At 36.2% G+C, this 72,089-nt stretch overlaps 4 protein-coding genes across 4 annotated transcripts; 1 reads left to right on the plus strand and 3 right to left on the minus strand.

The window, feature by feature from the left end:
• Window positions 1-3,348: 3,348 nt before the first annotated feature.
• On the plus strand, window positions 3,349-26,831 carry LOC108682851. The gene is made up of 7 exons (XM_047879530.1): window positions 3,349-3,443; window positions 17,623-18,380; window positions 21,100-21,117; window positions 22,445-22,447; window positions 24,802-24,810; window positions 26,075-26,086; window positions 26,486-26,831. The coding sequence occupies exons 2-7, from the start codon at window positions 17,658-17,660 to the stop codon at window positions 26,492-26,494; spliced, it is 774 nt and encodes a 257-aa protein (XP_047735486.1). The 5' UTR covers window positions 3,349-3,443; window positions 17,623-17,657; the 3' UTR covers window positions 26,495-26,831.
• LOC108682869 (rhodanese domain-containing protein CG4456) lies at window positions 12,631-15,015 on the minus strand. Its single transcript, XM_018172119.2, has 5 exons — window positions 14,873-15,015; window positions 14,193-14,237; window positions 13,554-13,673; window positions 13,255-13,417; window positions 12,631-12,875 (listed from the first exon to the last, which is right to left on the minus strand). Exons 1-5 carry the CDS (start codon window positions 14,937-14,939, stop codon window positions 12,782-12,784), a joined length of 489 nt encoding a protein of 162 aa, XP_018027608.1. The 5' UTR covers window positions 14,940-15,015; the 3' UTR covers window positions 12,631-12,781.
• A 318-nt stretch (window positions 26,832-27,149) lies between the features above and the next one.
• Window positions 27,150-36,060, minus strand: LOC108682860 (probable DNA replication complex GINS protein PSF2). The gene is made up of 5 exons (XM_018172109.2): window positions 33,009-36,060; window positions 32,149-32,279; window positions 30,859-30,966; window positions 30,220-30,335; window positions 27,150-28,507 (listed from the first exon to the last, which is right to left on the minus strand). The coding sequence occupies exons 1-5, from the start codon at window positions 33,121-33,123 to the stop codon at window positions 28,411-28,413; spliced, it is 567 nt and encodes a 188-aa protein (XP_018027598.1). The 5' UTR covers window positions 33,124-36,060; the 3' UTR covers window positions 27,150-28,410.
• Window positions 36,061-36,229: 169 nt separating this feature from the next.
• LOC108682879 (lysosomal protective protein) lies at window positions 36,230-44,212 on the minus strand. The gene is made up of 9 exons (XM_018172132.2): window positions 43,985-44,212; window positions 42,985-43,147; window positions 42,337-42,468; window positions 41,407-41,618; window positions 40,748-40,847; window positions 40,009-40,169; window positions 38,670-38,805; window positions 37,426-37,581; window positions 36,230-36,939 (listed from the first exon to the last, which is right to left on the minus strand). The coding sequence occupies exons 1-9, from the start codon at window positions 44,203-44,205 to the stop codon at window positions 36,766-36,768; spliced, it is 1,455 nt and encodes a 484-aa protein (XP_018027621.1). The 5' UTR covers window positions 44,206-44,212; the 3' UTR covers window positions 36,230-36,765.
• Window positions 44,213-72,089: the final 27,877 nt, after the last annotated feature.

Here is a 72,089-nt window from a genome sequence, read left to right on the forward strand (position 1 = left end):
ATTCAAAAAATATTTGAAAAAATAAGATTAGACCTTATTTCTTAAAATTCTTTATACCTCATTTAAATGCCCTCCTTAATTTATTGGTTGCTTACAATTGTTCCCAGTCATCAATCTTACTTCTTCCATCCAATCAACGTAAACAGGATCCATATTGTTCACAAATGTTACATTATTTTTCTCAGATGTACCACTGTACTGTCTTTTCCTCACTTGGAACCACCAGAATGTTGCGAAAGCATTCATGTCTCATTGTTAGTAGACATAAAATACTGTCCACAAAACTATGCAGTTAAATAAGAGAAACTCTCCAACTCTTGCATTATAGGAAAATTAGAAAATTAAACATGTCCTAGTGCGCATTTGCTGTGCCTGGAAGAGCGGTCTAGTAGAACAGGTTTGGTCGAGGTTAGCCCAAAGTCAGCACAGTCGCCGTACTGGGACGAGGTTAATAAACTGTTAGCGCCGTTTTTGCCATAATAAATGTGGAGATAATATAATATACCGCAGTACCAATAAAATACGTCATGCCAGATTAAACCTAGCACCGTTTTCATAGAAAATCGATGTATCCGATAGTATGCACTATCAATTTATGTGTCACTTGTTAAATCACGAATAAAACCAGAGAGCCATTAATTGCTGATCATGATGAATTGGATGTGATAAGGTAGAAATCAAACAATGGAACTAAAAAATTGTACGGTAGATTTTACGACGTGTCAAATATCGCTACGTAACAACCCAAAGGCACAATTGAATGACGTAGAATAATATCATATATTATCAGCTTTGCCCGAGGGCAGGGTACCCATGGGGCCGATCAAAGCGAGAGCGAAAAGGTGTTGACAAACAATGATGGTCGTAGGTGGTGATAAATACGTCAGACAACAAAAAAGTTTCTGTATGGCGCCAGACAACGAGAGAACAGATAGGTGGTGCCAGCCAACGAGAGAAGAGATAGGTGGTGTCAGACAACGAGAGAAGAGATAGGTGGTGTCAGACAACGAGAGAACAGATAGGTGGTGTCAGACAACGAGAGAAGAGATAGGTGGTGTCAGACAACGAGAGAACAGATAGGTGGCGAAAATTATCGCTTAAATATCTTGACAAAAGACAAGCTCTCGTGACAAAGACGGTGATGGCTGCAATGATGGCCTAGCGCCTCAGAAGACGCTTGTCAAGCTTGCTTTTAATTGTGGCAAAAAATAACCGTCTGTCATTTACGCGGGGCTCTTCACTGCAAACGCGACAATAGCCGCAAAATCCTGGGTCCCTAATTCGTCCCACGCATTCATAGAAATTTTTTCTTAATCATTCCGACTTTCAAGCGTTCGAAGAAAGTTTCAGACTTTCACACTTTAAGGATTGTCCAATTAGCTGTTGTGAAAACATAAGCTATTTGACGCACAAATTTTTGTGTTGCGATTCAAATTCTTGGCGTATTGTATTTGTACGTAGAATTACTTAAAACAATGTTCGTTGAAAATGCAAATATACAAAAAAATGTATAAAACTTTTGCAGACCACCGAACAATCCTAAAATCATCAAACAAGGATCTAAATATTATACTAAAGCCTATAGAAATGCAAAGTTAATAGTTAGTTAGATTTGCACGTGTCTGAGACGATCTCTTATTCACCAGCGCCTACTACAGCATATATCGCTTTATATTATTAATACAGTGGGTGACTCTTGGCAATGCAAAACTTCCACTAATTACCTCATTATAAGCCCAAGAATATGAATACGTTTTATCTGTCCTCGTATGACCTCTACGGTCATAGTAGATGCTAGAAAGGATAAAGATAATAGGATGCGAACAACCAACCTGCTTTTAGAGAACGTGAAATTTTTTTAAACTCTACGGATTCAAATACCAGGATTTCTGTATCTTCATACGACATCGGTCGTTACCAAGCATTGCCTGACATTAATTTAAATTTTACACATATCTACGGCCCAAAACAGAGATACATTGGACTTTCAATTTAATCGTGTTTATTTTATTTTCTAGTGCACTTCATGAACAGTACGTGTGTTAACTATTAATAATCGATTTAGTTATGGGAGCGACACTAATCGAGCGTTACGTATTTTGCCAGAATTATCCGACTTTTCCCAACTTAGCTAAGAACGGAACAGAAATAATTAGGTTGTTAGCAAGTTGCACTGATTCGTTGTAATGCTTCGCCTTCTAGCAATAAAATAACACAGCAATTCAAATAAATTTTCCCATTTTAATCATTCACCAGTCCTATAAAAGATCATTAACGATCGATCTGTATTTCAAAAAGGCGCCAAATGGATACAAAAACGGATTTTATAAAATAGAAATTAGAAGAAATGGGTAGTACACAACTGAAAAAAATCGAATTGGAAGAAAAATATATCAAGCGAATGTGTGAAAATAGTCCAGCTCCAAAAATGCACTGAAAATTTCAAAAGATTTGTCTCTATAATTGTTCTTTAATTAAGCGGAAACTTGTGACAAAAAGTAAATTACCTGTAATTTAATTCTAGGCAAATCGAACTACTTGCATATCGCAGAAAAATAATTATAAATTCAAAAATCAAAGGCGGACAATTCTTGTTTCAAACTTCAAAGTGTAAACGTCCCAATTTCCTGTATTAAAACAATTAAAACCTGCACCTTAATGCTGGAAAAAATTCAATAACCAGTAAAATCTGCACCTCATGCTGTATTGAGAAATAAATAATCTTGGACGGCAAGAAGCTGACGCCAGCGACCATAAGGACGGGACGTTTGCGATTTAAAATCATCGACATAAACGGTAACAGAGAGAAGACGTTTGCATTTTTGAGAAGCTGAGGTAGACGTTCATGGAGAGCTGAATGAAGCGTTTATAATTAACTGACGTTGACGTCGATAAAAGCTGACGTGAGCGTTCATAAGGAGCTGACGACGTGTTTACCAAGAGCTCACGACGTGTTTATCAGGAGCTGACGACGTGTTTATCAGGAGCTGACGATGTGTTTATCAGGAGCTGACGACGTCTTTATCAGGAGATGACAAGAAAAATTTTACTATAAGTAGGTGACGCTGCTGTTTACGAGGAGCTGACGTAGGTGTTCATTTAGTGCTGACTTGAGGCGTATATAAGGAGCTGACGCAGGTGTTTATCAGATGCTGACGTAGGCATTTACGTGTGCTGACCTGAAGCCTTTATCAAGAGCTTTCGTAGGTGTTCATTAGGCACTGACCTGAGACGTGTATAAGGCGCTGACCTGAGGCGTATATAAGGCACTGACCTGAGGCGTATATAAGGAGCTGCCACGAAGAGCATGCCACAGTAGCACACGAGCTGCCGCGGACCAAGCATGACCTCACGCCGCCTCGCGTCCTGTGGTCTGCTGCCGCTGCTCATTGTCGCTACCGCGGCCCTGTATGACAGCCCTTATCGCGTGCCGTACGACGATGGTGAGTAAAACACATTCATCTTATGCTTTAATGCATAGAGTACTTATATAGTGTATAAACTTAAATAGTGATTTAAATTATATAATGCTTTGACGTATCTAATACTTATCTGATGTTTTAATTTTCCTAATTTTCGTCCAATAGATTATCTTACATAGTAGGGCAACATGGGGCAGCGCGCCCCCCCCCCTTTTTTTTTAAACCAAATTTTTGATGAAGTTTTAATTGATACGAGGTGGTTCTTTGTTTTATTTAAAAGTACAACTAATGAGGAATGTATGATGTGAATTAGACGCCTATAGGTTTATTCAATTTTTAATGAAACACTATTTTGTAAAAAGTGTCAAAATGGTCCCATTGCCCCACCCCTGGGGCAATGGGCCCATTGGCTTGAAGCAAGGCACCCACCCTTGGTCCCTTTACAGTAAATGCATATTTTTCGTTTAAAAATGAAAAAAAAAACACTTTACCGTTAAAAATAAGAAAATGTAATAAAAAATATGACATTCACTCATTTAGTAACAACTGAAAAAATCATATACTTAACTTGAAAAAATATACTCTTGGCTTAAAAAATCTATCACTGACGTGAAGAAAAATATTTCATTGACATAAAAATATATATCCTTGACTTGGAAAATATATCCTTGCGATAAAAAATTCGTCCTTGACATGAAAAAATGTATCCTTGAATAGAAAAAATATATTTAGTTGATCAGAAAAAAACTTCGTTCCAGTTTCGTCCATAATCCAGATATTATGTGCAGAGAATTCTTACCTAATCGTGATTTCAGCCAACACCATAAAATCTCAGCAACTTTTGGCTCATTGGTGTTGACTGAAATAAACTTTTGGCAAGGCAAGAGTCAATAACTCGATAAGGGGTCATAAATACGCATAACTAGAAACTAAACCTGCTGCATTGAGGCGGCAAATCAAAAAATCATGCAATATGAAGTGTAATTTGTAATTCAAAAAGCTAGTCATAGTTTGAAAAGGTCATTGAGACAAATCTAATGATGTATAACACAAGACTTCACCATGGGCGCTTTGCCCCGTGACACGCATGGGCCCGTTGCCTCACTAGGTATCATTTCAATTTATATCGTGTCAACATTTTAATTTAAAAGCTAGTAGTCTAAACTTGATCTCAAAATTATCCCTATAATTATTACTTTGAAAATATAAATCACAGTAATTTCAAAAGCTTCATCTACAGTAATCGAAAAAACTTTATTTAGAAACAAAAAATTTTTTATCTGGACTAAAACAGTTATTCACAAATAACTTAATAACGCAAAAACTTAGCAAAACGTAAATCCGCACACTTCATCCCAGTGAAACTGTCGACCGGCGGTAGAGAACACGGACCAATACAAAATACACGGCGGTAGAGAACACGGACGCTGCCCCATGTTACCCTACTTGTCTAATATTTAGACTTACCTAACAATCACGCTTTAACGTATCAAATGCTCTAACACGCTGTGGACTTCGGTAAGGATCTGAACATTTCTCAAAATATAAAGCATCGAAATATTTTCCTGATTCGACTGCAACAAATATTATTACATTATAATTATTACATTATTACAAATATTATTACATTATTGCATACTACACTGACTATGCGAGAAAACCATTTGTGTCATAAATGAACAAAATAGCTTACTGATATAATTCCTACATATTCGTTGTTTCAATAGACTTTTTTGACCCTCGAGTGGCTTAATATTGACTTCAGAAAGTTACATCGATCCCTTCTCAATCCCCTGATTTAATATACATTATGACTCCTATATAGCGTTTTTGACTAAAATTTGTCGTTTTCGTTTGTTCGTTCGTTTGATTGTCCGTCCATACAGGTCTCGGAGGGATATTTGAAGTTCAAACTATGTTGATCAAAAAATTTTTGATAATATTGTCTAATGAAATTTAGCGACGATTATGGGACGATATTTATTACAAAAATATTATAATAGAACTTCGGAAACTACCATGTATAATAAGTTTAAGACCGAAGTGTTTTTTTTATTTTGACACTATTTATTGAGTTGATGAATATATGTCTTCAATTCAGAGCAGCTCAATCAAAAATCTTGTCAGTAAATTTTATTAAAAATTTCGCTTGCTTCTTTTGTTTGTGTTAGACTAGAAACCTGTTAATAGCGTGAGCCACACGACACTGGAAAAACTATAATTATTCCTTGAAAATATAAAAATGTCATGATTTTAGTATCAATTATTGCAGGAATTTTTCTTCGAATATAATTTGTCATCGATACTACGACGCTAGAATCGCTGGAAACCAAATTGCTCCTGTATGATTTCTAGCGCCTTGGAATAATAAAATATTGAAAAACATTACAAATATTGTTTAATTTTAAGTAATGGATTGTTTTTACTTTTGCATTTTTAATCAGAGTAAGAAAGTAATAATAATATAATAATAATAGCGGTTTCAGCGTTTAGTAGGCCGTAGGCCTGTCGCCGATTCTTAACATCGCAGAACATTCACAGCATTTTGCGAGTCTCGAACTCGCAACTCACTGCTACAATTCTGCTGTGCTTAACCGCCCGGCCTCCCTGCCGATTCTGACCAGAAACTGGCGCACAGAGCTGGGATCGAACCCGCGCCTAGTCAAATGACGTTAAACTTCTTTGAAAATACGTTAGACTTCTCATCCACGTGGGGTGAAAAATAGTATAGACTTCATGGTAAAATATGTGACCTGGAACATAGGCCATAGCCCTTTCACCGGGCATGACCTTGCACTCGCCGGCCGCCGAGAAGCGAACACAACATTAACTTATAACTAATAAGGACCTAGTTTAACCTTGCATGCACTATCTAAATACTATTTGTATATATTTCAGTTTAATTTTTTCCTTATCATCATACACGAATGTTATTAGATATAAAACACATCCGCCATTTGCACTTTAATAACAAAGACATAATTTAAATAAAATACTTAAAAAAACTTTTTAAAAAAACCACGTTTTTCTTGTGGACTAAAAAGTAAAAAATAAATTATGGTTCGCCCCAAAAAACGTGTGTCGGACAGATTTATGATTAAAGCGAAAAGCACACAACACTTAAATTTTGGAAATTTTATGGTGAACGTACAGCCCGACCCACGTTTTTTTTGGGGCGAACCATAATTTATTTTCTACTTTTTAGTCCACAAGAAAAACGTGGTTTTTTTAAAAAGTTTTTTTAAGTATTTTATTTTCTAATACAATTCTGCTGTGCTTAACCGCCCGGCCTCCTTGCCGATTCTGACCAGAAACTGGCGCACAGAGCTGGGATCGAACCCGCGCCTCTCTGCTCCAGTCCTGGTACTCTGAACTTTAACCACTGGGCCACCCTGCCCTATTATTATATTAACCTGTCGTCGACTAATACAGTATCTTAGGGCATAGTAACTAAAGACAGTATAGGTATTGCGTCTGTTTTAGCTCCTAGTTTCTAGAATTTTTCTAAAAGTTTTACCTTCTCCAAAATTGAAGTAAAATTGAGAAAATTCACATCGTGCTACATACAAACCGTTTGTTTTCTTATAGGCTTAACCTTTGAAATCAACTGAGTAAAAAATATACGTATAAATCAGCAAGAAATGACAACGTATGTATATAAAATATTGAAAACTATATATATATATATTTTTTTCACGTTGAATCTTTGTAGCTTGACAGGTTATGCGAGAGAATCAACAATTTTTTAACCTGGCGTGGCATGCCAATCCGACGAAGAAGGTTGACCAGATTTATTTTTTGCTAAGAGACGCCGCCAAGTCTGAACTATCAATCGAGGTCGAAGCAGCTTCGCAGTTATTCTCTAGTAATCGAAACATAAATCCCAGTTCTGATCAAAATAATTTTTCTGACGAGCGGACGAGTAAGTGCAGTACCTGCCATGTGGCGACTAACGTGTCATTGGCAGTTGTGATTTCAGTGATGTCAGTCATCAACTAAGCAAAAAAGGCGGTGTTTTGGGGATGCTGTACGGAATTATTAATGCGCTGCGACTCCTTCTTGAAGCTCATCGAGTAGCTGGCATAGTATGCGAGCACTGAATAAATAATGGTATCGCACTAACAAGACTTCGATAATTACCTACACGAAATCGCATTCAAGCCGGTTTTTTCGAAGATTTTTCAACAATGAACCATTTATATGAAAAAAACGTGTTCAGCCACAGCATTGAGCCTAAAGGAGCAAAAAACATAACTCAGTACTCACTGCAGTGAGTGACAGAGAGCGCATTTTCTCGTCGACGAAAACTTGAGGTCACGGACGGACGGACAGACGGACGGACAGTCAGACAGACAGACAGACAGACAGACGGACATGGCGAGCACAATAGTGCATTTTTTTCATAAATGAGAAAATGCGCTAAAAATCAGTTCAAATACTTTTTCATGAAACAAATTTTGTGTATTGGTCCTAGTTTTCCCTGCAGCGACCACAAGTATGCAAATATAAATAAAGGGAAAGATCAATTGATCAAATAAGCTATGTTATAACGCAGTAATATGGCAGAAATTTGCAACTCTTCTTTCCTATTGAAATTCCAGGGTCGTCATTTGAAGCCACGAATTTCTTTACTGATGATTATATGCTCAACTATAGTTATTCAATTGTACTGGTATCTATGGCATGTTGACATTAAACTTTTCAACTCTCAAGGTTGAATGTTCTAAAGTTCACAGCTAAGTATGCACAAAGCGTTAGAACAAAACGCGAACTGAATGTGTTTCCTGTGCGACCTTCATCACGAATTTATAGAAATTGTAATAAGCTTTATAAGCCATCTTAAAACTGTTTCAAAATTTTTAGATCTGATAAAAATGATTTCTGAATAATAAATCAATCAATGCTCAAACACTCGGTAATATTATTTGAAATTTGTGTCAGACATATTTCTTATTCAACCATAGTGAGTCTTATACCTACTAAGTCATCACATGCCATGGACACAACAATGTAGATACCCGCAAGCGCTGAATCGCAGTTCTCAGGACCGTCAAGCAACAGCCCCACACAATGACTTATGTTACAATGCAGCACCGGCCGCCCGCATCTTATTTATATACCCTTCGAGGATACTCCCCCTCCCCTCTCTGAATTAACCCTATACATGGGTCCGGTCTGAGCCAGATTTTCTCCAAGGTCATGTTCGAGATGCAGCCTCGGCTTTTATTATTTTTCAGGTATTGTGTTACCTGTTCAGCATTTTAATTCGTTTCTAGTTTAAAAATATATTGATTATTTCATTGTTATATTTTTCTTGTCGATGATCTTTTTCGATGACACAATTTTTTTAAACAATATTTCAACAGGTTCAAAATATATATTCAAAAATATATTCGAAAAAAATTATGAATAAACCTAATTCTCAAAATTCTGTATGCTTTATTTAAATGCCCTCCCTGATATATAGGTTGCTTACAATTGTTCCCAGTCATTAATCTGTAGTGATTCAAGAGTATTATTGGAAGGATACAGTATTTCCATATATTTTAAAGCTCTAATTATGTACGTCACTTGTTAACCCTGGCTGATGGCCTACGCCAATTGGACTATAATAAAAGTAAATGCAATCAGCTTTGTAAGCCAGTTAATCATGGCCAGTCTTAACATCTATAATGTCTGATAATTTTGAAATAGTTTTAAGCTTTAGTAATAACAATATATTATTATTTTGTAATTCACATAATTCGTAATTCAAATTTTCACTCGTAACTGTCTGGCAACATCGCCAGAGCCTGGAAGCGAGAAGTAGAAGTTATTTATTCTATTTGAATGTAGACGTGTTTCTAAACGGTTGTCGGGTGCTTCTTTCGTGTTTTGGTGAACTAACATAACCACTGGGTGAGTGTTAATTTACTAAATTTGTATGCATGTATTTCAGTAGTATATTCATTTTTTGTACTTAAAAAGCAAGCGATGGTTTGTCCATAATAATTATTAGATCCTGATTAGAAAATGTTTGCCGACCAACCTTAGCCTTATGGGCTAGTTATGTACCGAGATCTTCGTTATGCTGACCCAGTTTAGTGATACCATGCAAATGAAGTTGAAGAGTAATCGAAGTGTCTCGAAATTATATGTTGCACTTTATTTACATGTGACTGTCGTAATTAATTTCATTAAACCATCAAACTCGTTTATCATAAATCTCTGTAACTTTATGTAACTTAATTAGCTTGAATTCGCCCACTTATTTCGGATTTCATCAGCTTCACTATTAAATAATCATAAAATATTCAGTCAGTAAATCATATGATATTTTCTGGCTAGAGCGAAGTTATCAGTGAAACAATTGTATGGTTTTAGAAGAGAAATTGTCGGTAGCTTAAATGTTAATGGTTTAAATCTCAAATCCTTCAGAATGAGCTTTGTTGCTTCATGAATCTATTAGAATCTAAATAGTAAATTTCCAAATGGTAAATTGCCGGATAATAATAATTTTATTAGCGTAACTAATGGAAATCAAATTAAGAGAGCGATTCTTGTATGGTATGCAATCCATGTGCTAAATTCCGCTTAGGATTTTCTTAGTCATATTGTACCATAGATTTTATTGAATATGTTTCCTGATTCTTCGGACCATTTGAACAATTTATTCAGTTACCAGCAATTACCAATATAGGTATATCCTACGAGTAAATAAGCATTGCATTCAACTAATGTAGAATGTTTTACAGGTCTCGTCCATACATGAAAAACATCTAACATATTACCTTCCTGCATTTTACTCGTGTCGCGCTTGTCTTGACTCGACGTCATATTCAGGCCGGCCAGTCTGTATTTCTGGGCACTCTTATTCTATAACTACTGGAATAAAATTTGTAATCTATCCTGCGTCGACCTCCTGATTACCCTATTTCTCTGAGCCTCGTCATGCAATCTCCAAATTTGTATCCCAAAACTTCCTTAAAGTTGGTTACCAAAACGTCCTAAAAGTTTTACTTTTTCCATCCAATCAACGTAAACAGGATCCATATTGTTCACAAATGTTACATTATTTTTCTCACTGTAATTTTTTCTATTTTCCCCGCTTGGAAGCACAAGAATATTGCGAAAGCAGACATGTCCTATTGTTAAAAATATTGTGCGCAATACTATGCAGTTAAATAATGGGATACTACCCTACCCTTGCCATCTGGGAGAAGTAGAAAATTAAACATGTCCTATACATATATGTGCGTATTTGCTGTGACTGGAAGTGCGGCATGAGTGTGTGCTTGTGGCCGTGAAACAATATGGACATGCGGTGTCGTGTGCTGTCCTGTCTTGATATTACATTTGCCGGTTTAACCCTGTTAACACACCCTTTCCTGAAGTTTTCCAGTGAAAAATAAAATATTTTTTAAGTCTGGAATTAAGCAGTGTCAGTAAAAAATGAGTGCGACTAGAGAGTGCAACCAGATAGCAAAAGTGTTTCCCTGTTATGAGTTTCAAGTGTTTAAATTTCACCTAATCTATTGAATTTGCAGTAAATTGCCATGAAGTTCGGCCAGAAAAAAATTGTTCAGTGAAATCAGTAAGTTAGAGAGAATAAAAAGATACCGAAGAAAAGTACATTGATTCAGTAAACATGGCGGCCAAAGTTTGTTGTTAGTAAACCTACCGGGGAATGTATTGAATGCAACGAACCATATTTTGGACAATTGGCACTAAGATGTAACGCATGCACCCATTTTTGTCACTTCGAATGTTCACTACTTAAAGAATACCAACGTGTAAGATATTTAAAGACTAGAGAATCCATTCATAATGCAGAAAATTCGTGATGAACAAGTGGTGGTTCAAAGAAAGCACGGAGAAGGTGCACGTTGTTCTTGCGTGGGAAAATAAAATTCGGCCTTACATGAGTGCGTCCCTCAGCTCTACTCACGCTTTGTTACCCTCTACTATGTACCTATACTCCCTCTACCCTTGCCTCCCTCACTTCTGCCCGACATAGTACCCCGCCCACCCAAACCCTTGACCACAACTTTGCTCTTCCCCTCTCCCATTTAAATGCCTCGAGCAACAGGCATTTGACGGGTAAGAAACGTGTTTGCTGGAAACCTTCACGGCAAGTGCGGTTGGGAGAAGAATGGAATGAATTGTAATTATTCTCGCCCTAAGATCCGTCACAAATTTTCCACATTTGGAAGCAAAAACCAACGCGGATGCAAAATTGGGAGAGACTGTCAATACTATCATCCGTTCCTAAGCTGGAATACCATTAAAAAATGTAGCTTGCTAACGAGATAGCTATCGGTTTCATCACCTTAGACTCAGCCTGCAGGCGAGAGGAGCCGAAGGGAAACGGGACTCTGATACTTCCTTCCCGGAACACTGGATAGATTCTACTCCCAAACTCAAAACTTTAGAAAAAAAAACATGGTTAAAAAATCAGCTCTATGAAGGACGAATCTATCGTGATCAGAGAAACAACAGGGCGGCTCTAATAGTTACTGTACCGGTCACCGCAAGCTACAGGAGTGAGGAACACTAAATAGGACTCGGTATCAGTCGCAGGAATTTTTTAGGCCTGCAGAGGCAAGTAGATCAGATTCATCAACAAATGCAGCAGCTATTGACATTGCACAATCAACAGCAGAAATCTCTGCAACAGCTGCTGAGCCAGATTAGAGGATAAATTAACTGAAAATTTGCGAGGTGCACAAAAACGAAAGCACACAAACGCTCATCAACTGCGGCTTACTGTTGAATAAAATTTAGAAATTAGATTCTCCGTAATTAGATTTAAAATTACTAACCACATTACGATAGTAGGGAATCAATCTACTATCATTAGTCTCAGACTGACACTAGTTTATTAGTTTTAAACTCTGATGTAGTTGCACTGATAGATTTACAATTAATATTGTTCATAAATGGGATGAAATATTCATTGCTGCCAGCTTATTTGAATGAAATGATGAATTGCGAAGAACCTTCACTTCAGCGCCATCTATCTAAAATGTGGCCTTTTCTCCAAACACTAAAAAAAATTCTATCGAAGTCTTTAGTGCCTGGGTAACCATACGTGGATATAAGTCGTAATGGAAGTTTTTGCCTCTTCACTGAACTCTAGATGTTGGTGTTGTCTTTGACGTTCAGATGGCGACTCAAGTAAGCGTTGTATAGTACAAAACGTGAACACCATATAAAATAAAGACATCAATTACTTGCGTCTTTTTTACTATCAAAAGTTGCAATACAAACATAAGAGAGCTTAGGGTCGCTTTTTATTATAAACGACGAATTTTCCTTAAGGGAATCTTGCGGTTACTGTTTGTCTAGAATTAAATGGTTTGTTGGTCGCACGGTCACGATCAGCCAGACGAATTATTTCGGGTGGTGCCTTCAAGCCCGCGTTCGATGGGCAGTCCCTTGGCTTGCCAGTCTAAGAACGAACCAAAGTAAACCCTGCGCAAAGATGATAAGTGGGCACTGTAATAAATACACACTCAAGAAAGAAAATTGTAATGAAGCACAGGCAATAGAATTAGTCTGATTTTCATTTTTGGAATTTTCGATCAAAAGTTTTTTTCTTGTTATGTGAACTAACAACTGAATAATTTGAAGTTGTTCAACAAATGCTGCACCAATTTCTACTCAAGACTTCATTACTTCTGCCACTTTTGCGATCAATAACAACTCCATGAAGCGATAGGTTCCATTACTACCACCACCATGAACCACCATAACCACAATACTATCAAGCGATAGCTTACAATTACCACCACTACCATGACCACCATAACCACAAAACCATAAAGCGATAGGTACCACCATAACCACCCACCTGGCATGACAGTAGCCCAGTGGGGACAGACTCCGCCAAGCTTCCAGCGCCGGTCCGCCAGATCGACAGGAAAGAACCAGCTTATCAGCTGCTGGCTTCTCGAAGCCGTACTGGGCATTGAAGGCTGCGGACTCCAGCTTAAACGCAGCGACCAATTCCGGCACTGATGTGGGTTCAAGTCTAATTAAAAACTTGAGATTTTAATATTAAAATACTTTGAATAAATATAAAAATTAACTGCCCCCAAATCGGTCCAAGACGGATTCAAGTTATAGACCACAACCCCGAGCGCCACTCACGCGGCACGTTGAAAGACCCAGGGATGCGGCCGTCGTTCGCGAGGTCCTCGGCAGGCCGCACGTCCACCACCACCAGACTCTTGTTGTCAATGCCGGGCAGCAGCGCCTCTGCTTCTATGCCTGTGTTTGACCAATACATCCATTTTTAGTTAATCATACACGATTATTGTATGTGCAATGCGCCAGGTCATTTAGGAAGAGGAAGCAGGCAACCGAAACCCTACTGCTGGCATTATCCATTTTTCGACTACGCATTATCCAATTTTCGACTAAAAGTACAAAGCATTCTCGCTTCAAATATTTTATGGAATTTTTTATGATGTTAATGCATGTAACATTCAGGTCCACATCCGTAATTTCTTCCATAAAGTAGGCTGTAAAAACTATAGAAACTATATAAGGTTGTACCATTGAATGGTGGTATCATTCAATTATGAAAATAATATTTTACCATTAGCCACGTTGAAAAATTTGCAGGTCTAGGCATTCATATGTTCAAGCTGTGTGCGTTGAATTGGATGCAAATCGAAATAGAATAAACCAAAAATAAAACATATCATAAAATGTATAATTATAATTTTAAGTACGGGCTGAACAGATCGCAAAAAAAAATATATTTTCATGTAACTTAATTCCAACCTTTTGGCTCTTCCGGGCAAGTTGGCGTTGCTTCCGTGACATTTACTGAAAAAGACAAAGTAGTAAAAGTTGAGTTAATGACTTGGTAAAAGTTATTAAATTCTCGATAACTTGCACTACCAGCGCGGATTGTGCGTGCTTAATTGTTGTTTTATTTTTTCAACACAATTCACGGCTGCACAGATTTTTTTCTAGGACTTTAACACCTAAAAAAAAACACAGGGAGATTTTAAGTACCTTGAAGTTCTCATGCTTTTAAGCAGATTTATCCCTTATGTTTAATAATTCAATTGGCTAACTAATTTAACTTTGATACTCAATCTTCAAAATATATATAATATTTAGAGCCTATCAAAGCAAAGCAAACAAGAGCGAAGTTAAACAATCTAATTTTAAATAGGTTTACGTATATGCATGAAACTATTTTGTTGATTTTAAAATGCGTAGTTTGGCTCAATGGTACAAAAACACTGCTACGAAAAAGTGTCCCTACTTCATTATCAAATTTTATACGTACCAACTAGCTTATTTATATTTTAAGATGAGGGATTCATTTGAAATTTCATAAAACACTTAATACCGTCATACTGAGAGTATGCATGCACATTACGTGAGTGACAATTAAATTCGACATTGACATACTTAATAAATAATCTTATTACAATTTTGTGATCCCAGACCTGCGAGCACGTCTTGCCAAGGCGAGCAGACGACCAGGAGCAGCAACAGACAGCGGAGAGAAGCCATCTTAATTAATTATCTTTATTCAATGCGATTATCTGTACTAAAAGTATCAAAATATCAGTTATATAGAACTTGTTTCATTTTANCTAAAACAGTTATTCACAAATAACTTAATAACGCAAAAACTTAGCAAAACGTAAATCCGCACACTTCATCCCAGTGAAACTGTCGACCGGCGGTAGAGAACACGGACCAATACAAAATACACGGCGGTAGAGAACACGGACGCTGCCCCATGTTACCCTACTTGTCTAATATTTAGACTTACCTAACAATCACGCTTTAACGTATCAAATGCTCTAACACGCTGTGGACTTCGGTAAGGATCTGAACATTTCTCAAAATATAAAGCATCGAAATATTTTCCTGATTCGACTGCAACAAATATTATTACATTATAATTATTACATTATTACAAATATTATTACATTATTGCATACTACACTGACTATGCGAGAAAACCATTTGTGTCATAAATGAACAAAATAGCTTACTGATATAATTCCTACATATTCGTTGTTTCAATAGACTTTTTTGACCCTCGAGTGGCTTAATATTGACTTCAGAAAGTTACATCGATCCCTTCTCAATCCCCTGATTTAATATACATTATGACTCCTATATAGCGTTTTTGACTAAAATTTGTCGTTTTCGTTTGTTCGTTCGTTTGATTGTCCGTCCATACAGGTCTCGGAGGGATATTTGAAGTTCAAACTATGTTGATCAAAAAATTTTTGATAATATTGTCTAATGAAATTTAGCGACGATTATGGGACGATATTTATTACAAAAATATTATAATAGAACTTCGGAAACTACCATGTATAATAAGTTTAAGACCGAAGTGTTTTTTTTTATTTTGACACTATTTATTGAGTTGATGAATATATGTCTTCAATTCAGAGCAGCTCAATCAAAAATCTTGTCAGTAAATTTTATTAAAAATTTCGCTTGCTTCTTTTGTTTGTGTTAGACTAGAAACCTGTTAATAGCGTGAGCCACACGACACTGGAAAAACTATAATTATTCCTTGAAAATATAAAAATGTCATGATTTTAGTATCAATTATTGCAGGAATTTTTCTTCGAATATAATTTGTCATCGATACTACGACGCTAGAATCGCTGGAAACCAAATTGCTCCTGTATGATTTCTAGCGCCTTGGAATAATAAAATATTGAAAAACATTACAAATATTGTTTAATTTTAAGTAATGGATTGTTTTTACTTTTGCATTTTTAATCAGAGTAAGAAAGTAATAATAATATAATAATAATAGCGGTTTCAGCGTTTAGTAGGCCGTAGGCCTGTCGCCGATTCTTAACATCGCAGAACATTCACAGCATTTTGCGAGTCTCGAACTCGCAACTCACTGCTACAATTCTGCTGTGCTTAACCGCCCGGCCTCCCTGCCGATTCTGACCAGAAACTGGCGCACAGAGCTGGGATCGAACCCGCGCCTCTCTGCTCCAATCTTGGCACTCTGAACTTTAACCACTGGGCCACCCCGCCTAATCACCTATATAGCACACCTATATAGTAATCACCTATATAGCACAATTAGAAGTAAAAAAAATGCCTTCGTTGGAAATGTTTAGTCAAGTCATCGATAAACTCATTAGAATATCGTGTATTTGTAACAAATTTTTATTATACGAGCCATGCCCAATTTTCATTTTGCTCCTTTTTCAAAAGCGCCAGATCCGATTCAAGGCGCACATTTATTCATTATAAAAAATTATTAAATTCTAGGGTTTAAATTCTAGTACAGCCATGTACATAGCTGATTTCTTGCATAGGTGTGTCATTTCGCTAGGCCGTACGATTAAGTGATGGATTCGTCAATCAGCTGATATTAATATTTTATCATCGCTTGTTCAGTGATTCTATTCTTGTATCTCATTCAAATTGTAATGCATTTGCTTGCATATCGCAAAATTTTTGATCATGTTGTTTGCAAACGATAATACAAACCCTCTGGATAACGCGTAGTGTAACCCAGTAACCCCACATGTAGCCCAGTACACGATCAGCCCCAATGGTTTCAAACCCAGCCTGTAAAATCAACTTTCATATGTTGAAATTGCACCAGCCTTGAAGAAACCAAAGAAGATTCAAGTGAACAAATTTTGCCTTCAACGGCGGTAAGACCAGTCTTCGAGAAGCTGTTGACTGCGCCTGAAGACTAAGGCGTGGGTGCCACTGTTTACATTCAATGGAAGCTAAAAGCCACACTTGGACTACAACTCAAACATCTCGAGATGATGCGGCCATCGCTGAAGCAAATCGAATATGGGACTCCAGTTTTGCGGGCGTTAAACACACACAGCGGTGCAGACACCAAGTCCAACATGATGAACGCGGCCAGTTTTCTACTTTCCCCAGAATAACTTTTAAGGCCTTATATTTTCGGCCTTCTGAATGAATCGCTCAAAATAACAACTGCACCTTTACATTTTTTTTTTCATCCCGCATCTGTCAATTTCGCTCATCACGACGATATTTTGCCTCTTTATCATATTTTAAATTGTCGTTCGAATGTATTCTGTACCTATGATAAGGCGGATCATTATGTTTATCATCGACATTCTTTACAATGATTATCACGGATTTACTGTATTTGGACGATTATGGAGTCTCAATTCAGGAGTAATCTTGGAAAGCAATAATTCTCTTTTCCCAGCAGGAAAAAATATACTTCCTTACGTTAAGTCGGGATCGATGTCTGCAAACGGGCCAAACCAGCCACCTCTCCTGCCACTTCTCATGGCTGATGCCATCTTACAGAACAACGTCCAGGCACTTAGAAATTACGACGAATTGCACAAGTTTCACCCAGAAACTGTTGGAGTAATAAAATATCTCAATGATCTTTTGAAGAGCAAGTTACATGACACACTATCTGCCGTGGGTGCACGAAACAATCAACGTGGTCGCAATTTCTTCATGAACTTCTTACCGCATGCAACTGATTTTGGCAACTTAGCACGTGGGTTGGACGACCGTTTCAAAGCACGACAAAACTCCAGGTGGTCAACTAATTTCATGAACACTGCAGGGCTGCCTACTTTAGACCTGACGGCGAATGATCTAACTACGTCTTCCGAGGTTGATGCTGGAATGGAAACCTTGCATGGTACTAAAACCGGACAGCCACCAACCGGTGCAGAAGACACCTTTTTGTCACCCCTTAATGTGACAGACAAGACGCAGAGTAGATCTGATGGAACAGGCCCCATCCAAGAAGAAACAGAACGTTATCATGACGGTACAACTTATGAGGAAATATATCCTGGTATTCAAGACGAGGAAACTCCCTACGCTGTCAATGCAAAGAGGCAGCTTCGTCCGTGGTGGGCCGGTGCTAAGAGAAGCCAAGGTCTCCGTAATGACTTCAAGAGGACTGCGACCAATAGCGACCTGCGAAGTTTCCTCAAACGCCAGGTAAGAACACATAAATAATAGTTATAGTATACATATATGTCAATCTATTATTATAGTAATTGTTGGTATGACTAAATGTGTGCACAACATGATTTTTCTACCAGTCACAAAAAGTTTTAAATTTCAGCTAGAATTTACGACACATGTCAACTTCCCATACTTCGTTACATAAGTGGCAAAATTAACTTCAAGTAAATTCTAAATTTTCGTAATTTTTGTAATGATCAGATTAAGTCCAACAAAAAACGTTCCTTATTATTGCGTATAATTAAATGAGTCTGCAGAATTCTAGAACATGTGTATAATGTATATCAGCTATTTAGTTTCAAATTAATCTGAAGTCTAAATTGTGAAGGATAAAACTGTTCCCAAAAATGTAACAGTATAAATTAAAGTACTCTCGTGACCTATATTGGAGAAAGACGGGTTTGAATAAAATGGTGAGCAAAATGACTTCTTTGATTCACGAAAACGACTTTTTGCTATGGCTAAATGACTTTTTTGGAGCCCGAAAAATGACTTTTTTGAAGCTTGACAGTTGACATATTAGATTCGGTTTTAATGACTCTTTAAATACCGGATAAATATCTCTTAGGACACTGCATGAATTTTTTCATAAACTTTTAATTGACAGTTTTTAGAACCCAACAATACAGCTATTTCTGTAACACGATGAAGGATCAATAGATATTTTAAAAATCTTCACTAGTAAATTCCAGGTAACTTCAACCTAAAATATCATTTTTACACTAGTGTAGAATAATTATTCAAATCATCGACGACGATAATATACGAGAAGAACATGACTCATAGAATGTGACTCATGAATAATGAGTGACTAACTTCACTATATTCATCCTACGCAAACGTGAAGCAGGGCATCGGAAGAAACGTGAGTAGTTTCCGAATTCTCAGAGTTTGCTTGCAATGAGTAATTTTTCGCAAAATCGCAGAAAAGGAAATCATGAAATCGAATATTCGTCTTGGATACGAAGGCAATTAACGCTACAATGCATATCCGCTTACACGCTTTTTTACTTTTTTTGTGATCTCCTATATCGTATTGATGTTTTCGAATTTGATTATAGTAAAATACAAAATTAAATTTAAATATGTAATAATAAATTTAAGCTGTGCTGACAGAAAAAGAGTAACTATGAGAATGTAATAAGGTAACAAGAAACGTATGTAATCATTAATGTAATATTTAGGAAAAATACAAGAACTCAATAAACTCGCACATTCCATGAAATGAAGAGATGGATATAAGTCATCGATTTAGAGAACATGCTTTTAAATACCTAAAATTAACCTATACATGAAACAGAAGGTTTAACTAAACAACTTTGTTGAACGAATCAAATGTTTAGCTGAGCCATTCAAAACACGAAAAAATGTTTGAACTTGTTGCAATAGACGTTGTGTAAGTAATGCCGGGGAAAGGAGCGGTGACTGTTGCTAGCATGCATGCAGGGTCTTCGAAAATAGTGTTGTACTAGCGTCATTTATCACTAGAATAGAGCGGTACTAGAGTAATCTATCTCTAAATTAGTGCTTCACTAGCGTCATATATTACCAAATTAGTGCTGTACTAGAGTCATCAGTTGCCATGAACTAATATCATCCATCACAATGAGCCACATGCTAGTGCCGAGCTAATATCATCTATCACAATGAGTTACATGCTAGTGCTGAACTAATATCATCTATCACAATGAGCCACATGCTAGTGCCGAGCTAATATCTGTCTCTTATACACATCTAGATGTGTATAAGAGACAGTGCTAGTGCCGAGCTAATATCATCTATCACAATGAGTTACATGCTAGTGCTGAACTAATATCATCTATCACAATGAGTTACATGCTAGTGCTGAACTAACATCATCTATCACAATGAGTTACATGCTAGTGCTGTGACTTGCTAGCACTTGCTGTGCTGTCACATCTATGTAGCGTTTCTCAGAGCTGCGCGATATGTTCAATTTATCTATCCGCGTACTCATTTTGATTCTAATTTATTATCCTATCAGCATTATATTTATCATAGATTGTCATATGTTATTCTAGCAGTCTAACATTGTCATATGTTATTATGAAAGTCTAACTGCGTTAAATATAAAAAGGAACTGGAAACCCCTCTTAGAAGAATACTACTTAAATAATAGTTGATGTTTTGGCCTAAGTTTGCTCTGCAGTGGGCTCAGTGGGCTCAGTGTGATTTTACTCCACTTAGCGTTTATTTTTTATTTTTTTGTAGTTCTTTAATTCGGTGTTTTTACGCAATCGAAATGACGCTATTTTCTTCCAGGTCTAACACTCTCATTGAGAATGGAAAACTAATCTATGACGCGCATCCTAACCTAAACAATTCTCCGCTGGAAGACATCCGATGACATTTGATAAATTTTTATTTCGAAGTCCACTGCTCAATTGTGTGTCAGTAAATCAAAGACAAACTCTTCAAGCAACAAACCATCTTTCTTCCTAGCCAGAAATCGCCAAATTAGAACGAGATTCGCCAGATGTTTTTGGTTGACTCAAAGCATAAGTGAATTAATAAAATACTCAATACTAGTCGACTGAGAGCGCAGTTTCTGCGTAGAGTTCTCGAACATTGTCGACATTTTCACTATGGCGTATGAGTTGATATCGACCAATTCAAAGTTATTTCCTTGTAACATTTCCTTTCGTTTTAATATTTTGGTCTTTCTTCTCAGCTCAACCTTGGAAATCGCGTGAGTATCTGACGTCAGAGGGCATGAATTTTTTCCACTAAACCTCGATCAGTTTTAGTTGACAAATATTCAGTCTACTAAAATAATTCTGATTCCCAGATGCACTATTTTTAGGACATTGAATTCAAGTTTTTCCGTTGAAATTGCACCGTCATTAAAAAATGTAATCGGTGTGTTTGGATGGGTTTGGATGGGATTGTCAGCGATACATATCAATCTCTATAAAATTAAGAGTTATCCAATTCGATGTACACGTGAGACCGATACTTTCCGTCAATTAAGGGGACCGACCTAGCTCCGGAGAAACTTCTACAGTTATTATCCGATCATCATGAAACTTCACATACATACGTAAAATGTAAAAATATGAACATTTTGCTCCTATGAATTTTTCGAAAAAATTGATAGAAAACGTGAAATTCATAGAAAACGGCTAAAAAGGGGTACTTCAGAAAATCTATCTCCTCCCACAAATATCATCCTACAACATCGAGACACGTATCATTCGATTCGTAAAGACCATATCTATCGACTCTAAGTGTCACTTTTTTCATTTTCCACCTAGTTTTTTTTATGACGTGTTTTCCCATTTTTAAATTTTTCACCCCTTCCCCCCTTTCTTCCCCATATAAAAAACGAACCAGACGAAAATTCCAAAAAGTGACACTTAGAGTCGATAGGCCTGGTCTTTACGAATCGAACGGTATATGTCTCATTGCTGTAGCTTGAAAACTGTAGGAGGAGATAGATTTGCCGTGAGAGCAGTATGAGGTTTTCATTATATCGTTCGATGCGCAAGAAAACAACCTTTAAGATGAGATAAGAAACAGAAAAACTCAAAATTTTCAAATTTTAGCTAGGTCGGTCCCCTTAATAATATCTTGTTTATTTAAGTCTGATGTGACTTGTATTGACCGTCGCGTAATCTTGATGCACTGAAGCAAATATCGGAGCCATGCATACCATTAGAAACATGATGTGTTACACTGTGCATATATATATATATATCAGGTCAAACTGAGTCAAGATGACCCACACATGTGGCAAAAAGTGCATTGCTATTTGGACACAGTTTCACTCATTTTTCTGATTGTAGAATGAAGAAATAAAAAAGTACTTGAAAAAATTTACGTCTCACAATAAATGTATATGAGAATTCACATTATGCACATAAGTTCATGAACACAATTGAACTACTCGTATCAATGACAATACGAAGGCCATCGTTGCCGGTAGAATTGAGCTATACTGACCTATACCTAAACGTTATTTGTATAGCGCAGTCAACTCTTTTATAGTAATGACATTTCACAATAAAATCTATGAGTTGGTGCTGTTAAGAGGCGGTTTAGTGGCCGCAGATAAACTTGCAAAAATTTCCAATTAGGAGACCCAAAATCACAGCGACGCAAGCAAACTACGGTAATTTCAAAGAGATTTACGAATTGAAACGCTGGATCAGAACACATCTGACATTACAGAGATGATCCGTTACAAGAAACGTTCTTGTAGACATGGTTCTTTATTTTTCAACAGAAAATAACCATTTTTTCGGAATCGACGAAAGGTAATGGCTGATTTTATTGTTGAATAAATAATGAGGCAGTTGAGATCGAAAAATTTTCGCTCATCCCTGGGTACAGTTAAAAAGTTGCCTTGATGGAAATTATAAAATTTTGCAACAACATAGAATTTGATATATATACTGATGGCTAAAACTATTTCAAATATTGCAGAAACGAGTTGTGTGTGAAATAGCTTTCTCCATAGTTACACGCCTACAATTGATTATGTTTTTGTCACATCATTCTTCGTTAAGCTTATTTTAAAAATGTCGTTATCCACTACACCATGAAAATAAGTTCAATATAATAGTTCTCTAGAAATCATAAAATTTATGACGTTTCGGGGCATGTACTTCCGTGGCAGACTTTAATGCCTTGTTCTTCATTAGTGATGACGTACATAAAAATATTTCATACTGGGCGATAGGCTTGGTCAAAAAGTTACTTACTTTGTTGCTCACACTTTTAGGCGAAACTGTAAGTGAAAACACTTTCATGTGAAAGTGTTAGTGAAAACACTTTCAGGTGAAAGTGTCAGTGAAAACACTTTCAGATGATAGTGAAAACACTTTGAAGTTTCACTGAACAAGTTCGTAAAAATCTTGAAAAGAAAAAATTAAAATATTAAGAGAAATTTACACTAAAATGGAGTAAAAATGCTAAACTAGAAAACCCGGAAATTTGTATGTCAGGAAGAATTATTTAGACGGGAAGAACAAATATACAGAAAATAGGGCAATTAAGCAAGAATTTCGTACATACTTTAGTCTCTTGAAACTTATATTGTGTCATATTTGACATACTTAGGGTATGATTAGAGGAGTGAAAATAAGGGGGAAATGCAACGGAATTGAGGGCACTGCTTTTCAACAAGTTCTAGATTCACACGAAAGTGTTAGTCTTATACCACAATTTCTGTGATTATTTGCATGTGATAATTTATAAATGAGTCGATGTATCCCTTCCTTCATTAGTATTCTGGTGTAAATAATTTTTTATATTATGTTATAATTATTATAATATAATTCCGGTGTATCCGGTGTATAATTATTCATAATTATCCGGTGTATCCCAAAGTTCTCAAGTATTTCAAGATATCCCACTCATGATAAGTATTTTGGTGTGACTGATCGGTCCTAAATATATGAAGAACGCGTTGAAAGTAATTAATAATATTTCTAATATCCCTCATGCCGCTCGACTGATAGTTGGTGAGTCAAATGTTATTTTTCAATTTTAAAAATACATTTAATGACTGAAATCTTACTAATATATGATATATTCTGGAAAAATTATACATTATCATTAAGAACTGTTATATGGCTTCTCTGGAAATCTGGAATGAGAAGACGAAACCATAAATGAAAATGTCATACCGAATATTGCAATTGGGAATAAGCTTTCGAATATTTGATTTCCCACTTTTTACCAGTGTTAAACTCAAACATAGCCTTTGGTTATCGAAAAGTCGACTTCAATAACAGAAACAAAAATTAACATGTCTTAATCTTCTCATAAGCTTTTATTTTTATTTTTCATTGCAATCGCAAGTTCGTTCCCAACTTAGGGTGGAATTTTTTTAGGTGCACGGATGGTTTTAATGAGAACGGAAAAATAGTCTAAATTATGAATCCTCCGCTGTACCAAATTGTCCAGCCGAACATAAGGTTATAATGACGCTGCAAACAATGTCAACGAAATCATAAAATAAAATATTAATTTCATTACTGATAATCTAGTTTTCATGGAAGGCTTAGTCACTGCAAGTGACAAAAATGTTTTTATATACTAGTATAGTAACAGTGAGTATAGTGATTATAGTTAGATGGCATTTATATTTCATAAGTAATATCTTTTGTATACTAGTAGAGTAACAGTGAGTAAAGTGATTATAGTTAGATGGTAGTTATATTTCATAATTAATTTCTTTTATATACTAATATAGTAATAGTGAGTATAGTGATTATAGTTAGATGGTAGTTATATTTAATAATTAATATATTTTATATACTAGTATAGTAACAGTGAGTATAGTGATTATAATTAGATGGTAGTTATATTTCATAATTAAATGTAACTCACACTTTCTCTTCTGTTGACGCCTGCCACTGCTGATCAGATGTGCCAGGTGAGTCCATCGATGCATGAAGCCTTAGGATATTATTGCATTTAATGTATTGTTTCAAATATATATATTAATAGCAATATTTTAAATATTGCTTCAAATTTATGTATACTACCGGATACTTATACGCGCAGGAAGCAAGACAAGTAATATACAGTATATTATTTCGCTAAAATTATCCAAAATCGTATGGAAGAAGCTTAAATTTTATTCTAAACAAGCCTCATTTCTGAAAAAATTAATTAAGAAAAGTATTAATTAATTGAAAAGATCCTGTGCGTTTGGCGCGTATAAAAAATGGAAATACCATAATTTTCGTGGGAAAAGACCATCATTTTAGTTCGTAGTAAAATAAATAATCGTATTTGTGGTTTATGATACGGTAAATATTTTTTTTTGTAGCTCCAAAAGAAATTGTGTCAGTAATAAAGAATAAGCTGCATGGCGAAAATACCATTCAAAGATCATTGATGCACTCGATACAATGTATGGGTCGTGTTGTACAAATAGTGACACACTATCTGCAAGTCCGCCCTTATCAACTAGGCAAGGATGACCAACACTAGAGCAAAAAAGGTAACTCAGTACTCACTGCAGTGAGTGACAGAGAGCGCATTTTCTCGTCGACGAAAACTTGAGGTCACGGACAGACGGACGGACGGACGGACGGACATGGCGAGCACAATAGTGCATTTTTTCCATAAATGAGAAAATGCGCTAAAAAGGCATCTCTGTTTGGAGAAAGTCACCTTATTTCTTTGAGAGTAAATAACGGATTAGCGGCGCTGGTCACGGTCAAGATTATGAAGTATATATGAATGAAAATTTTGTTATTCGATGGAACATATAAAATAATCAACTTCGACGATACTTACTAGCATGAGAACCAGTAACTCAGAAGAGACTTTTTGTCTATGAAATGATATTAATATTGAACAAGCCCTAGTTCACTGTACTTTATATAAGGATACAATATAAAAATAATTCGCAAGCAATTGCTTCAAAGGCCAATAACTGTGTTTTGCTCAGTGTACAGTATATCTCGTTAATACGTATATATTCGGATCAGATAAAGTTGCAAATTGCTTTATTTATGATCATACCTCGTTCCTACCTAAATAATTTAATTTAGACGCTGATAATGATTAATAATGCATAAATAATAAATTTTGCATTATTATTGATTATTATCTAAAATAATAATAATGCACAATTTAGACGCTAACGCATTTTATTGCCGGCATGTCTGGCGACGTCTGGTGAGCAGCTCGACGTCAGGGTGAGTTTACTAACAAAAAACCTCTAAGTTTTGTTTTCTTTGCAAATTATTTGACATTTTCCAAATATTTTACGTAATAAACAATCATTTATTCATGTCGATAAATCTCAAGCCACGTGGCCGTTGGGCCTAACGTGAAAGCCTTTGAGCAAATATATTTATGATTTTAAATAATGACTCTCGCCAGGTTTATATACTGCATGTTCATTTATAGTCTGATTTTATCAATAGTAAAAAAGTTTTTAAACATTTAATCGCAAAAATTTATATGAAAACTTTGTTGAAAGATAAGATTCATAGTATCTTTCAGGTAAAGATTCATAAAAAATGCAAAAATTAGAGCGTAATTTTGAATGTATGTGAATAATATAAAAGAAAGTGTTGTTTTTGGTCCCGCAGAATTGTTGAAGACAGGCCGGACGACAGCCATGTGGGCCACCGCAACAGACAGACGTACTTAGTCAACGTCATGACTCTGTCAGCCAATCACCGTTCAGTGTTCAAGCTAAATACTCAATATTTTAAAGTATAGAAAAAACTGATAGCGAGGATCGACCCACTATCTTGAAAAGAGATAATAAACTGGAATATTACGCTCATAACCTGTGAACATTAAATTCCCTGAATAAAGATTTTTGTTGACCGCAAAAAACTTTGAACTAAGAAGCCATGGGCCTTTTTTCAATGCCGATACTTCTAAGACTTTTTCAGTTGAATTTTTTTGCGATACTTTGATACACAAATTTTAATAATTATCAAGTCTTTTACAAGAGGCTTAAATTCAATTCAATTTAAATGCAATTTAATCCAATTGTAATTAAATTGCTTTAAATTGAACGTCAAAATGGACAATTGCATAGAACTCACCAGATAATTTTTAGACCGTAAGGAGAACTGAAGCAGTTCCTTATCAGCAAGTAACTGGGATGAACTATTACAGAATCTTAGAATTATAATTAATTATAATAATAATTATTGATACAAAAAATGATAATAATATCAAGCGGTACTGAAAATATTCCGACGTGTTAGGAAAAGAACATTGTTCGTAGCAGCAAAGGAGTTCATTTATGTTTTATTCAAGCCTTCCGCGTATATTAATATTTTCATTAAAGATTAACACGTACTTTTCGAGCCATAAAAAATTACAAAAATAGCGTAATGTCATTTTTCGGAGGTGAAATAAAGATATTTCTCAGTCAATGCCATCAGATTTGCACCACTAGATCGTTAATATTTCTGTTAAACAAGAATTCAAAGCGTTTGAAATTTGAAAACTGTAATAAATGATCCCACACACGTTAAATTATTAATTCCCTTTCAAAAAACAAATATTGACTACATACTGTATTTCAAACGACCTAAGCTATGATACTGATACACGTTTGGAATTTTATATTTACAGGCCCGAGCTTTACTGTGACGGCTAGAAAAACCGCACACGGTCATTCCGAATAAAAAACTTCTATGGAGATTTTGTTTTTCCGTCATCTAAATCTTATTTTACCCAACAGCATAGTGTGAGGGGATCGCTTTACTGAAAAAAACCTGGGCAAACATATGAATTTGAGTAAATCCAAAAGACTAATTTTTAAACTATTTGTGATTATCAAGCAACATGGCAATTTTCTTGAATCACATAGTGAATTATCACATAGTGAATTATCGAAAACAAATATTATTGATATATCGTGAGTTGGACTCAAAATATAAGTTCATCATGGCTCTATCCCACATCATTATCCTTCGTAGCAATGATGAACTAGAAATTTTAAAAATTGACTTGCCATACATTAGTAAAAATTAATGAGAAAATTACGTATATTTTGCTTCACATTATCAACTGTTTATCTAAAATCTGGGAAAGGCGGATTTTTTAGACTCATTACAAAGTACCGACAGAGATTCTTAGTCTTGAGAAGCCACGCACAACCGGTCTTAATAAAACCTAACAATAATTCCAAAACATTAATTCTAATACATTAATTCCGTACGGAACAACGTTCAAGTCGTCCCGTAAGTTAAAAAGTGAATAGCTGCTATTACAGAGACGCATCTTTCGTGTTCATCAGGACATTCATGAAATTCACAAAAAAATTTCATGTTGGATCTAACATGAAAGAATTTCAATGGAGCTGTAATAGACTTTATTCTTTCACTAAACATGACATGTATACTTTGCTTAACTGCCTATCCGTAGGACATGACCTAAAATAAAATAAATGAGCTATAATTGATGTGATGACATTAGAGTGTTTAAACTGCGTACACCTTCAACCGTACATAAAATATGAGCTATAATTATTTGGAAGGCATTAGAGTGATCACGCCATGGAGGAGTCGTTGAGGGAGACGTTGTGGGCGCCTGACGCCGCCGCCCCCAGCCGGAGGAGTTGGTCCAGCGCCGACGGCAGGATGGGTCTGCGGAATTATGGTCACGATCATTTATTATGTTACTCATCATTTATATCAATAAACGCAATGGCAATATAATGAAATATTGATAGAAGAGAATTATGGTCACGATCATTTATTATGTTACTTATCATTTATTTAAATAAACGCATTGGTAATATACCGGTAATAAAATATTGATAGAATTTATTACCACGTTTTTCTTAGCTCGCTTTCGTGTCTGTGATGATCAAATCTTGCAATCGATATTTCACCAACTTTCCCATTAGCTAGCGCTCTGAAACTTTTAGGGAAGCTCCGCTCCCGATAACAATACAATAATAATAATTTGTTGCACGTTTCCAGGCGTATAAACTCTAAAGGAACTCACAAGCAGGGGTTGGAACCTTTAATGCACGTCATCCTCGAGAGGATATTCGTGTTTAGACTGCGTATATCGATGATACGCTTCGTATCATCGATACGTACATCAAGTCAAGTAAATTGGCTCGCAACAACGTGTTTCGTGTGTAGCAACGGACTAAAAATGAGAAAATAAAATACTTGAAAAACTAAAAAGTAGAAAATAAAATGTATAAAAAAAATTTTTAAAGACCACGTTTTTCATGTGGACTCAAAAGTAGAAAATAATTTTTCGGCAGCTACTGATCTCTGTTTGTTTTCATTCTCTTGGTCTTTTGTATTTCAGTTAAAATATTTTACAACATCTAAAACGAAAAACGTGGGGCGCATCTTCATTTAGGCATGCCTTAATTTCAATTTTTAATTCAACCACTATTTCTAATTATATCAGCAATACACTTATCAAATGTTCAATGAACCATCATATTCATCATATCAAGTAATCACCAAACAATTAAATACATATGCGCCCCACGTTTTTCGTTTTAGATGTTGTAAAATATTTTAACTGAAATACAAAAGACCAAGAGAATGAAAGCAAACAGACATCAGTAGCTGCCGAAAAATTATTTTCTACTTTTGAGTCCACATGAAAAACGTGGTCTTTAAAAATTTTTTTTATACATTTTATTCATATAATGAAGATATTTGCTGTCGAGAATAAGGAAGAAGATAAATAAGAGGTTAGAAGCACTTGATAATATAACGAGTAAAGAGCAAACACCAAGTGGATAGTTAAAGCAGATAATCATAACGAGTCCTAATAACATCAATGGTTGTCAAAACATTTGAAGGTAAGTGTTAAAAAGCTAACTTGAATACCTGTTAGCAAAATTAAAGTTATTAACCTTTAAAAAGTTCAATAATACATATAGGTATTGAATTTTGCACAGAGATGAACAACTTAATAGCCAAAATAGAAACTTTCCCAGAGCCTAAACAACGAATTTATGAACAGACTATGACCTGAAGTTATTATTTAAGCTAACATATACAAAATTATAAATTCATGAATAGACCATGCTTTCACATTATTATTAAAGTTCAACACATCAATAGTTATAATCCAACGAATAGATCATACACCGAACTTAACTTTAACGTACGTATGAATGATTATAATTCTGTGAATAGACCACAATAATTATAATACTTAATTATAAGACCATATACCGAAGTTATTAGGTTTACCATCTGAATGATTATAATCCTAGTAATAGACCATGCCCTGAAATTAACACGATTACTTAACAATTGCTAGTAAGAATAATCGAGTAAGAATAATCATAATTCTGTGTCCGGAGCGGACGCATCACCTGACGGAGTGCAGCTCCATGGGCGTGAGGTGGTGCAGGCGAGCGTGTCTGCCGGACTGCTTGATGAACTCTGCCACAGACGACCGCAGCTTCGCTATCCTCAGGTCCCATATATCCTGTGGCGCGGCACCATTCAAATTAATGCAGTCCATTCCTGGTTAGTTAAAACTGGCTGAGTGTTGGGAGCAAATGCAACGAAAAAAACAAAGCGAAAATTTCGATTCTCTAGTCGGGTAGTTGAGCATCGTCTACTCGGCACAATGTCGGCTATACGAGCATCATCTACCCGGAACAATATCAGGTAGATGAGTATCGTCCACTCGGCACGATGTCTTATATATACGAGCATCGTCTACCCGGCACAATGTCGGGTATACGAGCATCATCTACCCGACACAATGTCGAGTAGACGAGTATCGTCCACTCGGCACGATGTCTTATATATACGAGCATCATCTACCCGACACAATGTCGTTATATATACGAGCATCGTCTACCCGGCACAATGTCGGGTATACGAGCATCATCTACCCGACACAATGTCGAGTAGACGAGTATCGTCCACTCGGCACGATGTCTTATATATACGAGCATCATCTACCCGACACAATGTCGGGTAGATGAGCATCGCGTGCTCACCTTGATGAGCGTACGGACGAGATGAGCATTAGGCACGTCATGTGGAGCGGTGGTGAGCAGCAGCTGAGCAACGGCCATGTAGTTCTCGCTTCCCATCTTCGTGAAAACCTGACATGAGCGCGAACATTTTATTCCATGGAACCATAGACTCAGAAGAAGGAATCCTTGGTATCCTCTTTAGTATCTATAGTAAATGAATCCTCCTACACGTATGTTATCTGTATCCTTCTGCACTGCCTACAGGGAATGGGTCAGTTTGTCCAATTAGTGACACGCTTCCTGCACGTATCAACGAAACGCGCTTTTGTCAGACGGAACAGGGTAAGTGTGGCCCACACAAAAAGAGAAAGTGCATCAGTATTTGGAGAGAGTGCCTCTATTTTAATGATTGAAGGTTTTTACCATAGCGGAAATTAGAATGGAAATCAAAGCTAAAAATGAGATGCAAAAAAAGAGAAATCAACGATAAGGGCTACAAAATTTTTGAGCTCAACTAACACCTATTGAAATGGTTTCAATATTAACCTTCTCGCGGGCAAGCATAGAAATAATCAGAAATTTGAATTTATGGAGCGACTACGAGAAAGTACAAAGAATTATAAGATTAATTGACCCGTATGAATTTTTGTAATTTTTGTATGATGTGCGGTAAATAGCCGTTTAAAATTTCATACAAAGCGGTTACCACGCTGAAATAAATTGATTTATTATAATTTATTATTTCAAATGCAAAGGGAAATTATCGATCTGCAATTTGACTATATTTTCTTAACCTATTTCAAATTAATTAAATTGATATTGCTTCTTCCGACTTTTAAAAAATTGCGGAAAGAGCGTCCAATTTCATCATCTTAGTAAAAGCTTTCATTCAAATGCTCATATTTTAATTCCTGGGCATGGCAGAGATAGATGATTAGAGATTGGCAGATGGTGGGAGATTGGAGGGTTAACTAATTTTTATTCCTGATTTGCAATGTCAGATGCGTTCAAAATAAAATTGTGGCTCGACTCGGCCCAAGCTGATTCGATACAAGGACCTACTTACTAAAATCAACTATTCATCTTGGAAAGAACAGTAGCGCACCATTCAACAATCACCGAGAGAAAAATTAAAGCATAGCCATAGAAATCATCTTAGTCGGCACACAATGATGACCATCATCACCTTGGTCTGCACATAATGATGACCATCATCACCTTGGTCTGCACATAATGATGACCATCATCACCTTGGTCTGCACATAATGATGACCATCATCACCTTGGTCTGCACACAATGACCATCATCACCTTGGTCTGCATCTCCTCCTCCTTCTTGGCGGCCAGAGCCTCGGCCTCCATCCAGGCGGGCGGCAGCAGGCGACACTTGCCGCGTTGCCGCAGGTTGACGGCGAGCCACAGTGGCACCGAGCACGGGATGCCTGCACCCACATGCAACATAACTTATTATTCATGTGCGATTCTTATAGACTACAGGATGCCTCCTGTCACTAGCCAACGCTATACCTATGCGTTTTTATTCATTTATAATCGCCATGCCTGAGCCTAAGACACAAACTTTATTATTCGTATATAATTGTCATACTTGAGCCAACGCCACAAACTCTATTATTCATATAAAATTGAAATACCAGAGCTAACGCCACTGACTTTATTTTTCATATATAATTGAAATAGCAGAGCCAACGTCACAAATTGCCGATTAACAATACCCTAAAGAGAAAGAAGAGATGGATTGCAGTGGAAGATGATGCACAATTATCAAGTTGAATGAAGGCGTTTTCATGGCGGATGTAATAGCGCAATTCTAACTTCTTTATGAAATGAAGGAAGTTAAAAGCAGTTTTCTCTTCATGAGAATGAAAGAAAATGTGTGACGTATTAGAGTTAATATCATTATTATGAAACAAGTTTTTTTTAGTATTATGACTGTCAAGAGTTTTATGACTATCGTGGTTCCAGATAGACCAGAGATATATAATACCTATACGATATTGATATATGCAATGAGAGGAAATTGCTTCGTCACGTCTGCGTCTGACACGTAAATAAGAATCTTGAAACTGACGCCATGTTTATACGAAAACATGTAGAATGTATTAATAATTGCAGGTACTTTAAGATGGTTCGAGAAACGTTAAGCAACAAACCTGCAACGAAAGGACCGACGTCGCCGGCAATGAGGTAGAGTTTGTCGTGCGAGAAGTTAGGTATAATCTGTACGTGTTCCCGCTCTGCCAGGAACTCTTCCTCTACCGCCTCCATTGCCAACACTTCTCACAATGTCAATAACTCCACGTATATTCTATTGATTTATATTAAATAATCGAAGCTTTGAGGCATGTTTTAAAACTGAAAATGTTAGTAAAGAGGATAATGATAAAACGATGTAGCAGTGAGTTAGCACGATTACTGAATGAAATTAGGATAAATATTGTAAGGGAAATTTAAGGATGCGAAGCCCAGTCGAGCTACTTGAAAAAAGCATGATAGCAGAAATGTGAGATCTAACATTGTATAATTATAAATGTAATTAATAAATTCTCAATCAATAAGTTAAAAAGAAATTGCATGATGCTTGTGACGCATTAACGTCGTTCCCAAACAATTATTTCAATGCGCGGCAGAGCACGTAATTGTACCATACGCGGTCTTCGGAAAGATCATATTTTTTCAACCTCCAAACGCGCTGCTCACCAATACTCTCAAATATCACTGTTCTGATGTAAAAACCACTTAAATACTATTTATACCTAAATATCATAAAAATAAATGTATGGGAATAATATATAAATCCAATCCTAAGCTCGTAACTTAAGCACCAACTCGATGCCGATGGTTGCAAGGCTGTTGAACAGCCGATTATGTGAGAACGCATTGAAGTGTTTCAAAAGTTTGAAACGTTGAGTATATTCTAGTAAAATCTTTGAGTTTTAGAAAAAGTAAACCTAAAATGGAATTTTGTAAAGATTTAGCATGAATTACGAATCTTCCGTGAATATTTTTGCACAACTGAGTTCGACAGCAAAGGCCTTCAAGTAAATCCGAAATTTTTAGCAATAAAAATGGTGTACCTAACATTTTTTATTCTATTTATTCTACCAGTTCATCCAGAAAATTGAGACGTTTCAATAATTTCAACTTCAATCATCTTCGAGCGAACACTGAATAATAAGAATAAGCTGAGAATTTTTATAATTTATGGTAAAATTTGTCCATCATAATTATTGGCTTGGGAACCCAGGGGGCGCCGACCCCTCCGATGCTGAAGTTGGCAGCAGTGGCTGCTTAGGACTAAGTGAATGGAAGTAAATTTTAAAACGAGTTCAACAAATATTCTGCTGAACTTCTTAAGCTCATCCTAAAAGAATATTTGTTGGACTGAATGGGCATTTTACAATTAAAGGAATTTGATAGCGATGTTTAGTTTTGATAGCTGATAAGATTAATAATAGTCTAACCTTAGAAGAATACTTTCGCTGTTAATTGAAAAAACATCAAGTCATTTACTGGAAATAAAGTCAATAATACTGCAGCACATTATAATTCACTTCACATACACGAACATAGTTGAGTGTTTAATGTATGTGAAATAAAAATGAAAGCAGGACAACTTCAGCATCCTCCCTGAGGTTTTCTGTGACCATACAAATTATTCCCACCTAAATAATAGGTCGCATTAGTCATCATTGCGTGCATGGACAATTGAAAGAAACTAGGGGGAAATTTGAGTGTCAATCCTTATCTCTAGCATACAATGTATGAGAGACATGGATGATATAATCCACTAATTAGTGAAACGTGAAACGCTATATACAACCAAACTATCAAATTATTATCTATTACACAAATGCTAATAAAAGAATAAGCCAAGTTTTGATTCGTTGGATATATTTCACCGTTCATCATTACGCAATAATTATGCTAAAGGATTATAGAAAATCAGGCGACAGAAAAAGTGTATAGCTAATTAAAAAAATTTCAGGAGCTAAAAATGAAACGTTTTTGCAGGTTTTTGACAATGCAATTTGTTGAGCAGTAAGATACGATGAAATATGTTTTTGAAGTTAGCTCATAATCATGATATACTAATGCACTCATTGCGAAAAAGTCAATTCCAACGGATTTGATACACAAACGAGTCCAATAAGTAGGAATATATGTGTAAGAAGTAGAAATTGATGTATAAATTCTTAAATAGCTATTTGAGAAGGCACAGAATATCACAACTTCATTAACATGGCGAGCAACATGCACGACGAAGCTTTAGATACATTACCTTGTGACACCTCCAGCAACATCGTTACTGACACAATAAAACTACGCAGATAGGCTTTTTAAATTCTGAATATATTGGCAATATAAATTTAAAAAAATACAGTCTTAATGCTACTGCCATTACATGTTTACACCTGATGTATTTTCCACCAACTTAATAAATAATTTAGTAACCCTGACAGATGCTACACGAAATTCTTTAAAAATAACTTTCATAACCATTGTAAAAAATATCTATGAAAAATATCTATGAGCGTCAGCTGAAAGGTTCACTGGACAGCGATTCCTTCTCGTTGCGATCACGTTTTTTGAATCTTCATGAATTGCTAATTTACGTAAAGTATTTTTGGGTCTATTAAAAATATTCAGTGCATTTGAAAAATACAGTGTTCACCTTACGAAGTTATTATTTCATAAAGGTTTCCTGTAAAAAGATAGAGATTCGTTCACGTCACAAAGGACTAAGCATAAACAAGCTTGGTAAAATGAGCTGAGAATTTTTGATAATATCAAACTTCTGTAACGTTCACATTGAGCAATAAACACAAGCGAGAAAAACCGAGGTTCAATCCTAACTTACCACAAATTAACTTTATACTAAAAATTAGGAGCAGTGAGAAATTCAGCATACACGACACAACGTCGGAGCGGAAATTTCATCGAACATGCAATGCCAAGAAAGTGCACAGCTGGCAAATTAGTTAGCTAAAAATTTCTCTTTCCTATTATTAAACAGAAATGATGAATGAACAAACCGAAGGAAGTAAGTGTCCTTGGTTTGTGACAATCATTTTAGGAGCAGCTTAGACAAACAACAAGTCGGTGGTAGAGCTGTGTGGTGCATCCCACTGTGTCCCACTGTGTGTTGCGTCCCCGGGTTCGAGTCCCACTGAGGACAAGTTCTACCGGGAAGCTCAGCTCATGGTCAACTTAGTCATTCATAACTCTGGTTGATAAATGAGTACCTGGCTTGTCCAGGGTGTTGTGTAATGCAACCAAATGGTTCTGGCGGGTCAGCGAGCCAGTGATGGTCGTAGAACTACCAGTGGCACCGAGTGCCCGGAAAAACTGATCTATCACCCCCCCTCCCTAGTCGCCACTGCCAGGATGGGCAATTACAACAACAACAACAACAAGTCGGTACATATAATCTATTCTACTTTGATATAAGAAATTTATTTTATAATATAAGTTATACGCTAATAGATTGAGCATTTCTGATCGATGATGAGAATTTATTTTGGCACTAAAGAGATGGTTCGCGTAAAATGGTTAGTGATAGTACCGGTTACGAATTATTCTAATTTAACCGGAGCATTTAACATCTTCAGGAAAGAAAGTTTGTTTTCATTAACGGCCGCACGGGTAATCAGGCATTAGATATTAATAATTTTGGCCAAGGACGAATCGTGATCATGTGTAGGGCGGGACCAGGTTGTCCCTGGTTTCTAGTGCTATGTCCTCCTTGGTTTTTGACCATTTTTTCCAGGTTGCTTGAAAAATTCGGCCTTTTTTACCACTTTGTTCAGGTTGATTGAAAAATTTTGCTTTTTTTAACATTTTGCCCTGGTTGCCTGAACAATTTGGCCTTTTTGGACCATTTGTCCTGTTGCTGTTATAGTTTCCCCTTTAGTAATTATCTCCGAGGACAAAGGCCCTGATCATTTGTAGGGCAGGCCCAGGCTTGTCCTGAGGCACCATGTGGCCCGAGCCCCGCACGGTGACGAGGTCCAGCAGCTCAAAGCGCTTCACGAAGCCTCCCACTTGTCCGCCTGACGTCCAGGGGCGCCGCGTTGCCGTCTCCTGCGCAGCGTAAATATCACTCAATAATACTGTATATATCACTCATTAATTTGAAACAAACACAAATACTGAATAATTCACATTTTTTTAACGATATGAGTCACTCAAGGAGGTCACTCAAGGTTTCGTTTTCATATAATTATTTATGATTTCATTGAATTGGTCCGGGGATTTATTGAAAGGAATTCTTTGAATGTATTTATTCATAATATGGTTCACCTAACTTATTGCTATGTTACATGGCCTAGAATTATTCATTACGCCGACAACCGAACGAAGGCTCACTATCCGTTAAACTGTTCAAGTGCATGCAATACAATCAATTATCAATAACAACTAATTAATTCGGTGGTTAATTATACAGTCAATCAATGCAAAATACAATTAAATAATATTATTTAAATAACGAGCATAATTATAAAAAATCAGAACACTTAATTGCGACTACCTACAATTAAGCAATTAAGTAATTGTGTAGATAATTACCTTGTAGTTGAGTCCCTCCACGAACCACTGATCACCTATGAAGTTACAGGCCATGTCCACGTCACCGTTGTAGACGAGCGCCCGCACCCCCGCCGCCTGTAGCTTCTTGTACTGCGCCTCCATGCTGTCGTACACACGCTTGAAACCCGCGTTAACCTGGTCATACAGATTATCATGATAGATTATATAAATTATCCATAGATAGGTTATAAATATAGAGAGATTATAAATTATTATATAAATTATCATGATAGATTAGAAAAATTATCAATTGACGACGTGATAAATTAGAAAAATTATATTTGATGACGTGATAATTAGAAAAATAATCATTTGATGACGTAATAGATGATAAAAATTATCAACGTAATAGATTAGAAAAATTATCATTTGATGGTATAATAGATTAGAAAATTATCATTTGATAACGTGATATATTAAAAATTATCATTTGATGACGTAATAGATAATAAAAATTATCATTTGATGACGTGATAGATAAGAAATATTATCGTTTGATGACGTGATAGATTACAAAAATTATCATTTGATGACGTAATAGATAATAAAAATTATCATTTGATGACGTGATAGATAAGAAATATTATCGTTTGATGACGTGATAGATTACAAAAATTATCATTTGATGACGTGATAGATTAGAAAAATTATTATTTGATGACGTAATGAAGAAAAATCACCTGAAACATGCAAATAAATGTTCGAGGACATGACACAATGATCATGACACAATGATTTAAGATCACCCGAGACATGCATTTAAATTACAGAGAACAATCGTAAGAACAATTTCTTTACGAGGCAGGTAAGTAATGAAGATTGTCGATAAGTAAGAGACCAATAGTAAATAATCACAATACTATTTTGCTAATCATCAATGACTATAATCCATCAACGCAACTAGTATAGACAGTTACTTGGATCAAGGAATTAGAAAACCGAAGCTTAACCAATTGTATCTTTCTGTCTTCTACCACTATATACATGAAGGGATACAAAAACGTCTTAGCTTAAATAAAAAAAATGAATAAAATCCTAATGCGGATTAAAAGCAAAAAAAGAGCATTTGGAAATAAATAGCTCAGGATTTTATGGCTGACAACTAAGGGAAATGGATTGTTGAAGTTAGAATCCAAGTGATTAGCACATTTGCAGGCGACTTCTTAATAAAGTTTTCTCATTAAATAAGTCTATCTAATTGAGTATAATAAATAAACCCAGACCTCATCATTGCAGATCTCCCAGTTCTGAACAAAGTCAGGGATGTGCAGAGCAGCTCTGACGTCGGGGTTGTTGAGGTAGTCTGTCATGGCGTGGGAGTTGGTGCAGGGCGGGTCCAGCGTCGCGTTCTTGCGGTGACTGTAATAAAACTTTCATTATTATTATTATTTAATAGCCATCAATTAATTAATTAGTAGAAACATTACTAACCAATATTGATTAATAATCAGCAATTTAATTAATTAATAATCATCAATCAAATTACTTAATTAAAACATTACTAACCGATATTAATTAATTAATTAAAAGACCACTAATCAATTGAGAATACAGTCAGGGATAAAAACATAATCGATTAAATTAATTAATTAAATCTATTAACCGATTGGATATACAGGGAAGAATTAACAAATAACATATGTTCATATTTACATATGTTCAATTTAGTTTATTTTTTAGGGAATAAAACAATTTAAATCAGATAATTTCGTGCAATGATGATAATTAGGAATGTTTAACGTGTATGAAAACTTTTCAACAGAAAATTGGTTTAAAACAAATGCGACTTGAACCTTTAGCAACACTAAGTAACTAACTCACAATACAATAACTAAACCATTTTAGCGCTTGCCTTACAACGCCAACTCTAACACTTCATTGATAAAATAAAATAATTTCAAAAATTTTAGAAGGAAAACTAAATTTTGACGTTCATTTATTTGAATACAAATAATTTTATTGATTGCTTGGTAAATGAGACATTTGTCAGATAATGTTGGGCTGTCACATCGCCCTACATTTCTGAAACTTTGGTATGTGAGGGCCCATCTGATGTAATGCACTGCTTTCCGGTCAAGAAAGAGATTTTGTTTAGTGAGCATTCTTTATCAAACCAAAATGGCTAGCGTAAGAAAATCTGATATGTATTTTCAACAGTTGGCCCAAGCCACCAACCTGGTACCAGCAGGCCACCATTAAATTCAAACAGGAACTATAAATAAATATCCGTTTCCCATAATTAGCACATCAAGTAAAATGAAACGTAACTAGAATTAATCATTAACAGCAAATATTTAGCATAAGTTGATGGTATGTGGCGAATACATGGTGTTTATGCTTAATGGTTTATGGTCATTTATGAATGATTGGAAAGTGATTCATTCCACCTTAATTCTAGATATCTACTCTCATTAAAATTATCATCTATATAAGATCAGGATGCCTCAAATTGCGATGTAGTAATTTTATAAGTTAAGGAACACCATGAAACTCAACCACTTAGTTATAATTGAAATTTATCACCTGTTCAGAAGCGAACTAGTAGCAGGACTGTAAAATTACCTGGCAAGCATGTGGTTGTTGCGGTGTAGGTTGAGGTGGTCGGCGTGGTAACGTGAGAATGTAACACCCAGGCTGTTGGAGTTGGATGGAGGCGCGCAGTTGTCATACAAGTTGTACATGTTCAGGCCGCTGTCATACACTATGTCGGATGCCCTAGCAACCTGTGGTGACAGGCACACAAATGACGGATGTGTAGGGGATTTCAAGCAGTGTTAGAGCAGTAATCCATCAATGCGTTTGGAAAAATTTATGCGAGCTATTATAATCACTTACTTGTTTTGTTAGAAAAAGGCACGAGAATAGCATATTAAAGTAGGTAATTTGTTTTAGTTACTAAAAAATGTTACATTTACATTTTACGGCAGGGTTATCAAATTACCAGAAATACGTTGCGCCAAATTTTTAATCAAAAATACTTCTAATGAATGAGAATAGAAATTTAAATCAGCTAATGATATAAACGTATAACCTGAGGCAGTATCACGCAATAGATATGTGCTTGCGGCCGCACCACGGCATTTTCTCAAGCATGTAAATTAGTGAAGAAATTATATTCACTGAACTAAAAATCACTTTAAACCTTAATTCATTCATGATGAATTTAAGCCTGCCATATAATATGGCATTCTCACGGCAAGGCGTGAACGCAATCAATTGAATATATAATTTTTATATATAATATAAATATCTAATATTTATCTATAATACAAATACATAATATTTATATATTTATACATACCCTATCCTGGCAGACGGGCCAGGGAGACGCAGCAAAGTTGCAGGTCTCCTGCGAGGGGATGTTGCCCTGGCAGCAGTGGTACACGAGCTCGTCCCACAGACTGAAACATTATTTGTTTGAACACTCCACACAGTACAGTAGTTATTAAAAGGAGTTAGTAGCACAAGGTCTACAGCAAAGCAACTATTACGGAAAACGTTAGCTTCTACATTGATTTTGAATAAATTTACTAATATTCATGCATTTACAGCATTGGTTCCAGACCTAGCAGTAAGCAAACATGATTGAAGTAATGGGCAATTTTTAGGTAAAATTTCTAACTCCACAAGCGTGTTTCATGCTCAAAATAATCTGGCAGAGATTTGTTGCAACACTCAAGCCACATGGTCAAAGCAGCCTATTAAATTCAAACAGTACATTTATTTAATGTGCAACTTATATGAATAAAATGTCGAAAACTGATACATATACAGATGAAATTAAATAAAAAAAAAGCTACATATTAATATCATAAATGACACGTAACAAAGTAATATTGGATAGAATTTAATTTCTTTGAAGCCTGGTGGCACAAGGCAACTGTATTTTAGCTCTAATACTCTATCACAAAAAAGTTGGAGAGCACATACATATATTGTATTCACACAAACAACATTCACATTTTCCCGAGCAGTCCATGGTAGTTGGCAAAGAAGATAATGCTGTTGTCGTTGTGTGCAGTGCTGGAGAGGCCGTTGCCAACAGCAAAGCCTCGGAAGTTCAGAGGGAAGGAGTCGTTGTTCTCGATGATGCGGACGGAGAGAGTGGGAACATAGATACCCCCGTAGCTCTCACCCGTCACGTAGAATGGGTTCTGGCGGTACTCAGGAAACTGAAAATAAAATTACCATTTGTACAAAAAAGAAATCCTGTAAATACAAGAAAGAAAATTAATTAAATGTCAGTATTTTAATCATTTTATTGACGCAATGATCTTATGATTGCAGTTTGATATTAAATTGGAATAGGAACTCTGATGGCAGGCGAGCATTTGGGAGACATAGTGCATCATTGGACATTGGAATGATTTTATCAAGTATTTTAATGACTCTGGCAAGTTTTAGGGTAACTTTGGACGCCTCTGCCAAGTATTAGGAAAATTTTGGACAACTCTGTCAAGTATTAAGGTAACTTTGGACGATTATGTCAAGTATCAGGGTAATTTTGGACGACTCTGCCAAGTATTAGGGTAACTTTCTTTCCTAGAATGACTTTAATCAGCATTGAGGAAGCTTATGCAAATAATGACTAAATGAAAAAAATTCATACAACAATTTGCCAAGTCATCCAAGCGGTCAAAGTTACTTCAGTGTTCTAAACCATAACTGTTGACAGTAATGAATAAAAGAAGGGGATCATCATAAAATAATTGAATAAAATGTCAGATTTTTTATTTTGGTTAGATGATAAAAGCATGACCAGTAAACAACTCTTTCCAAAAAAAATACATACTAAGAAATTTTTATGTGAATGATTTAAAATGGACTTTGTATTTAGTTTGAACATTTCAAATCATGTATAGGGAGTAGCTTAAAGAACAAGATGCAGACCTTCTTGAAGAAACTCTTAAGGCCATTGTAGTTGAGCAGGGAGGTGGAGTCGTCACCAGCCGAGCAATTGCCCTGCGTGTTGTAGGAGAAGCCCACGCACGCAGGGGACTCCATGTAAACAATGTTGGCAAACTGAAAATAATGAGAACAAACTCTATGATATCACAGTCAGAAGCAGGGCTTGAAGATCTTGATGATGTTCTAACAAGTGAATGAGAACAACACAATCAGAGCCACAGCTTGAAGATGATAGTGATCATATATGATGTATTAACATGAATGGTGTGCTAAAAAATTTTATAGTTATTTATTCTTGACCTTTCAAGAATAAGTGTTTTCAAATAATTTATCATGGTGCTTCACAACAAATTTATACAAGGACAGATTTTTAAAATTATCTAAAGTTTAATCTCTCTATGATACTTTGTATCTGCCTTGTGAATAACAGCAGCCTGCATAAAAAGGAGACACATTTGATAAAAGATGTCATGTTGTTTTTAGTGTGTCTAGAATTCTTAAAACAAACAATTTTAAAATTAAATAAAAAAGCTTATACTGGAGTCTAATAAGAATTTTTAAATGTTATGTCATGATTCCCTTCCCTAGATGTATGGAAAAGAACAACTTATTCCAAGCTAGAGTACATACCGTATTCCAGGAATAAGTGTTGTTGTAGAGAGTCTTGCCGTCATCATTGATGTGGAGAGGGCCAAGCTCAGTCAATAATCCATCAAGAGAGGAGCAGCCTGGACCTCCATTGAGCCACAGCAGCAGTGGTGAGGTCGTTGGGTCAGCCTCAGACTCGACAAACCTGCAATTGTAACAGCTTCAGATACAATGTTTCACAATAAATGTGTATATAAATAAATATACACAATAAATGAGTAAACACTGTATCACTTCAGATATTATGTTTCACCATTTCAGTTATGACTTGCAACCTGAGAAAATTTATTCCTAATATAAAGATCAAAGATGCAATACAACAACAATAAATGGTATTTATTACTTTAATTAAAAAAAAAGATTCAATTTTGCTTTGAGGCCAATGAAATAATTGTGCTGGGTGGGTCCACCATCAGGTTCTTGCAGTGACTGCAAGAACTAACAAGCTAGAAATAACTGAGCAATGCTACAGTGCTCTCCTTCAAAAAGGAGTAATAAGAATAGGTAGTAATAATGAATTCTATTTTGCTTCAAGGCCAATGATATAATTCATCAGAATTAAATCTTATCAAGCCTAGCCATGCATGGGCCATGGAGCTTATTCCTAAGTAGAAGTATAAAATTAATTACTATTAAACCAGTTACAGACGATAGTACAAAAGGTTTCAGCTTTTGTACCAAAGGCACATATATTAAAAATATTATTTAATTCCTAGCAACACAAAATTGTAGATTTTGGGACTTATTTACAGCATTGCTGCAATGGTTTGAGAACAATGCATATAGAATAACAAGCATAGACAAAATTACAGGTGATGATACAATTTATACAATTCAACTAGGTAATATCTTGATAAGTTTCACAAAATGAATGTTCATTTTTTTGAAGCAGGCAAAATGTACATGGCAAAATAAACATACATGTGATGGGAGCTACCTTTATTTTCTATGCTTAGGGTAATCATGCATGATGAACACTCACCAGTAATGTAGGAAAGTGTTGCTGCCAGCATCAAGAAATCCACTAAATTGACGATAATTTACAGGAAAATTGAGACCAGGCAGCTCCTTGATCAGATCAGCTTCAGCATCCTTTGTTAACTTAGACTGTAAACCTTCAGTGCAGACAACCCAACTGAGCTGAATGAGGACTAAAGTCCATGTATACCAATGCTTTGAAACAAATATCTTAAAAGTTTCCATTGTAATTTTCTGTTGAAAGAAAATAAACACAGTTTACAATTATTAAAAACATTGCTGCATGCACTTATTGGTAAGGACTTTGCATTGCAATCAAGTGCTTCCCAAAGTACTGTCAAACGGGGTAATAAGGGATGGGCGGGATAATAAGGGACAGTCCTCCAACATTTTGTCGGAATGTTGTAGCAGCTAAACTAATCAAAATATTGCAAAACTAAAAATAGTGTCATAAAGTTCAACATTTTTACTATCTATGCAGCATAAAGCAAATTGAGAAATCATACATTTATTACCTCTAAAAATCCATGAAAAAAGTGTGAAAAGTGAGATTTTTGAAGAGTACCTCTGCTAAGGTCAGCAGGGTGCGTACCGATATTGAGAAAAAAAATTCCAGGACTTTTCCAGGACTCTCCATAATCATCAATATAATTTTCCAGGAGTCGCATAAGACAGGTTTAGCATGACTGAAAGAGTAACCGTGCATATTCTATCATCTCCTACAGTTGATAAATAGAAAACGTGTAAATGCATAGAGTGGGCAGACACAGAGGATCAAAAATGACACAAATCTGGAAATCAAGCCCACACTTTAATTATTATGAATTCAATAGTGTCAAATCACAACAAATATTGAGTAATGCACTCAATATTGCACATGATAATATCAATACAGTTCAGAACACGATTCAACACCACTACCCTAACATTCAAATGGCAGCTATTTCATCAACTTTTTCTTCAATGTTCAGTTCAAGAGTGTCTAGCTCCTGTTGCCTTGTTTTCAAAGATCGCCTCATGCCGTGTTGTGATTCTCTCTAAAGTTGCACATCTCATCCACAACACCATCTACATTTGTGTTAGGGAATCTCTTGGCATCAACAAGTAAATTGAGACAGTTCTTCAACTGTGTCTTGTTGGCTACGTTACAGTCCTTCTTCCCGCTCCGCTACTTGAGCTTCGCGCTCCGCTAATGCATTTCATTTCATGCAGTTCTTTCAATGGCAGGCAACGAAGTCACAGACAATGAGATAAAAAAACAACAGGAACAAAGAAACTTTTATAGAAACTAGTGCTGAGGATGCAGGTGCACCAGTGCTGAAGCTGCACATGCACCAGCGATATCTCAGGCACTCGCACATGTGAATGACTTACAGTCTCCTCCTCATGGGTAACATAGACACAAGTTCGAGCGGTCAGAGTTGTCATACACGGAGATGGCTCTGCTTGAGGCCAGAAATTCGGTCCTTTCATTCTCATAATTTTCAAAAATGGATTCGAGTTCACAATTGTGCGTTTGAAGACTGCATTTATTAGGAAACAATCTATATTAATGCCTGGTAAAATAATTGCAGCGTATGTAAAATAGAAGACACCTAAATAATACTTAAATAGAAGACAATAAATAATACTGCTCTAATTTATTAGCATTGCAATGTAATTAGTTAATATCACATGATTGTATCATTTTTATATGGTATCATGAATAGTAGGTATTATAAATATGTAACTGTATTTGTCTGATTATTTTTTAGTGCATTTACCTAGCCATCAAGCAAATGTGAGTAGGTAACCAATATTCCTATAGGGAGGAATTTCATTAAACAATGAAAGTTTTGCTGGTGTTAATAGTTATTAGCAGAGGCTAGTTTTTTGCTCAAGTCAGGAAGAGGCTGGTAGTAACCAAGATAACTAGCTTAGTTGCCAATCATATGTAGCTAATTTTTTTATGCTTTGAGATATAGGCTCAAATTAGTTTGCATTGCTGGTAGTCTGGTAGAGTGATCACCTTTCCATACACTAGACAGTGTCCGTAATAGGCTAATATTTGCATTTGAGAAAGCTATGTACAGCTTATGTTTTGGATCCAATATGCAGGGATTTATTCAAACATCCTCATTTCTGAGTTCAAAATACAATTTGTGAACCCTAAAATTAAACTAGGTTTTGAAAGTCCACAACAGCCTTTGTCTAATTTTCCACATTGCCAGTTTACGAAGTAACCACTAACCCGTAGGGCCGTAGTTTAGATCTTCAGCCTCTGTTCAGGTAACCAATACCCAGAAGTAATGGCACAGTTTTTACCTAAATTTTAAGCCTCAAGTTAATGGCTAAAACCCAAATCTCAACAGTTGACAACTATCCAGGCATCAACCACAGACCAAACTCTGCACTGCATAGGCAGCTCAGGTAAGCATGGAAAACTTCTAACTTCCAACCTTAGAACCGCGACTATACTTTCCAGCCATTTTCAGAACCGTGAGATTTCTGCCAGATGAATTACCTCTTATATAATTGTTAACAAGAATGCACGATGGGGCAGCAAGATTCCAAATGTATCAAAAATTTGTCATGTTGAAGCTGCAAGATTCCAGAAACAAGTAGGAAAAATCTAATCCTGGCCAGCTGCAGCCATGATATACTAGTCAAGAGGCTAAGTCAGTACTCAGTAACACTGTAAGTCTGTAACAGCTAAGCTATAGGCATAGTCTTCAAGTTCCTGAAAGTGAAAGGCTGACTCTCTGAAATTTGAATAGATAATGCATAATAATGATGTCCAATAATATGCATTTAAAAATTACTTTCTAAAGACAACACTTCTGAACAATCCAGTGTCTTGGATGTTACACATGTACAATGAATTTCTAATTTTATTTTCAAATATTAAAAAAAAATATACTTTTTCGAAAAAAAATTTTTTAATATTGAAAAAAATTATTTTTCTGAATTTTTTAAGATATCAAAATTTTGTAAATTATCAAATTATTTATTCTGTCAACTGATTCATGCATTGTCTCTGACTTTGTGCAATTGTGTCATATAGGTATGGATTATAAGATTTGTAGCAAACAAAATTATTTTTAATTTTTTTTAATAGTAAAAAAAATTTTAATTTATGAAATCATTAATCTGTCAATTGATTCATGCATTGTCTCCAACTTTATGCAAGTGTGCCAAACTTCAAATCGATTGGACAGGTAGAAGTGTATTAAATATCAATTATAAGATTTGTAGCAGACAGACAGACAAACAAACAAGAAGTGAAGTTAAAGAGAAGTGTTGTAATAAACAAGAAATGAAGTTGGAGAGAAGTGTTGTAAAATTTATGTTTAAAAAATATATGTTTAAAAATTACTTTTAAAGACAACACTTCCAAAGAATCCAGTGCCTCCAATCTTAAAGATGGACCATGAATTTCTCATTTAATTTTTGAAAATTAAAAATATTTACTTTTCAAATTTTTTAATATATATAAATTTTTTTAATATATAAATTTTTTTCAAAATTATTTATTCTGTTAATTGTTCCTGCATTGCCTCTGATTTCACACAAGTTTGCAAAATTTGTGATCAATTAGACACGTAAAAGTGTGTCAAATATCAGTTATAAGATTTGTAGCTGACAAAATTATTTTTTCAAAATTTTTATTTAATATTTGAAAAAAAAATTTTAATTTTTAAAATCATTTATTTTGACATTTTATTCATGCATTGTCTCCAACTTTACACAAGTGTGCAAAATTTCAGATCGATAGGATAAGTAGAAGTGTATTAAATTCTGATTACAAGATTTGTAGCAGACAGACAGACAAACAAACAAACAGACAAGAAGTGAAGTTAAAGAGAAGTATTGTAATAATAAAATATATGTTTAAAAATTACTTTTTAAAGACAACACTTTCCAAGAATCTAGTGTCTTCAATCTTACAGATGTACAATGAATTTCCCATTTAATTTTTGAATATTAAAAAAATTAATTTTTCAATTTTTTTAATATATAAATTTTTAGGATAAGTAGAAGTGTGTTAAATTTTGATTACAAGATTTGTAGCAGACAGACAGACAGACAAACAAACAAACAAGAAGTGAAGTTAAAGAGAAGTGTTGTAATAATAAACGTTTAAAAATTACTTTTTAAAGACAACACTTCCAAAGAATCCAGTGTCTCCAATCTTAAAGATGTACCATGAATTTCTCATTCAATTTTTGAATATTAAAAAAAATAATTTTAGAATTTTTCAATATATAAATTTTTTTCAACATTATTTATTCTATTAATTGATTCATGCATTGCCTCTGACTTCACACAAGTGTGCAAAATTTCAGATAAATTAGACAGGTAAAAGTGTGTCAAATATCAGTTATGGTAGCTGACAAAATTATTTTTTTAATTTTTTTAATATTGAAAAAAAAAATTTTTTATTACTTTTTAAAATCATTTATTTTGACATTTGATTCATGCATTGTCTCCAACTTTAAACAAGTATGCAAAATTTCAGATTGATAGGATAAGTAGAAGTGTGTTAAATTTTGATTACAAGATTTGTAGCAGACAGACAGACAGACAAACAAGAAGTGAAGTTAAAGAGAAGTGTTGTAATAACAAGAAGTGAAGTTAAAGAGAAGTGTTGTAATAACAAGAAGTGAAGTTAAAGAGAACTGTTGTAAAAAGGATGCAAAATGGTGTTAGACTTGTCAACATAGTGGCAAAGCAGAGAGTTTTTTAGCAGGGTTGGCAATGATTAAATCATGTGATTAAATCACTTGATTTTTTTATAAAAAAATCATGATTTTTTTCGATTTTTTTATTTTTTTTTTTTATTTTTTCATGTATTTAAATATATTGAGTGGCAGTCTTTAATTTATATTGAGGTATTGTTATTCATGGTTTAGCATAAATGTACTATGAATGACAAATTGGTATATAAACTTGTTGCCTTTAGTGTGTATTAGGTTCCAATAAATTGAATAATTTTGGTACAGAGGCATCAAGTGTGCAATAAATTGTACGTAGCTAGCAGCTTAGCTGATTCTTATAAGGCTATAAGTAGTCTTTAACTATTTGTTATATATTGATTACAATATACAATTCAAATGTGTTAGCTAGCTTATACAGGGTGGGGCAGAACTGATTGAACAGTTTTGAGGCGAAATAAATGAGTAATGGAGGTACATAAAGAAGAAAGTTTATTTTCCTCAAGATTAGCATAACATACCATTTAAAATACTTATGTCTTGAAAACAATATCAGGAAGATGGGGTTTGTTAGCTGCATCACACTGTTGGAGTCGTTCTTGGAAGTATTCTACAGCACATTCACACATATGGTGAGGTATGGCCATAACCTCTGCTACAATAATCTGTTCCCTTAGCTATGGTAGGGTGTGAGGGCGACTTTTGAACCCCTTTCTTTTAGATGTCCCCAAATAAAGAAATTGCAAATGCTCAAATCAGGTGACCTTGCAGGCCACTGTAAATCACCACTCAGAGTCTGGGAACATGCGTTTCAAAACATCGAGTGACATTCAGGCTGTGTGAGCTGTAACCCCATCCTGCTGGAACCACACGTCTCACAATGTTTCATTTTCAACAATGTTTTCCATCATGGGCTGCAAGAAATTTTGCAGCATTGCAGCATGGCGATCGGAATTCACTATCACGGTTACTCCCTCCTCTGAGAACGACTCCAACAGTGTGTTGCAGCTAATAGCCCCCATCTTCCAGATATTGTTTTCAAAACATAAGTATTCTAAATGGTATGTTATGCTAACTTTTAGGAAAATAAACTTTCTTCTTTATGTACCTCCATTACTTTTATTTTACCTCAAAACTGCTCAATTGGTTCTCCCCCACCCTGTATATTGAGAGGTTGAGATTGTATTGACCTTTTAGGCAATTAGAAAGATTTTTCACCCTAATACAAGTATTCTAACTAAAATATTTAATTTCAATCTTTAAATATGTGAATTTAAAACTAGAAACAAAACAATTACAATTATAAGACTATATATAAAATAATTAAATGCAGTGAATGGATATAAAATATTTGAATTGTGCACATGTTTATTTCAAACAGTATTAGATTTTCTCATAACTTAAGTCTCGTTTCAAGCCGTATGAGGTTTGTTTGGTTATCGTTCAGTTTACATTTAGTATTGGTTTATTTGTCTGAATTAAATAGGAACAGTGCAGTCAGTCACTCAGTCACTACTAGTCGGAGTGTAATAGTGTCTGAAAGTTTACAAACTTTCGTGCACATGTCTTCATTTTTATACATCCATCCCATTTTGTAAACCATTGAGAACGATCTTAATCTTCCCCCTTTATTGAATTAACGTCAATATTGTCAATTCTAATAATTCTATTCAAAGCAGTCATTTAGCGGCCGGGCTGGTTGCGACTTTTCTCAATGCTTCTGAGGCTTTCCCTGCAGCAAAGCAGAAATCTTGCATCTCTGGCCGGCAACAGACAGATTCACTTCAACCTTCACACATTCAACTTGCCTCTGTGTCGTCTCGTGTGGTCTATGCCCGTCCGTTCTGCGTAGTTCCCACTCTGCAAGATGACAGCACTCAACCTCTAGCCGGTTCTTCAACTGGACAACTCCTCACCTGCACCCAGAAGGCCTGTTCTTCCCACAAAGAAGCCGTAAGTCGTTAAATTAGCCTGTGCCGCTCTTAATGACTGCTTCTGGAAGAGCCTTTAGCTCACTCGCTAAGTTCCTCTTAATAAAGTGACATTCATCCAATTTCAATTACATTTACATTTCATCAAAATTTCTAAAACGTTTCATATTCTTCTCAATGATTTACTGAAAGTTTTGCTAAATAACCAATTCTAATTCTAAAGTGATAATTGATTCTAGTTCTAAAGTGATAATTGATTCTAGTTCTAAAGTGATAATTGATTCTAGTTCTAAAGTGATAATTGACTCTAGTTCTGAAGTGATAACTTGATTCTGCTTTGAATTCTAAACTATAAGTGATTATAATTCTAAAACGATTAACCCTTAATCTCATAGGATGAATGTCGTGACGAGATGTTCATGATAACGGAGGGGGGCACAACTTTCCTCTACCTCTCCAGTGGACGGGCGACTACGGCTTACGTTTATTTTTGAATAAATTCAAATTTTAATCTAGAGTATGTCGTTTACCTGTCCTCGCCATGAACTTATTTTCGTCAAATAGTGTATAGAGGTTAGAGTCTGGTAGATTTATAGGACATGAAACTAGTAGATCTATTGATAGTGCTGTGCACTGTGCTATCAGCTACAGTCACTACTAGTCGGTGTGTATAGAGGGTAGAGTCTGGTAAGCAATAAGTGCCCTTTTTAGCCATCCATTATGATCCATATACTGTTATTGTTAGTAGGCTAATTGCAACATAAAAAAATAACACTTCAAAAAGACAAAAAGTTGAAAAAATAAAAAATCATATAAATAAAAAAAATCATGAAAAAATAAAAAAATTGCCAATCCTGTTTTTTAGACTCTCCCTCAAGTTCATTTCTGAGTACTGTACTATAAGTAGACCAGTAAAGTATCCTGAATACCAGCATCATCATACATAAGAAATTGGTTAAAATCTTGGGTAAATGAGGAAATTAAAAATGAACTGATTCTAAAAAATCTCTGGTTTGTCAATTGTCACTATGCTTGTCATTATTATTTGTCAAGTTATTATAGTACAACAGTTAAACAGTAGGGTAAATGCAGTATATTCCGACATTGTGGGTAATTCCGCCATTCTCAACTTTTTCCCTTTATATTAAGCTTTGTCTTGGTTCCACACATTTGTTGATGGTTGAAATAGTGATGTCATACTATTGCGCGCCACAGTGTGGAATTCTGTATAGGTAATATATTCTCATGTTAACATGAGAAAATGTACAAAAAAACCTACCCTACCACGTTACACCACCTTCCACTGCAGTGAAAATTGATAAACTGAGCTCATTAGAAACTACCGCGCTTTCAAAATTGCACATTGTTTGACATCCAATCCCGTGTTGCAATGCCTCAACCAAATCAACTAGTCGTCTATCTGTAGGGTGGTGGACAAATTTGTGCAATGAATATGTTCTAAAATAAAAAAAACATATCCACATTTGCAAAAAATTCTCATTATTGGACAATACCAACAAAGTTTTCAATATCACACAAAATTATGAGATAAATTGCCCCTCTTTCACTGCGTACATTCACATCGTGCTTCTACGTTTACGCATTACAAGACGGTGTCACACACTTTTGTTTTGGTTGTGTCTAGTTTGATTTCACAATAAATAGATTTGATTCACACTCCATACTGAGATTTAAATGATTGGAAGTTTTTTTTAATTATAAAAACCCATTTATATGTTCCAGATTTGAATTTTTTTTATTTTTTTGCCCTATTATGTTGAATTTATCTTAATAAATTCACTTCAAATTCTGAATGATTTCGTCTGCCATTGCGAGTTTTTGAACGTTTTGTGTCTTTTATTAAATGTTCATTGTTTAGAATGGGAAACTATTTCATTATATAAAACATAGAGCATGTACCATAATAATACAATTTAATTCAATAAAAATTAATTTTTATTTTAAAAAATATAATCAGATTTTTAATTCAATATTTTTCTAATAGAATTTAATTCTACAGCATGGACCACCTAGTGTATTAAATAATAAAATTTAATTAAATAAAATTTAATTTTGATTAATTTTTTAATTTAAATTAATTTTTTTAATTTAATTCAATTCTACAGCTTCAACTGGTAAAAATGAGCATCATAGGAATGCAAGTAAAACTTTCATTCATACATCACAAATTGAATGACATTGGATGTATTTGATAGGTATTTTATTTTAAAATCCTGTTTATATATAAGAACGGAAATGACACTTCTATTCCAGAATGATAATGGAAATGTCCCTACTATTTCAGAAACTTTTCTTGAATACACTTGCGAAAACTAAAGTTCTGCAATCAATGGAGTCTTCAAAGTGACAAAATTGTTCAATTTAAAATTTTTAGCTATATGAGTGAGATCGTCATTTGTCAATCATCATAGGAGCTGTAAGAAAAAATTTGTTGTTTTTGAAGTAAAAGAAGGTTTTTCAATTAAAAGAAATGCAATAATTGATTTTTGGATATACTATGCTAAAATTAATGATCCGTATTAGAATTCAATAGACGTTATGCTTCAGAATTATTTTCAAAAAGTTCGTTTTCATTTGTTTGATCAGAAGTCTTTGTTCATTCGATCAGAACATAACATAATTAATCATTCTCTTGCACTAAATATACGAATGATTAGTCGGACTCGGTTACCGTCCGCAATGATCATCCCGATCCCTAGATTTTGCACCGGGAACGGGAGGCAGGAATGAAGCTAGGTATTTAATTCAGTTGCACACTGGTCCATGTGATGTGTAGTTCTGCTTGTCTGAACTCAGAATTGCGTGTTTAGTATGCATGATGGAAAACTCTGCTTTGCAGCGTTGTCACCGGGAGGCTTTTGTGGCTTGTGTAGTGCAGCCTATCTGTGCTTATTTATCCTTGTCTTTTGCCTCTGGCCTTGCCTGTACCTCACCTCAATGTCTTTGTCCTCTTCTGTTTCAGTTTCTGTTACAGATATTCATTATTTATAAAGCTGAGCCAAATGAATACAACACTCAGCTGTGTAACAGAGCGGTCTGACAGTCCTGACAACTCGTGCTTAGCCATGCTGGTTAGTGGTTAATGAATGTTCACCCTTGTATATATATATGTTATGTCTGCATTTTAACTAACTTGTGTTTTTATAAATAAGGCGTTGGTTCTTGATTTATTATTATTCTTTGATTCATTGCATTCAATACTACTGCATTTTCTCATGATCCCTATTTTAAACAACTAGTCAACATTACTTACTTAATACAGCAATCCCTTGATTAGCACAGTTTTGAATACCGCGGTTTTGATTAACGCGGAAAAAAAATTGACAACCTACCCTTAATCTACGCGGTGCCAGTTTTGATTAGCGCGACTTTTTTTTCACAACGCATCATTTTCCCGCCTCTAGCCAGAGGTGTTACGTTCGTAACAAAAGTGTTACTTTTTGCTTATTAGATCTTATGTTGTTACTTTTGTTACGACTTTTGGAAAAATTCGCCAAATGTTGTTACTTTATGAATTTTAGCCAATAATTCTTTAAATAAGGTCCCGTTCCGTAGGCACTCGTGCTGACTACAGAGTCGGTTTAACCGTGCCTTGTCTCGTTCATAACTCGAATGATCGAGTTCGGCAACGTTCGCCGGTAAGTGCGCCATGCCGGTGCTCTAGCTAGCCCTTTAAGCCCTGGTGTGACGAATTCGTCACACAGAAAATAAAAGCTTCTACCGAGAATAATTACATGTTTTGAGTCTAGCCGCGAGTGCGACGGTAGCGTCACATGTTGTGAACTCGTTCGAACGACGTTCGATAGAGTAGGCGCGCCGCTACTGCCAGTACAACACAAAGACTGCGCGTGATCTGAAAAGTAATTCAGATTGTTTTTTCACTTTCGAAACATAATTCAGTGCGTAAAAGGCTAGTTACTCGTTATAAGCCTTTAACTGGTCAAGATCGCTGCCATATCTACTGCTCACTTTTATCAAACTACATAATTTTCCTTTCCTTTGCTATTTTTGAGGATTCATTATAATTATTCCCATATATTCTTAAGTTTGACTAGCGCGGTTTTGCTTAACACGGTAAAACTCGGGGATTTATTAACCGCGTTAATCAAGGGATTGCTGTAGTCTGTTATTGCATTCTTAACCGTGTTCACCTTGCAAACCATTTTGGTTCTTTGGTTACTTAACTTGTTTTGATTCCGTTTATGATGATATCCCTTTCTTGTTTTGTTAACGTTAACTGATAAGTCCCTTGCCTTCACTTTACCCTGCAGTGCTTGATTACAAATTAATCTTTTCAATCACAGCTTCTCAAGTAATTCATCTTTTATTATTTTATTAATTTCATCTATTTTTACAGCTGGCACAGGAATGTTAAGTTCTCATTAACCTGGCCTGTGCTCTTCCCTTATTAGTGATTTTTGGATTTTATTTGCCTACCGCGAATCTTAACTTTCAGTAATTTTGTGAATATGTGAAGACCTTGTTCATTTGCTATTATTCCTAATAAAATTTAAAACCTTAAAGCTTTCAAACCTTAAATTTAGACAAGAATTAGCGCTTCCACAAATGTTTATTCATTCTCGTTGTCGTGGCCCTTCCTGTTACAAGAGGGGATAAATTGCAACTCGCGGTGCGCTGAGACTCACACAATAACAGCGTAGTTATAATTACTTAATGAAGTTTAGTTCATTGCGGTCAACTTAAGAGATAAATTTTCAACTAATACTTTTTATAAGTCTAATTTTAATTGTTGAGTGACTGTGAAAGGTGCAGGCATACAACTTCCAAGTGATTATAGGTACTTTATAGAAACTGAGCAAGTTAGCATATGTGTTTTAAGCCCTTAAGAAGTTCATTTTTTGCCTCAAATAACGATGTTGGGTAGAAAAAGTGGTCTTGGTGGATCAAAATAATATATGAACCTTCAAAATTAGAATTCCATCCTGGTGCCATAGGGTAAATGCGGTATATTCCGACATTGTGGGTAATTCCAACACTCCTCGACTTTTTTCCTTTATATTAAGCTTTTTCTTAGTTCCAGGCATTTGTTGATGGTTGAAATAGTGACGTCATACTTTTGCGCGCCATACTATTGCCAAAACACTAGGTCTGGGCCGTCTTGTGGGAAAATGTTGAGATCCAAAGAGAGACAATGCGCGTCACCTAGCAAGGACATTGAAAAAATTGTCAAAGTTGATAGTTGACCTTGCTCTACCAAATAGTGATAAACTGTTTGTGTAGAAAGAATATTATGGTTAGAGACTTTTAAATAAGTCTGTGAATATAGTAGGAATCCTTTAAGTATACCGTAAAATGGGGTAACTTTGACCACTTTTTTTCAAAATGCCATTTTTACACTAGATAAGTTAAACTTAAATTGAAACATGCAAAATACAGGTCTATACTCTAGCTTTACTCACCATAAATTGCTGGCTCCTGCCTCTCATAGTTTTGATGTAATTTTAAAAAAAGTGATGGTCTTTGTTACCCCAGCTCTTGGGGTTTCTTTGACTGGGTGGTAAAATTAATTTTATTTTTTGGTAAAATAACTCCAAATAACTCCAGGTTGTGGTACATTGTAGTAGAACTCTTCTAGTTACATATGCAAAAGACAAGTTTTAGGAAAGTGTCATAGTTTGCAAATGGGGGGGCGCCGCCCCCCAATGGGCGAAATGTGACCACCTAATGGCAGCCGTGACGGGGTAACATTGACCGGTTTGGAAATTAAGTTAAAATTACCATATATAAGACTCTGTTGGGTCTGAAACATAAAGAAAATAAAACATTAATAGGTGTTTCAAACATAAAATATGTTACCTATATAGGTACCTATGGTAATTTTAACTTAATTTCCAAGCCGGTCAATGTTACCCCGTCACGGCTGCCATTAGGTGGTCAAAGTTCCCCCATTGGGGGGCAGTGCGCCCCATTTGCAAACTATGACACGTTCCTAAAATTTGTCTTTTGCATATGTAACTAGAAGAGTTCTACTACAATGCATCAAAACCTGGAGTTATTTTACCAAAAAATAAAAAAATTGGAGGGGGTACACCGACAGGCTTTAAATAATAGTAGCTCTTTTTTGTGGGCCACATTATTAATTTTTTAACCTATTAGATATGCAAACTTTTTAAATCTTTCTATCGTGTTACGTAGCCTCAGTATTAGGCCTTTGATGGCCATTGACAAAATTTTTCTGTGATAAATCGTTTTTGAGTTTTGGGGGTTTTTGTTAAAAAAATGAAAAGTGGTCAAAGTTACCCTGCCGGTCAAAGTTACCCTGCCGGTCAAAGTTACCCTGCCGGTCATAGTAACCCATTTTACGGTACTTGTATTTGCTGATTTCAAGTCGTAAATAAATTAATAGATGATTAAGTTGAGAGACGGTTATAGACACATAAAAACTAATTCTGACACAACTTGGAATTAGACACACACAGCTCGCTCCAAGCTGTGTGCAAAAATTAAAATTTTCTTAATTAAAGCTTAATAGCTCTTAATTAAAAGCTCTGAATTAAAAGCCTAAATAAGTAGTGTTCAATATTCAATAGTGTTCTAATTCCAAGCTGTGTCGTATTCCAATACAGCTCACAGAGCGATCGGAATTTGAACACCAGAGTGTCGGAATTACGAATTAGTAGTTTGAGGCGCGGCCAGAATTAGTCTCACAAAATGACCGAATTTAGTCACACACAGTGTCGGAATATATGGATTTGGTAGGTTTGCATTCTAAAGGCTTTTAAATAAATATGGGAACATTTTGACGTTTCATTGTTGCTGGCGCATAGTGCGTTGTTTGGAGAGTGACGTAAAGCAAACAGAACTTGAGTTGGGTGTACGGTTTTTTTTTATAGCCATTCATTTTTTGCTACGTCCTTAAAGTGTTGTAATATACCGTGTTTACCCTACTATTGCCAAAACACTAGGTCTGGGATATCTGGCGGGAAAATGTTGAAATCCAAAGAGAGACAGTGCGCATCACCATGGTGCAATTCTATAGGTTATTCAAAAGAACCTGGTCTTATGTCATTTTGAACCAATCAATGCTTCTTTACAGACCGATCAGGTAACACAACCTTCCCCGGCAAAAGCTTTCTTACTTCTGAAGAAAGGGGCAGTTCGCTGTCCTGAGCTGATAGCTACACTGGCCGTGGGCAGGCCTTATTTGAATTTGAACACGTGCATCGATTTGAAATCCTATACGCATAGTATACGAGTCAAAGAGCCTAAATTTTTAATATCTATATATAGAAAATGTACGTTTCTGCATGGATTATAATGCTGTTAACATTAACAAACTTTGAATTATCTCTAATGCAAGAAATACTTGCTTAAACAATTTTATTTTCAATATAAGCAACTGGATGCAAAAATCGGTTCGCAAGAACAAACATAGCCCGAACAACAGTAATTTCGATTGACATTAATTTCTAAATTAAAATGTATTTAGCCAGTATTTCTTGCATCAGAGATACTTTCAAGTATTTAAATGTTAACAGCATCAAAATCCACGCAGAAATGTAAACTTTTAATAGGATTTAGACTAAAATTTACGCTCCTAGTCCAAAGAACTGAAAGCGATTTGAAATCAAAAATGACCGACCAATGAATCAATTGCGCTTTCTGGCACCTTCTGTCACAGCTGTCTGTAGTTTCAGTGCATTTTTTTAGCATAAGTTGCCAATACGTATTTAATGTAGTCTTCCGTTCATACAAAACTTACAAAATAACATTGAATTATTGATAGCTAATTTCTTGCATTAGGTAAATGTTTAGGATTCAAATTAATCATAGAAGTTGTATCTCCATAATCCCATGTTGAATTAAAATTACCCATAGAAGCTTCACATACAGATGCCAGCGCTAGCAGCGGCAATCAAATGAACTACTTTATTGTTAGTATCTTCACTAATAATATAATAATAACGTATTCTGTTTAGGTCCAAATGTTCCAGCAACATATTTTTCATTACTAATTATTTAAATGTATTAACTAGTGGCAAAGTAAGATATTAAATTCTTTGAATTCTAAATAAAGTTGACGCGTCCACATCCAGATGCTAGCGCCAGTAGTGGCAATCAAAGGAACTACTTTATTTTTTAGTATATTTACTATAATAATAATATATTATTCTGCTTAGGCACAGTCTCTCAAAATGTTCCATCAACATATTTTCCATTACTAATTATTTACATATATTTATTTGCAGTGCAGAAAACATTGATGTCTTGTTGTGTGACGTGTTCTTGTGTTGTTGTGTGACGTCACCACAGGCCCGCCCTGCAAGCTGTATGTAAACAAAGCCACAGCAGTGAATATGGAACAGTTTAGCATTGCGATCGATGGTTATTTGTGAATAATATTTTTGATTGTGATATTATAACATATTTCTGATTGTGAAATAATTTTGATTGTGATATTGACACTTGACAGTAGTGTCAACATTTGAACATCGAAGTTCCAACATCATGAGTTACGAGGTAAAAGTGAAAGGACTGAGTAGAGCTGGAAACATGGCTGAGGCTTAACCGATGTCATTATCATTTTATATGTCATTGATATCATTCTGGAACCAACATAAGTAACTAAGGAATTTCCCAGTTCAAATATTTATTGATTTATTTATATCAATTTCGAAACTCCACATATTTCTAGAGGGAGTTGTGATGACACCATGGGGTCGAACCATCAAGTTTAGACCATTGCAACTTGCAAGAGGCGCCCAAGGGCCAAGGGCATGGAGCCTTGCGAAGGGTTAAGACCGCCGCATGGCGATGGACCGCCATAAGTACCTCTCTTCATAGAATTCCACTATGCGCATCACATAGTGAATAGTGAGAACATTGAAAAACTTGTCAAAGTTGATAGTTGACCTTGCTCTACCAAATAGTGATAAACTGTTTGTGTAGAAAGAATATTATGGTTAGAGACTTTTAAACAAGTCTGTGAATATATTAGGAATCCTTTAAGTATACTTGTATTTGCTGATTTCAAGTGGTAAATAAATTAATAGATGATTAAGTTAAGAGACGGTTTTAGACACATAAAAACTAATTCCGACACAGCTTGGAATTAGACACACACAGCTTATTCCAAGCTGGCGCGTAGTGCGGCACTGGCAGTGTTTTGAGAGTGACGTGATCGTGAAGCAATTTCAAGCAAACAGAACTCGAGTTGCGCAATGCGCACACGGTGATTTTTTTATAGCCATTCATTTTTTGCTACGTCCTTAATGTGTCGGACATAGTGGCAATGCAGAGAGTTTTTTAGACTCTCCCTCAAGTTTGTTTTTGAGTCCTATCAGGCATGGAATATATCTACTTGGTGAGCTCACTGAGCTGCGACTGAATTTTTCGAGCTGTGGTTTTATGGATTTGCCAGCCGTGATTCCATTTCACTGAGCCATGAATTCCATATCTCATTCTCAGCCATGAAAAGCCATTTACAAGGCATGAATTTATTTACAAAGTCCATGCACGTGTTACCCCAAATCTCTAATTTTACCCTAAAACAGTCAAACAGCAACAATAAGATTTGTCTTTACTGTAAGTTGAGCATGTGTTTAATGCAGTCTGACCGCTTTGACATGACCGCAACTATGCGCGATCTTCAACAAAACATTTAGTTTATTTGTTTACATTACGATGTTTATGTTTTTTCTGCAGGATATTTTGGCAGGAACGGTAAAGCAATGAAGATTGCGGAGTTGAAAATTTTATTAAATGACATGTTTGCGACGTGCAAACCGCGATTTTTCAATCAAACAAAAACTTATGACATTCAAGCTGCAAGATTTCATGCCTACTGCAATTATACGATATTAGAGCCGCAATAACAATATTTCAGACAAAAATAGGACTTTTCCAGCCCTGAACTGTCCTATAAGTAGACCAGTAAAGTATCAGGGATACCAGCATTATCATACATAAGATAAGAATTTAGTTCAAATCTTGAGTAAATGAGGAAATTAAAAATGAACTGATTCTAAAAAATCTCAGGTTTGCCACTATGGACTGTCGGAATATACCGCATTTACCCTACCAAGACAGCAAGACTCAAGAGTCTGAGTAACACAGTTGACACTAGACAGTACACTCTAGTCTGGAAAAGTCCTATTTTTGTCTGAAATATCGCGGTTCTAATATCATATAATTTCAGTAGGTATGAAATCTCGCGGCTCGAATGTCATAAATTTTTGTTTGATTAAAAAATTGCGGTTTGCACTTTGCGCAAACATGTCATTCCATAAAATTTTCAACTTCCGCATTGCTTTACCGTTCCAGCCAAAAATATCTTGCAGAAAAAACATAAACATCGTAATGTAAACAAATCAACGAAACGTTTTGTTGAAGATCGCGCATAGTTGCGGTCATGTCAAAGCGGTCAGACTGTATATTAACACGTGCTGAACTTACAGTAGAGACAAATTTTATTGTTGCCGTTTGACTATTTAAGGGTAAAATTAGAGATTTGGGGTAACACGTGCATGGACTTTGTAAATGAATTCGCACCTTGAAAATGGCTTTTCATGGTCGAGATATGGAACTCACGGCCTGTCTCTTATACACATCTAGATGTGTATAAGAGACAGATCTAATTCAATGGATGTGATCTGTCTGGTGGCGTGCGGCTGATAATGTTACAGTCAAGATGTGTTGTAGGCTACGTTCTTCAGGGAAAAGATCATGATAGTCCATTCGAAGCAAGGCAGTTTTTATCGCATTTTATTGGCTAGGAGTGAATGAAAGGGAGCATGCCTGCTAAGCCAGTCCGGTCCGGCATCTACCGTGGGTTGCGCTGGCCGTTGGCATAAAATCGGTAAATTTCGTTAGGATTCCGGTTCGAGCTGCGGTCAACGATGGTCGTCGGACGCTGCTAACCAAAGCATACATCTTGTATTTCAGTTTCAAAACTAGATCTTTCTGAAGTCTTGTACTTTAACGACCAGGTATACCGTACGGTCGCCTTTCAAACATGCTCTGTGATATTATTGTCATGATAGTAATTGATAAGGAATTGGCGCTGCCGCAGTGCCGCTAGTTGTTTTGAACGTGTTCGGTACACGGCTCAAAAAATTCAGTCGCGGCTCGCCAAGTAGATATATTCCATGCCTGTACACTGAGTACAGTAACAGAGAGCTGACAGTAAAAGTCTCAATGACTCTCTGAATTCTGAATAATGCATAATAATAATGAGTCAAAACAGGATGCAAGAGCAAGACCAGGTTAGACTTGCTATTCTTTGGCAAATTGGCAACTCTAACAAAGTAACAAATTGAAAGTTTCAAAAATGTCTCAGTAGCAAGTAGCCACTTCTTATTTTCGGGATGTCCACGCTGTCGCTGGACACTGAGCAGACTTAAAGCCACAGAACAACTGCAAGGATAACTGTTGGGCCTGAGAGTTTGTGTGGTTTTGGAGTTTGGACTCATTTGGAGCTATTGGCAATGGCATGGAGGTCCACCGTCCAGGTACCCTGCCACCCTGCTGCCCTGCACACGGCCTGCAGTCAGTGTACTGTCAACTGTGTTACTCAGACTCTTGAGTCTGCCTAGTGGCTAGTGCCTACTGAGGTGAGTACTCTGTACTCACTCACTACTCAGTAGTCAGTAGGCAGTAGCCACTGGCCCACTAGCCACTTGGCACTAGCCAAGAGACTGGCACTCTGGCAGAAATCCTAAGGCCAGCCTGAGTCTCTACTCTCTGAAGTAGGGCCTGACGCTGACTCCTGACGTGAGACAGATCAAAGTGACCATTGATGAAGGAAGTCCCGACCTCGGAAAACCAATAAACATTTCCATTAAGTAAATTTACTTTATCGAATAATTATCGGTTATCAATGTATGAATATCGATTACTGATTAGATTATACACCAAGTAGTTCTAATTAACAAATTACGAGATTTGACGGGTCTACAGTTTCTGATTTCACCTCATAACATGATTACATGTTATCAACGACCTAGCCCTATTTGCCGCCATGCATCTCAAAGGGCATTATCAGCTTCTTCTTCTTCTTTTCGGGATGTCCACGCAGGGTAGACTTAAAGCCACAGGACAACCGCAAGGATGACCGTTGACTCTGCAATATATGACTGGGCCCTAGTGAACAACATGCAGTTCAACGGGACCAAGTTTGAGGTCCTGAGGTACAGAGGAACCGGAAGAGCTGGAATGGATCACCGCTACCTGGCACCTGACAACTCGGAAATCGAAGAGAAGCGACTCGTTCGCGATCTAGGAGTGTTGATGAACAATCAGGTCAACTTTGGTGATCACATACCGGCAATAACCGCAAAAGGTAGACGGCAGATGGGGTGGATCTGGCGGACGTTCAGAACGAGAGAAGCGGAACCAATGATCACACTCTTCAGAGCCCTTGTAATACCTATCCTTGAATACTGCTGCCAGCTCTGGACTCCGTTTACACTAGGCGCAATGCGGCAACTGGGAGGAGTCCAACGAACCTTTAATTCCAGGATCAGAGGGATGGAGAATTTTAACTACTGGGAGAGGTTACAGCGACTGAGTCTGTACTCACTGCAGAGGAGACGGGAGAGGTATGTCATTCTGTACACATGGAAAATGATAACCGGAATGGTGCCAAACTTCGAGAGCGAGACCTTCAGGATTCAGACATATCACAACGAGAGAAGGGGGAGACTGTGCAAGATCCCCCCACTACGGAACAGATCCGCGGTCAGATTTCAATCCCTGCGGGAAGGATCACTTTCCGTGGCAGGGCAAAGGCTGTTCAACGCCCTAAAAAGGGATCTAAGAGAGGGGGAGTTCACCCTGGAGACCTTCAAGAGACAACTAGACGTGTTTCTTGGCACAATCCCAGATCAACCTCCCCTGCAACACTACCAGCGGCGAGAAGCAAGCAACAGCATCGTGCATCAGGTGGCCCAAGTGAGGGCGGATGAACATAATCAGAGGCGGCGATCCATCGTGGCCTGGGACTGATATGTCCCAAACAAATACTAAGGAGCAGCGGTACGGCCGCTCAACCTACGGCCGCAAAGTGTGCGTGTACAATACGGTCGTTTGCAACGGTCGTACGGCTCAACGGAACTGCAATTTATCAACGTATGTAAACTGATAGGTTCTCACTTTTGATTGTGTCGGATTACATTTTTCAAGTACTAGAGATTTTTGTTAACGTAAGATGTGAACTTGAATTTCTCAATTTAATATGAAATGTATCAGTGTTTCATTACAACCCTCTCTTTGTACTATATTATGCCGTAACCTTTCCAAAAAGAGAACCTTTTCATACGAGCCAATCAAGCGTCACTCGGCAACCACCTGACAAAACGATAAGTAACGAATACCGGTATCTTGAACCTGAACCTGAACGTAACGTAAAATTGGTGGAGTAATCACTCCGAGTGTCCAACCTTAAAATATATGAGACGATATGAAACTATAACTAAAATATTATTATATATATTTTTTCTTATTCTAATCAAGAGGTTGCGCATATATTATTTTAGAATATTTACTTGAACATTTGCTGAGGTGCATTTCTTATGCCCTTGTGTAAATGCTATATCCGACGACTTTATACAATTGGCGGGACTAAGTCAGATTCTTGCCTTGAACTCGCTCTCTTAATTTATTTCTAACCTTAAAAATAAGTGCCATAGTATTTAACTAACATTGGCGCTTTTGAACTGCCCACTTGACCGTTTAAATTCCTTTAACTTTATTCGTATTCAACCCCATCGCACATCTCAAAGCACTATATGTGCACTTATTTTTAATTGAATAAGGTGAAATCTCAGTCCATCTTGATTTACATTGCAATGATAACTGATATATTGCTATACGAGCTACTCTATATTAAGATTCTTTCCTAAGAATACGCCATTGTTTCTCCCAGTATATGTACATCTTGACGGAAGATTCTTGGACTCGCACCGCCCCGTTATTCTTGCGTTCTGCAGGAAGCGAAATGAGCAAACTAAATCGGCGGCCTGATGTCTTTATTTCTGTTTCATCCTACGAATATCTCGCAGCTGCAGCATCAATAATGAATAAAATTTATTTGATTAAACGTCCTTTAATCGTTTACACTCTTCCTGATCTTGATAACTGTGGATTCTAATAAAGGCTCGCCTCATGCGTATGAACATTCCCTACAATTTTTTTTCAAATTTTTGCTAATGAGTGGAATCATGTTTAGAGTGACTTTAGATTTAGTTTTCATGCCAACATTTTATCATTATTTATGAACTTGACCAAGTAACTCCGTATTGAGATATTTAAATAAATAAATTGGATTTATTTACGTATTTCTAGTTGATTACATGTTTGTTCGATGGTCATATGATAAGTTAGGGAGTAAATTATTTAAAATTAGAACTATAAATATAATTCTGCCCTGAATTTCGAGTTAACCTCAAAACAGACGGGATCCCGAAACGCATCGATGGGCTCCCATGCCTCCAATCAAATTATCACCTTGCAAACAAATTGAAACCACGCAACTTATCTCTTTCTAATTTGAAGGCTTTTATTCCAATTATTCTGATAAGGAGAACTAGCGTTCATCTATATTTCTCTTATTTGTACGAGTAGCCATTTCTCCAGCTGAAAGGCACGTTATATTCTTTCCGTGGATGATATTAATGTTTTTTCAGATTTCAGAGGATATCAAATTACTTTTGATGGCCTTATTCTCAGTTGACTACGTTTGTTGACATAACCCGAAGATTTGTAGATACGATTTATTTAATTTCGCATGACCTCCAACCACTCGATGTAGCTAAAGCCGATGGATATTTGCTGAAATTTTTTACGTGAATGACGTGAATTTTCTGGGTTTCAGATGCGAGAGGCGGAAGCATCGCACAAGGCGGTGCAGCAGGAGACCCAGCAGGCCGCTAAACTGCAGTTCAACTCATTGCGGCAGACGCTGCAGGTACGTTCGTCTGTCGCATAAATTACAAAATGTTCAAACACTTCCAACTATTTAACTTTGTTGCTTTTCGAATGACCTTTCATCTCATCTATTATTATTAGCTTAGTTTGCATTGGGGCTGAAATACATCTTCAAACTTTTTTTCGTGAATTCAGATAGAAATGAGGTTCAACGCGCATCTGTTAAGCAGGTGTGCGCTCATAGGCTGACCACTCTCGACTGACGCGTTAATAATGAATAACTAATTAATTTTACTATCTCATATTGACTCGGTTTAATGGCTGCGCCAGGACCAGGAGGCTCAGCTGGACGAGTTACGCAACAAACTTCGCTCTGCTGAAGACGTACGCGCTGCAGGACAACCAGCAGCGCAACCAGTTGCTGCAGCAACAACACGACGCATTCAAGTGCCTCGCAATCTATGTCTTTCCTGCTGATAAAATGAGTGAATTAAATGTTTTTAGCAGTGAAACGAAGGATCTATTTCTTTTTTCTGTTATTCTGTCAGATTTTCTGCTTCAATTGTGATATTTGTCCAGGCAGGATATGGATGTGCTGAAGGTACAAGCTACTGCAGACGCTGCAGCCATGACAAAGTGTCTGCAGTACATGCAAGAGCAGATCACGGACAACGTCTTCTTTCTCCAGCATTGACAGCTCGAGTTCAGTGAACTGCAGCGGACGCAGCAGGCTGCTCTTACTCTGCAGCGGCAAAAGGACTTAGAAAAGGTTAATCGTCATAGCCAGGGACTCGTTGATCGCAAGCATTTGATTATGTGTCATGTATGATATCGTGTTTGAAGGTCTGATCCCTCTTTAATATGTCCTTTCCGAGATGTATAAACGAAAAGCATCATTTCTACCGATGTTCTACTTATACTTGTTTCTAATATTATTAAATCATTGAAACTTATAAAATGTTGTTATGGATAATTTGTTTAGTTTTATTTGTAATTATACTAGCTTTGTTTGTAATTATACAAACGGTCGATGGTAAGGGCGATGATTTGTAAGGACGTTGAAACTGTTTTCGTAATTTAAGCTTTGATTTTCAATCTATATCCATAATACCCTACGTTTTTACTAACTTCATTTCAAAATTTCAAATTAAAGTGTTGCAAAACTCTTCCCCCACTTAGTATTGAACGTAGCTGCGTTAAAAACGTTGTAAAATATAATAAAATGCCCCTTGCAAACCTCATATTTGAATTTTCAAGTCTTATCAAAAGCCTAGTTTGCCGATTAGAGAAAAATAAAATGGTCAATACTCTCTGGTCTTCAATGAAACCTGCATTAAAGAATAACTTCTGCCGAACTACACCAATTGAACAAATATAAGCTGTTTCGCTTTGATCCAGGTGAGTGCTAGCTGGGAGAGCAGAAGCAGCAGGAGCTGAGCTGCAGGAGTACGAGTGACTGATAGCTGAGTTGCGGGTACGCAACACGCAACTCGCTGAGACGCCTGCCGACATTCGCCAACTGCAGGACGAGCGAGATGAATGCGAGACAACGATTAATAAACTCACGTACGCTTTATTGTCCTCACCTAGTACGGTTGAATCGCCTAAGGATGACTGATGTAATCATATAAGCTGACCGTAGCCCAGTTATGTAGCCCAAGCTGATACGCGTCTTTTTTCATGTATGCATATTTTTGAATAACTAATATTACTTTGATCTGCGGAGAGAGAGAGAGATGAGGTGCATCATAACGATCGTTTACGCGCAGAAGTAATACTTCAATAGTTATAAGTAAGAAGTTTACACGCAGTTATTAATAGGGAATTCAATTGCTAGAAATTCTTGGGAGCATTGGATCAAAAAAGCGGGCTGTGCTGCAGCTGGAGGCCTGGCTGTGTAGTGCGTACTACGTAGACACTCGCTAAACGTTTGACCAATTCAACTCTGTTGATTTAAAAAAAATCCCTTGTGTACATGACGAGGATTTCTGCGCGAACATAAGTGTTAACGGGCCAAGTTTATTTATGGATACCGCCTCAAATGTGCTATTATTCCATTTACATAGAACTAAGAAGCTCATAAGTAAATTCAGACGAAACACCGCATTTCTCTCGTATCGTCATCAGAAATAGTTTCGACTAGCCGGGATTTAAGAAGACGGGAAATTTTTTTAAAATATTTTCCGTACTTTTTATTATACCATTAGTGTGTTTATTGCGCTCATAAATTCGAACTACTCGCTATAATATTATAAAATGTTGAAAACACCTCGCGAAATTATATAAAATGTTTTACATTATCTGAGCTGAGCTGAACAGCACCGCCGAGGCCTCCAAGACGCTGGAGAAACGCATTGAAGATCTCATGAAGGAAATCAACCAAAAAAATGTTGCCATCCCAGCCTGCGAGAGCGAGAACGAGGTGACACCACCGATTTATTTTCCAGCAGTATTAAAAAAACATAGTCGCTCTCTCATCAGATGCATGCAAATGATCTTTTTTGCCGAAAATGTTATAATGTTCTCAGATTAAGTTTATTTTTTACTGATCATTATTATATATTGATTAGTTTCTCCCCTTGCTATTACTGGGATTTGACATGTAATATTTGTTTGATAAAGGCAAAAAAAAGGTTTCTGGCGTCTTGGAATAAGCTTCTCCGACGTCTCCGCCACAAGGCGGAGAAGCTAGACAAGAGCTTTTATCAGCAACGAGAAAAATGTCATGCGACTGACAAAACCATCGCACAGATTTGTAATCAGGAGCTCATCGAAGACCATGAACGCTACAAGCTCGAGAGACTCAAAAAAGCATAAGCCAGCTTACGAGTGAGCAGGTGCGTGAGTTTTAAAGGTTTCGCCAATAGTTTCTCACAGAATAATTATTATAATTATTATTACTGGGAATAATTAATTATTATTATTATTGGGAGAGGTTCTGCAGCGGTCGTTCGGGGTGGGACGTTTCCTATAAAGATATGAATTTTTGTGGACTATTTCTATTCTTTGCTTTTAAATTTGTATCCACCTTCTTCATTAAACGAATTAAATCGAAGCACAACTCCGGCAAGTGCAACAGGGCACACAACATGGCACGTAGTAGCCAAGAAGGATAATGCCTCGACAACACCCCTGATGCCCAACATCAGGAACACTTCATTTTTTTATACAAAAAGGACGAGATCTTCACTAAACCAGGCATCACCGCCGGCCCCCTGCAAGAGGTACTTGAATAATAGATCAGCAATATTTTTTAAACTGAAATTACTGGTTATAAACTAGCTTATTTAATTATCCCACGAATTTTATGAATTACAAATTGCATTAAAGTCATTCTTTAAGAGAAAATAATTAAGGTCTCGACAGCAATTCATGAGTTGCGTACGTTAGTTCTGATAAGATATTAGGTTATCACAATCCAATTCGATCATTTCAGAAACGTGTAGAGAACGGAGCAACGAGATTGACGCTTCCCCCTACGTTTTCACCCCTAAAGAGGAGAATCCTAAAGGACCACAATTCATGTGCAAGTTATGGGAGGAGCAAGCGCGTGGTCTTCAACTCGCCGTCGTCTGCGTACCACATCGGGTCGGATACATACGAGGTTGGTCGAGTGTTCCGGCTTGAAGTGTTTTGGATTACGTTGAAATCACAAGAATGCCACGTCTACGCAATCAGAGTTTGCTTAAAACATATCTTCCTAGGGTTGGGTTCAAGCAAGGAAAAAGTTCATTTAGTGACACTCACATCAGTTAGGTTATTATAGGTTAGGTAAGGATAGATTAGGTTAGGCTAGGTTAGGTTAGGTTAGGTTAGGTTGGGTTGGGCTAGGTTAGGTTAGGATAGGTTAGGTTAGGTTATGAATAGGTTAGGTTAGGAAGAGGTTAGCTTAATATCTCTCCGTCCCCGCTTGTGGCACACTATTGAGGGCGAAATTTTATGCTATATCACTGAATTTCGTAAATACGTCGCTATGGGAGTTATAATAAAATTTTTTATTAATTACGGATGAAAATATAAGATAAGAAATATAAGAATAAGTGAGAAGATTGTAAAGTTTGAAAAAATTAGGGTTCCAGAGAACAAAATTCATGCTGCACATACGCCAGCCGATTTTATGGGCCGTGTTATTTGTCCGAGACGTGCTGTGTAGTTGGACATGAGTTTATCAGGGTGAAGTAATTATAGCTGCAAAAACAGTAAACCATATTTGATTTTCATGCATGCAAAACTTATTTTGCGGTTAAGAGGTTTACAGATATTAAAATTTCTGGTCATTTGCTCCGAACTGCTTCCTGTCACCACAGGTTGCAAGCGACGTAGAACGATATGTTGAAAAAAAAACCTTTGAGCCATGTGCAAGCAAGTGTCAGGATCCTCATCAGCCCGCGTCCCAGCGCTAATGTGGCTTCACGGCCCAGAAATTATCGTCATTCTCGTGCCAACAAGAAAGTGAGAACGAAAATTGGCGTTGAGATTTATTCAAAGTGAATTATGAATTATTCGTTAGAACATAAATTCGAGCCCAAACTTGTCGGTAGAGTTAATTAATGATAAACGAACTCGTACAGTTTGCGTATCTTCTCTGAGAAATAAGTTACAGGCCGTAAATTCCCATTCTTTGGGTAAATATTTCTCAATAGCATACTGTGTAGTTGAGGTCCGTGTTCTGTCCAGGGTCACAGAAAAGATGAATGCCTTGTCCATTCTGCACTATTTTATACACGCAAAACGAAGTACATTATTTAATTACTGAATGATAAAACTTTACTTTTCTATAATGACGTAAATGCTATTGTCTCATTAGTCAGTACACGCACTTACCCCTTCTATTGTTAAAAATTACGAATAACTTTTCCCTTTCACGAAAAGCTGACTCAAGCTTTTCATGCAATCATGACCGACATAACCAACATCAGTATAAGGAAAATCTTTCAGGTTGATAACACTTCACGTTTCCCGACATGCCCGCGTGGAGGCTCCAAGAACTTACAGCGACCCTCAGAAGACGCCACAGAGCGATGTCTGAGTGCGGGCCACCGTCCTTAATCTGCACTCCTATCCTTCGATTTTCCATGCTGTCTTTCTGCCGAGAAAATAACGCTGAAGTCAACGACAGCTCATTCGAAGATGACGCGCAACAAAACTGTGAACATGTTTAAACCTCTCCACTCAAGACTAAAAGTTATTATTGAGGGTAATATGACTTACATCTCGGAAGGTGGACACACTATATTTGTAATAGCTCTTATTCACATGTTTAGTTTAAGATTTGCAGGAGATACATTGTTCTGGAATGCGTACCTCGTTTATAGGACGTAAAAATAATGCTGAAAAGGGATTGACTTTTCTCTCGAGGATTCAAAATTGTAGTTCTTTGTATAGAATTTTTTATTTAGTTATTGTGTAATGACGGAGGAGGTCGACTTTTCATTTGATAAGGATTTACATATTTTTATGAAAATGTTATTCGCTTTGATCATGTGTTTATGTTTATACAGACTCGCGTTTTAATTTTATTGCGCTACATAACGCATGCTTGCATTGGATTTATAGTTTTCTAAATAAGGCATACAACGTAGTATCCCAGAATGGGTACGCAGCCGTGCACCACTAAATTTGTGCACCAATCAGCCATGAAAGGAACGCCTAGCATATTTCCGGATGACCACCAATCAGCCGCGGATTAAGCCATCCGTCGGTAACCAGCCCATGACATCATCTTGCTTTCAATATTAGGAGCTTTAGGCCACCACATTCTGAAGCGAATAGCCCAGAGAGTAATGGTTATGCACCACTGAACGTTGCATCGAATCATCACTTCATACCCTGACTTTAGCTCGAACTGTAACTTGCGGAAAACGTACTGCGACCAACCGGCCCAGGTCGCCAGTGGAACTGCATGCATCCTGCCGTGCACCACCAGACCGTCACTTTTAGCTCAACATCCGGGGTTAGGTTTCAGAAAGCATAGCTCTGTTCCAAACTCTATCGTCCGCCGGCGAGTGACTTCCGCAGCTTCGCTAAATTACGTAACTTTTAGCTCACAGCATCTGGGGTTAGGTTCCAGATAGCATAGTTCTATCACTTCTCGATCGAACTAATCGATAGAGAATCTTCTGAAACGTCCAGAAAACATAAAACACTTTTATCGATTTTTTTCCATTTACTTGTATGCGTGCCTGCTGCCTTGAATATGTGCCCACTGCCTGTATTAACTGGGAATGAAACGAATCGATACCTAAAAATGTGCATCTATTTTCTAACTGCAGATATAATCTGTTTCAGTAGAATAAACTAAAACAATATTACCTGTTTTAACTGTCAGAGTAGGTTCAGTACTAGAAGCACGCCAGGGAAAAGAGTTCAGCTCGCGAGAGTTGCTGACGTTGCAAAAATTGAAGCCATATGAGCTTATCCTGCCAGAATGCCTAAAACTTTTATTATTGGTCAAGTGTTATTCAAAGTATTATTCAAAGTATTATTTAATTTTTTATTTTAAATACTATTAAGATTATTCATAAATATATTATTAAAATTATCAGAATTATTATAAAAATAGTACTAAAAATGTTAT

This window comes from Hyalella azteca, unplaced genomic scaffold (genome assembly GCF_000764305.2).
Source record: "Hyalella azteca isolate HAZT.00-mixed unplaced genomic scaffold, Hazt_2.0.2 contig3307, whole genome shotgun sequence".
Taxonomy (NCBI): Eukaryota; Metazoa; Arthropoda; class Malacostraca; order Amphipoda; family Hyalellidae; genus Hyalella; species Hyalella azteca.

Coding starts and splice junctions, on each gene's coding strand:
- LOC108682869 (XM_018172119.2), bottom strand. CDS start 14,939: ATGGCTTCTCTCCGCTGTCTGTTGCTGCTCCTGGTCGTCTGCTCGCCT. Junction 13,674..14,192: donor TTGCCCGGAAGAGCCAAAAG/GTTGGAATTAAG, acceptor GGTCAAACACAG/GCATAGAAGCAGAGGCGCTG. Junction 13,418..13,553: donor TGGGTCTTTCAACGTGCCGC/GTGAGTGGCGCT, acceptor AACCCACATCAG/TGCCGGAATTGGTCGCTGCG.
- LOC108682879 (XM_018172132.2), bottom strand. CDS start 44,205: ATGGAAACTTTTAAGATATTTGTTTCAAAGCATTGGTATACATGGACT. Junction 40,848..41,406: donor CATGGACTGCTCGGGAAAAT/GTGAATGTTGTT, acceptor ATAATGTTTCAG/TCTGTGGGACGAGCTCGTGT. Junction 36,940..37,425: donor TGGAGGGACTCAACTACAAG/GTAATTATCTAC, acceptor TACGCTGCGCAG/GAGACGGCAACGCGGCGCCC.
- LOC108682851 (XM_047879530.1), top strand. CDS start 17,658: ATGTCTGCAAACGGGCCAAACCAGCCACCTCTCCTGCCACTTCTCATG.
- LOC108682860 (XM_018172109.2), bottom strand. CDS start 33,123: ATGGAGGCGGTAGAGGAAGAGTTCCTGGCAGAGCGGGAACACGTACAG. Junction 30,336..30,858: donor TCGTCCGTACGCTCATCAAG/GTGAGCACGCGA, acceptor GCCGCGCCACAG/GATATATGGGACCTGAGGAT. Junction 28,508..30,219: donor ATGGAGCTGCACTCCGTCAG/GTGATGCGTCCG, acceptor ATAATTCCGCAG/ACCCATCCTGCCGTCGGCGC.